This window comes from Hibiscus syriacus, unplaced genomic scaffold (genome assembly GCF_006381635.1).
Source record: "Hibiscus syriacus cultivar Baekdansim isolate YM2019G1 unplaced genomic scaffold, ASM638163v2 tig00110788_pilon, whole genome shotgun sequence".
Taxonomy (NCBI): domain Eukaryota; kingdom Viridiplantae; phylum Streptophyta; class Magnoliopsida; order Malvales; family Malvaceae; genus Hibiscus; species Hibiscus syriacus.
In genome coordinates, this window is record NW_024062863.1 from 1353660 (window position 1) to 1425748 (window position 72089).

Below are 72089 nucleotides of genomic sequence, written 5' to 3' on the forward strand. Positions count from 1 at the left end.
ACCACACTCACTATTGGGAGATGGCGTGTACCTTTTAGTACCGAATTAATGGCCTCAGCAAGGTTTGTGGTCATATGTCCGTATCTCCGACCTTCATCGTATGCTTGCGACCATTTTTCCCGCGGTATTTTTGAAGCCCACTTCCAAACAAGCTGATCATCATAAAATACCTTTAAATTCTCCAATCTCTTGTCAAAATTTGGTCGACGTAGTTCGTATCCTGTTTCACAATATATTGTGTCAAACCACAATTAAAAAAACCACGTAAAAAATACATAAATATTGAAAATAAAACTTACACATGCTGACTATCTCGCTACAAATGTGTGCGTTATGAAATTGGTCGATACTATTCTTGCCAATATGACAGATACAAAATGTCGGATATGTATACGGAGGTATCCAACGATTTCCTGGTTGTTCAATTGCCGCCAAAATACTCGTTCCTCTATCGGATATCAAGCAAACTCCATCTTCACGAACGACATATTGACGTAGATTGGTCAGAAAGAAATCCCAAACCCCTGTTATCTCTCCCTCAACAATGGCGAATGCAATTGGGAAGATATTTCGCTCACCATCTTGAGCAACTTCCATCAAAAGTACATGCATATATTGACCATACAACCACGTACCATCTACTTGGATCATACGTTTGCAAAATGGAAATCCTTCAATATATGCCTTGAATGCCCAAAATAGTCTATGAAATATTTTCTTCCCTGGCAGAAGTTGACCTTCTTCGTCATATACGGGCATGGTTTGAGACTTCACTATGGTTCCTGGGATAAATCGCTTCATTGCTTGTAGCAAATGTGGTAGTTCATTGTACGATGTATCCCAATCTCCATACGTCAGCTTCATTGCCTTCATCTTCGCATTCCACACCTTGCCATATTTCACTTGATATCCAAATTGGCTTCGAATAGATCCAGCTAACACTGAACAAGATATCCTTGGATCCTTTTCAACCATCGCCTTCACGTATTCGCATATTACATCGGAGTCCAATAGTTGCTGGTCTTGTTCGATGGAGTTTCGCAAACATGTGTTCGGACCATTGTACCTCGTGATGACCCAAACATCGCGCCTTTGATTTTCGACACTCTGATCTTCCACTTGCACTCTGGGCTATATTTTACACACTTCGCGTATTGGGTTTTCTGGTTTGACTTTGTAACATAGCATTTGATGCAGTACTCTTTAATCGACAGCGTAGCTTCATTTTTCCTCTGAATTGCACCCCAACTGAAAATTCACCAGAATTATCGATTGATTCAGTCATTTGGTACGGAGGTAAATGTGGAATGTCTGGGAATTCAAGTGCCCTCAATGCATCATAGTCTATCTCGTACATGTGAGGAGTAGTTTCATATGGTGCCGGAACTTCATCAATTACACCTCCACCGAAAATATTTTTATCGTCGCCCAAAACGGGGTCTTCAGTTTCTTCATCTTCGCTTGAATCATCATGAATTTCTCCCCATCGATTTTACGCATCAATATCAACAACCAATTCCAGTATGTTTCTCGTCTCATACTCTGCTGCTGCAGATGTCCCCCCGACTTCATTTACACTTTCCAATAGTGCCATAAAACTGTTCGGGAACCTGTATGTCGGCTCCTCAAACTGACTATATAAAGCCATTTCAGATGGATTTTGAGCCACACCTCTTGATGACCCAGGAACATCACATATGTTACGCACATCAACAAATAACTCAATAACTGCTATATTGGTTGACTCATGTAATCCAACCATGGTTCCAATATCATCATCTTCTTCAAGTGGAATTGCAGCATATCTGACTGGGTTGGGGCATATCATAAACCTATACCTCAAACCATCAATTACAGCTCAATTTTTTCTTTTTATCTTATGCTTCATTTCTATAAATGTGATGTCTTTTTTGAACATCATATTTATTGATTTTTCAGACTGAAAAACTACTCCGACCTCATTTTCCATAATTTGTCCATTATAATGAACAATCGTGAAAAAGTTGTTGCTCATTTTCTCTACAAATAAAAAAAATTAATTTAGATTAAAAATTAGATAAGATAATTTCATAAATCATTAAATAATTAAATATAATATAATATACTATTATATTAATGATCAAATAAAATTTGTTATTTAACTTGATTGATTGATTATTAATATTACTAATAATGATTTAATAATTATTATTAATCTAATGATTTGATATTTAATAATTTAATAATAATATAATTTAGTCATGATTACTAATAATTATTTATTATAAATATTTAATGATTTAGATTTGATACTAATCATTTAGTAATGATTACTAGTAATAATGATTAGATTGATAATATTTTTTATTTTTTAAAAATATTAAACAAATTTGTAAGGCAAAACTGTCGAGATAATGTTCTCGAAAGAATTATTTCGCGAGATAATACGTTGGCCGGATTATTTCATTCAATTAATTTTTACTCCTTACTAATTTACACATACAATATAAACTAAACAAAATATTTTTTAAAAACAACACTAAATATTTTTAAACACGATATTTTTTTAAAGGGAAATTATCTCGCACAAATTAGTTTATATAATATAATATAAACTTACTAACTAACTAATTTACACATACACAACAATAAAAAATGGACAACAAAAAATAATAAATTACCCACGTATTTATGACTTCTTCCTTTCCTTTCTTTTCATTTCTTGTTTCTTTCTTCGAATCAATCTGTACGTGGACAAATATTGTGGAATAATGCCATGTATGTGTAAAAAAAATATTTATTTAAACAACAATAAATTAAACAAATTAATTTTATATAATCTAATATATTATAATATAACTTAAACTAATAAACTATTTCTTTATTATAATATAACTTAGTTAAAATAACAAACTAATTCAGCACTAATTAATTTTTTTTATAATATAACTTCAACTTCAACGAACAACCTAATATACGTTTAAAGACACTAACAAATTAATTAAATATTTTTTTATTTAATAACTTAAACTAAGAAACTAATTAACTAATTTTTTATATAATATAATATATAACTTAAACTAACAAACTAATATAATATAACTTAAACTAACAAACTAATAATTTATACTAACAAACTAATTAACTAAATTTTAGTTTTACCCTAAACCCTAAACTAACAAACTAATAATTTCATATAATAAAATAAATTAAACAATAAAAAATTACCTCACGAACTATGTTTGAGCCTTTATCTTCTTTTCTTCTTCTTCCTTTTCTTTCTCTCGGCAAAGTTTATATGTGCTTATGCTTCTGCTTCTGCTTCTACCCTAAACCCCATATCCTTTATATAAAACAAATGAGCGTTGGACAACGTCATTAAATTTGATTGTTGAAGCAAATAATATTAGCATTGAATCGTGTAACTATTGAGCATTGAAAGGCTGTAATTGAAAAACAATATTTGTTGCATTTAGCAGCTAAATTAACGTTGCAATAATGCAGCTATGGATGCAGGAATCTCCCAGCTATGGATGCAACGCATGCATGAGGGAGCAGAGGGTTAAAGCTTGGTCGCGGAGCAGAATCTCCCAGGAGCTTGGTCGCCGGGACTCCATGGCGACCTACCATGTCGCCGAGACTCCATGGCGACCTACACCAATTCGACGTGCATGACCCATGCACAACTCTCACATGCACATGCATGCATCCACTCCTTGGTCGCCCGGAGTGCATGGTAACCTCCTTGGTCGCCCGTAATGCATGACGACCTCCTTGGTCACTGTAGAATTCACCCTATATCAGCAAATAATTTGTCCAAAGCATTATCTCGTGAAATAAAAAGTTCGAGAACATTATCTCGTAGATTTTGCCTTCCAAATACGATCACACTTATTTCAGAGATATAATCGTCTAAATTCAAAAAAATTAGAAAATATAATATTTTTTATTCATTATAGTCGTTTAATAAATTCTAAAATTAATAAAATAATATCTCTTAAATGAAAATATAAATTTAAATATTAAAAAATAAATAAATCAATTAATATATAGAGAGAGAAAAATAAAGAATGGCAATGGAGTATGGAATCAGAGAATAGAGGGGCCCACGGTATTGTTTTCTGTTAAGTTTACAGTAATCAGGTTATTGGGGCCCACTTTACCTCTGCACCCTGTGCTTGGCATCTTTGGACTGTCCTTAAATCTCTCGTCAGTTTTGACCCCTAACCCATAGACCAAACTCCCCCCATTCAAATCTCCTCTCTCTACCCTAATCCCTAATCTTATGACTGTAAAATATCTTGGATTGCCTTCATTATTTACCACCTCATGGAGTAGGACAAAAAACGGTGACGGACTTGAAACGGGATTACATTACGGTTTTGGATTTTCACATTTTCTTTTCAACGGTAGTTGCGGATCCTAAATGAGAATTGTATGCAGTTTAAAGTATGGAGGAAGCTGACAGTAGACCAATAGTCGTTTGCCATGTGGTGAAGGTGTCAGTATCTGGAGACACGTGGACATCACATTTAAATGCCAGAAGTGGGTTTGGACGATTCCTTAACTTGGGTAGAATTGGTTACTTCTTATCATGCAGGTTGCGTGACTTTTTTGTTAAGTGGAGGATCGGATTTATTTTTTGTTACGACCTTATGTCACTGAAGTTCTTATTCACGTGTTTGTTACTACTTCCTTTTTCACATAAACACAAATTTGATAAATTAGTTTTATTAAAATTAATTTTTTCCTAAAAATGTTTATTTAAAAATATTTAAAATAGTGGGAAAAAGGGAAAAGGAAATGAAAATTGTAATGGGAGTGGGGGGACAGAGGGACAGGCAGAAAAGGGGAGATTAATCTTTTGATTAATAGTTAATTAAAGAATTAATGATGGAATGGAGGGTGGCACATCCACATTGGGTTTAGGATAACACTTTAATTAAAGAATGAAAATTAAAGCCTTTAGGGGGGGAGTTGGGCACCCCTTATCTGATGATCACTTTAATTAAAGCATTGGAAAATTCTACACTTGGAGATGGACCCTTTAGCCAGGGAATGGGGGACGACTACTCTTTTGTCTTAAACTAAACTAAACTAAACTAAACTAAACTAAACTAAACTAAACTAAACTAAACTAAACTAAACTAAACATATTAATTACAAGTACAAACACAGATATTATAAATTTAATAATTATAATATACAAACAATTGATATATTGGGTCATAATTAGATCTAGATAAGATTTATGAATTTTAAAATTTATTAATATTAATTTTAAGAAAATCCCAATAAATCAATGCCTGCAAGGACTTGGTGTTGCTCAATATAAACATCCGTATTTTTTGCATTCCGAATTGCGAAGTCGTTTTCTAGGAGCGAGTCAAAACGACAAAGACCCGTTTGCAAGGACTTCTCAACGATGGCGTAAAACGACATGGACTTGGACTTAAGAGATGTTTGGTATATTCTGACCCGGAATTGTGATGCAGAAGAAGATGCTATTTGATCAGGATAAGTTAGGTCACTTCTGTTTTATATATTATTATTATTATTATTTCTATTTATGGAAGAAATTTTGCCAAATTTCAAACATATTTCAAAACCCAAACATTATTAATCAAAAACAGAAGATGGCAGAATAATATATTTTCACACTCATTTTTCAATTCATGTGGAACCGATGTCCACTTGATTGAAAAAAAAATATCCATCGCAAAAAAAATTCAAAGAAAGATCTTTTAATTAATATCTGGTGGGTATGGTATATAATCCGAATATAGATTTTATATAATTAAAAAAATTGAGTGTGTAATTTAATTGATAAAGAAATAAAAGAAAGGAAAAATTAAAAATTTATGATAGATATAAATTCTCCATTAAAAAAATTTATTGTACTACTAGTAATTGATACTAATGAATTTTGTTTCACTACTCGTGATTATGTTTTTCTAAATTTTTCGTCTTTTTAAACTCATAAAATGATCTCAATAATTAAAGAAAATATTATATTTTCCTCGAGATCATGAATGTAATGAGTAACGATCTACTAAGTGTAGCTTGGTCCTTGTGCTGCACCAGTAGTTGGTTATGCGGTAATTGGATTGGTTTGAATTTTTAAGGTTGTTAGATTCCTGATTAACCAATTCATAGTTGCCTCCTCTTGTATACATTCATATGGTTCTCTTCGAGAATGTTACAGGTTTCTCTAATAAAATTGATGAGAGTGCTACCTTTCTTTCTCTAATTTGAACAATGAGTTCGAGCAATTATATTTATATGGTGTAATGTTAATGATTAAAAAATTATATATATATATATATATATATATATGATCTTACTACGATCTAGACTATTAATTTTTTCCATCTATCCTTTTAGTGTGTGTTTATTTTATTATATGACCATTTATATTGTTTTTAAAATAAAAATTGATATTAGAGCATTCTGACATTGTTTTAACCTGTAATTGGTGAATGGAATTGAGCGGATGAATTTCTTTTGGTTCTAGTCAACCTTTCAAAATAAAAATAAAGGGGTTATCTCCAAGGAGACAAAATCTTTTGGAACCTTATCAATGCAACCACCCTTTGGAGATATTGTTGGCCATGTTTTGGATAAAATCGAGTTTACAATTTAGGGAGCCATTGCTTCGGATTTCAACAATAAACTTATTATTGTTGGTTAACATTTAGTTTAGAATTTAAAAATTTGTACACACTTTTTCAGATAATTGAATCGATTAAGTTTAATTATCGAGATTAAAATTTTGTTATTAATAAAAAATAAAATTTGTTACATATATAACTGATCGATTAATACAGAGCTTCATGTCTTAAATAGGGTTAAATTGTTGTTTTTTTTTTACATATAAATCTAAGATAAATACAAACTAGTATCTATTCAAAGTTTCTTTCATAACTTTTTGATAATCAAGATTTATACCTTTACATATATAATATTAGAATTAAAAACTTTAAAAATATTAATAAATTCTTTGATTATTAAAATTGTTTGATTCAGAGTGAATAGTATTGTTTATTTATTGTGTTTTATGTATAATTTGATGACTTGTTTGAAAGAAAGTTGATCCAACACGACACTAAAACCTCGTAGATAATGTGAAGCCCTATTTTCCCGATTTCTATCACGTTGAAAGACATGCGTGGTGAACCAACAGTTTCCCCCATCACAATGGCAGCGGCACAAACAAAAACACATGACCAAATCTCTCACAAACACATATATAAATATTGTTACAAGATTTGAATTAAGGACATAATATTAGATTCTACTCTGTCTATTTACGAGATTAAGGTAATCTGGGGCGAACATAATAATTAGTTAAAAAAAATCAAAAGAACATAATTTAATAAATTTGTTTGTATATTATTTTTTTATTACGTTTAATAAACCACCTAATAAATACATCAAAATTCAAAAATAAAACATTAGAAAATCTTATTAAACACCCAACTACTTACACATAACAAGCATGATCCTCTTTTAAGATGGTACATGTTAAATTTTAACCTTCTTTATTTTGTCAGAAAAATAAAAAAAAATAATTAAGTAGAATGTGAAAAATAATTGGATGACCAAAATATTAAGTATGATTTTGAAAAAATAATAATTGGATGACCAAAGCACGAATAAAATAATAGGTAAGTGAGTAAATAGATAATTTATCATTCTTTAATTATATGTGAATTTATAATTTTGGACCCTAGGCTAGAGAGGGTCTTGTGCAAATGCTCCTCTTACCATGGTTCAGTAACGAACTTCATTCTACTTAAAATATATTTTTATTTATTTTGAAGTTCATCCAATTGAATTATTCGAGTTATTCTATCTATTTGAATTAATTTAAAATTTTCATTCAGATTTTAAGTTTGATTCGAATTTAATTTTTAAATTTTGAATAATTAAAAAAGTGATAAATTAAAATGAAGTCGTCTTGACAGCTAAGTAATTTGATCCTTATTTTTGTAGTTTATTTAATTCATCATTTGTTTTAAGTTCATTTTTATCAAATTTGAAGTACATGTTCCTCAACCGCGTTTGAATATTAGTTCAATTTCTTTCTGAAAATAATTTTCTTATTTAAAAAAAATTAATCCCTCGATTTTTTCATATTATTCAATTTGATCATTGGACTAATACTCTTTGAAAAATATTTTTCCATCATTTCTTTGACTTCTTTATACTTCCATCAATATATATTCAAAATTTATTCTTTAAAAAACAACATTATAATATATATAATATAATTTTAGATGATATTTCATTTATTAAATAACATTACAAATATTGTACATATAATATATATATATATATATATATATATATGATGTATAGTTAGAGAGAATCAGTTAAATTAAACATTTTTATACCATAACATTATAAATAATTACATTTGAATTTTTAATAAAAACTATATAAAATATATTATATCATGTTAAACATTATAAATCTTATATATATAGATGAAATATGAAAACAAACATATATATATGGTGTAGACACACTGTTTTTTTATAAACATATATATATATATATATATATATATATATATATATATATATATATATATACCGTCACATATATATATAAATTATTTTCGTTTTATTAAACCAACATTTACATTTGTTTTCATGTCAGACCCAAATTACAAGTGGCCCAACAATGGCCCAACAGGCGAACCCGTCCAAGTTAGTTAGGGTTTTCCTAACCTTAAATCTCTACTGCCCAGCCGTCAGGTGTCTCGACCATTGGATCCAGATATGATCCAACGGTCAATAATATGAGCCAGATAGGGTTTCGCTTTTTTCCCTTAGAGCACCGCATATCCTGGACAAGTCATAACCTCGCGCGGCTCTCGGAGAATCCTCGTCCCGGTGGCAACGTGCTCCGGGTTTCTCGGTGTGTGGGTTTCATGGAGATAACAAACCAAAAAATAGAGTTAGAATAGGACTCTGTAACCACATCTAAAAATAGGATTTTTACTCCTATAAATATCTGTAAGCAAATCCATTTGGAACTACGAAATAAAATACGAAATAAAGGCAACAAATTTCAAGCAAACTTCAGAACAATCCAAGTTTTTTTCTTGCGGAAATTCGAAGGTAACAAAGGTGAAAAACCTTACCTTTCTTTTGTTGTTAGGCTTGCATGTTGGTGTGGCTTTTGTTTTCTCACTGTGTTGGTTCGAATATACAAAAAATTTGCGGCCGATGACCAAGGGCGTGTTCGAGGTCTACTGTTGTAGATCTAGCCCCGAGGCCGATTTGTTTTAAAAAGCCGTTTTGATATTCGGAAGGAAAGGGGGAAAGAGCGTTTTAAAAAAGCAAATTTTTTTGAATTTACCGCCAATGAACGGCGGCGGTGAGGCGGCGACGGATGATTTCTGGGTTCATCAAGAACCCAGACGGTGGCTGTTCATCAAGCCACATGAACAAAGCCAGATAGAAATGAGAGAAAGGGAGGGTTACACCCGCGTGAAGAGGAGAACAAATGAAGGTTCTCTAAAAAATTTAAGTTTTATACTCGGCCCATGGATCAAGCTGGTGACCCGCGTGTCGACCCTGACCCTCATTCATGATGGCCTTAATTTACACCTGTAATTTCAGATTCTCTTCGAAATAATTGAAATTATGTCACCCAGTTTTGTTTATTTTACAAATTGGTCCTTATTTTTAATTTTTTTAAATTTTCCGTTATTTTATATATTATATTATAATACTTATATATATATTTTGGTTATCGTTATGATTACTTTTTTTTAGTTTTTTTACATATTCGTATTTTCATTATTTCATTATTTTATTTATTTACTTATATTAAATATATATATATATATATATATATATATACATATTTTACTTTATTTCTTAATACTTTTTTTATATGTTATATTATATATATACATCATTTTCTTAATATTTTGTTTCTATTTTTTTTCCTTTTTTAAAAATCTACAAGCTAATGTATATATATATATATATATATATATATATATATTATATCTTCCCTCGTTTTTGTTCATTTTATCTTATTTTATTTCTGTTTTTTATTTATTGATTTATTTATTTTTCTCATATTATTATTTATCTTTGTTTCTTTATTAATCTTATTCTATTTTATCTTCTATTTTTTCATTTCGGTTTTACTATCTCCATATTAATTATGTTGTAATTTATCACTCTTTGTTTTTCTAACGTTTTCCTTGATTCTTTAAGGGTATGTTTTCAAAACGGTTGGAGGTAAGTAATTTGGATCTTCATTTAACCTTTTAATTTAGATTTACAACTTTCTTAATTAAAGACAATTGGAAATTACATAGTACCGAAAGGGCGGTTCAAGGGTGCTAATCCTTCCTTGACCGTAACCGACTCCCGAACCCGACACGTTTCTGGTACAACGCAGATCATGTAAGATGGTGTTCGACCCACCTAAATTCATTTTAAAGTGGTCGGTGGCGACTCCAAACTACATTTTTCAAGTAGAAGCCCAATTCCGGGGCCCAACCGAAAGACGGTTCCGACAGCTTGGCGACTCCGCTGGGGACAGGTAAGTGAGTCAGGCTAAGGTAATTTCCAGTTGTCTTTTTAATGAAAAGGGTAAGTTTAGATTTTAAGGTAAAATTTCGATCATTTTTACTTTTGATTATATTTTCGAGTAAATGGTTGGACTAATCGTTTTCACATGATTTCAGCCTTCAAAGTTTTTTCATCTAAGGCTCTATACCCGAGCTCTAAACCCTATTTTAAGTGGGGGTAAAAGCGACGCCTTCGTGTGAATTTATTCACCGTGCGGGCCTAGCAAGTAGCCTTCGGGATTCATATACCTTATGTCTTCGTGTGAATTTATTCACCGTGCGGGCATAAGGGAATGTATCCTCTCGAGTTTAACTTAGTCCACACAAGCCTGTGATGGGTTTAGGACTAAGGGTCTGGCAAGCCCAAGGGGGCACCGGCAAGGAGAACTCGAGTACCGTTTTAGAACCTAAACCGGGATACCATAAAGAATTAGAGCCTACCCCGAAACCACATTCCAAAACCTAGGATTTTATTTTTTACCCTAACCATTTTTTTTCTTTTTCATTCCGTCATTTTTTTTATTTGTATTTTTATTTTACTAACGTTTTTGCCTTTGTGTTTGTTTTCTAGCATTTGCATCATTACAAGAGGCTATTGATCCCTAAAAAGCGTTTGTTATACACAAAATAATTCGAATTAATGGACAAAAGTGTTGTAATACAAGAGATTGAAAACGCTGAGGCACGACTATGGTCCGAGAAGACTCAGAAAGAGAAGGGAGACAGTCTTCAGGGAAATTATGTGTCAGAGCTGGTTAGTCACACCGCTGTTAGCCTGAAACAGAATGATGTCCAAGAACTGCGAAACATTTGGGACAGTTGGAAGAATGACAGAAAGCAGAAGTTCAGCCAACGATATGGTGATATCGCCCTCTTGCTCCATGTCAAGACTGATGAGCCCCTACTCCGAGCATTAATTCAATTCTGGAACCCGGGGTATAATTGCTTCACCTTTAACCGGGAAGACATGGTGCCTACTATCGAAGAGTATACTACTCTACTGCACTGCGAAAGCATCAAACTAGAAAGGGAATATATCAAACATATTAAGAGTCAGCCTTTCAAAAGTGGACTGGCCAGGATTGCAGGGGTTGATGAAAAGTGGGTGACTGATCGACTCCGGCACAAAGGTAGCGGGGAAGGAATCGAGTGGATCCATATAAAGAAACTAATGAAAAACCACCCTGATGAGTGGAAGACTGTAAACCTTTTTGCACTAGGTCTGTATGGTTTGATTATCTTTCCGAAGGCTTTGGGGTGCATTGACGCTGCCGTGGTAGAACTATTTGAGCAACTCTCAAAACGAGTTAACCCAGCACCAGCCATCTTGGCTGAGACCTTTCGATCTCTCAACCATTGCCGAAGAACTGGCGGAGGAAGATTCACCGAGTGTATGCAGCTCCTTCAGGTCTGGATTCACAGCCACTTCTGGAAGACTAACGGGGTTGCCTACCACCGTTTCAGCACCACCTATTCACCTCTAGGTGAGTTCATCACCTTGAAATGACATGAAAGCGCTTCGAAAGAAAAATGGATGAAGGTCTTTACGCATCTTCAAGACTGGGATATTGTCTGGAGAGCCCCCTGGTTATTCATCAGCGACGTTCTTTTCCGATGTGGTGATTCTGACACTGTGATCTTACTTGGACTTTGGGGAGCAGTCGGGTATGCACCGTTATTAGCACTTAGACAATATGGGGCACGTCAGTTTGTCCCAGCAACATGCGGATTAGCTAGGTCAGAGTTTGAGTATCATGGTGACAGCTATAAGAAGATGATCAAAGAAGCAGCCGATTCATGGAGGAAAGTATTCCGGATGGATGTTGTAGCTGCCAGAAACATGCTTACTCCTTATTATGTGGAGTGGCGAAGGTTGAGGAAAAATGACAATATTCCGGTGCCAGACTGTGAGGACACCCGTACCATGGAAGAACATCTCAGGCATGTCCCTTCTGAGCTTGAGATAGCCAAGACCAAGTTTGAAGCTATGAATAGCGAGCTGAAGCAGAGGATAAAGGAACTTGAAGCTGAGCGCTATCAGTGGAAGCTAGAGGCCGACTCTCAGAAAGATCGAGCAGATAAACTGGAAAGAGAACATAAAAGAGTCCGTTTTGAGCTCGAAGACCTGAGAAAGGGGTATCAAGATAAAGTCAAAGATAACTCCAAGTTGAAAGTGGCTTCCGAATACTAGAAAGACGAAGCTCATAGCCTGAAAAGGAAGTTCGAGGGGCCTGATGAGAGAGCTTGGAAGGAACATATGAAAACTGCCCAAAGACGCTTGGCAGATAGTCAGTATCAGAACTAGCGCTTGAGAGTTCGGATAGCTGACTTAGAAAAACAGCATGAAAAAGATGGCAAGACAATAGCTGAGTTAGAAACTATTGTAGATGGGTTCAAGAGACAAGCAAACGAGTTGCAGATAGTGCCTTTCGACGGAGGATTACAATGGCGTTTCCGTTGGGAGCAAGCACAGCGAAGGGTGAGGGCCCGAGATGCAACCATCTGAGATTTCCTGGATCAAGTGCAAAAAGCAGCCCGTCATCTTCACGGCCTGGCAAGGGAAGCTGGAGTGGTTTGACAAGGCATTCAACCAGTGACAGATGAAGGCAGAAGACTTGTCAACCTACTGGAAGCTGTTCGGGGTCTAGAGGATTTAGTCTGAATGTACCTTTAATTTGTTTTATGTCTCTAAAAAGATAAAACATTTTTGTCTGAATAAGGATTATTTATAATAATGAACACTTTTCTGGATCAAAGCCTCCAAATTGCATACATCATACATTGTATATTTTGTATTTTTATATTTCATGTTTTTTTTATTTTCCATGTTTTTACATTCGTATTAACTAACAGAACATGTCTCAGACACCGAGCTTACCACCGCAAGCATCAGATACACATCACCCGCATAATACTCGAGCAAAAAAGAGACAAATGGAAGCCAGAATGGAGAAGATCGAAGAGAACATGGCAAGACTTCAAAAGGAACTAGAAGATAAGATGGCTCAGAACAGTGAAAGTACTCTGAAGTCCATCAAGAAAAATCAGGAGTCCTTGGTCGACCAAATCGTAGCCAAGTTGTCGGGTCTACAGCAAGCTAGTGCATCAGGGGGCATTTCTTCCGAGGGGGTGGCCATACCACCAACCCCGAAAGTGGTTATCTCACCCGGAGTATTACCCGGGGACTCATCCGCTACTAAAGGGAAAGCTGCATTACCCGAGGACTCATTCGTTACCAAAGCGAAAGTTGCACCTGCTGTGAAGGTACAAACTTCTACGATCATCCCTGATGATCATCCGGATGATTATCATGTCCCAGACTTTGATGAGAAAGATAAAGCCAAAAAGATGAAAGAAAAGATAAAAATGTTAGAAGATCAAATAAAGATGGTCCAGGGAGACCATGATTATTATGGAGTGGATGCAATAGAGCTGAGCCTAGTTCCAAACTTGGTGCTTCCACCAAAATTTAAAGTTCATGAGTTTGAGAAGTTCGACGGGAACAGCTGCCCTCAGCCCATATCACTATGTTCTGTCGAAAGATGACAGGATATGGCGGGAATGACCAACTCCTAATCCATTGCTTTCAGGAGAGTCTGTCCGGTTCAATTATTCGGTGGTACAACCAGCTTAGTCGAACTCATATCAAGACGTGGAAAGACTTAGCCAAGTCTTTCTTGGAGCAGTATAAGCATATCAACGATATGAGACCAGACCGGGTTATGTTACAAAGCCTGGGGAAGAAACACAATGAGAGTTTCCGACAGTACGCACAGAGATGGAGGGATTTATCTGTGCAAGTTCATCCACCCTTGGATGAAAAGGAAACTAGAAAGCTGTTTGTACAGACCCTGAAGGCACCTTACTTCGGGCATTTGGTAGCAATCACGTCGGGGAGTTTTTCAGATTTAGTCATGGCCGGTGAAATGATCGAGTTGGCCATTAAACAAGGAAAGATTGAGGGAGGAGACTCTAGTAAAAAGCCTCCCATGAAAAACAAAGAGCGAGAGATCAACAATGTGAACACCTACAACGTCAACAAGAGGGTTACGATCTCAAGTTCAAATTCCACAGCAGCTGTACCATCCGGTACTTCTAGATAGAACCAGAGGGACCCAAGAAGGGAAAGGGAAATGGAGCAGTTTGACCCCATTCCCTTGACGTATAAAGAATTTTACCAACAGCTCTTCGACACTCATGCAGTGTCGCCTTATCCTATGGATCCAATAAAGCCCCCTTACCTGAAATGGTATGACGAGAACGCTCAATGCGAATACCATGGCGGTGTGCAGAGGCATTCGATTGAAAGTTGTCTCGTATTCAAGAGACTTGTGCAATGAATACGTAACAAGAATTGGATCACTTTCAACTCTGGAGCACCAAACGTCGCCCAGAATCCCTTGCCCAATCATCAGGAGACAGGAATCAATGCCGTTACTACCGAATGGGGCAGGAAAATTAAATCGAGTGTTTCGGAGATCAAATCTCCTTTGGCTTGGGTATGGAGCCAAATGGTGAAGGCAGGGCTTCTTGCACCATATCCAGATACGACAGAAAATGAAGATGGTAACCATTGTTGTTACCACAACAAAGAAGGGCATAAAGTGCAATATTGCCCAGAGTTCAGATCGTTAGTCCAACTCATGATGGACCAGAAAGAGCTGGAGTTTTACGAAGAAATTCAAGATTCTTTGGAAGCAGATGTTTGTGCCACCGGAGAATCATCAGACAGAAGATTTGGTAGGGGTAGTCCTTTGATACCCCTAAGGCAGGTATAACGGTAACAACACCAGCCAAGGTGGTAATCACATCACCTCGACCTTTTCAATACAAGGACAATCGGCAAGTACCATAGAAGTACGAATGCCAGGTGAGTACTTCCAAAGGATGCGATAGCAAAGTTGGGCAAAGACCACTTGAGTCATTCAAATAAGATGTGCTAGTTGTCAATGAACCTATAAAGGAGGAAGAAGCTAAAGAGTTCCTCAAGATCTTGAAGCACATTGAGTACAACATTGTAGAACAGCTCCACAACTTACCTACACGTACTTCAATGCTAGTACTATTTTTAAACTCGGAAGCATACCGAGAAGCGTTGTTGAATGTCCTTAATCAAACGTTCGTACCACAAGACATACCAGTCAGCAAGATGGATCGACTGGTGAACAATATTCAAGCTGATAATCTCATCTCGTTTTCAGATGATGAGATTCCATCCGGAGGAAGAGGCCGAACAAAGGTGTTACACATTACTACCTACTGTAAGGGGCACGTTTTACCAAGCGTCTTAATCGATAATGGCTCGGCCCTGAACGTGATGCCTTTGGTTACATTGAAGAGGCTACCAATAGATACCTCTCATATGAGAGCTTGTCAAAATGTGGTCCGAGCATTTGATGGGACCAAAAGAGAGGTAATCGGAAAGATCGAGGTACCATTGACTATCGGACCAGCCACCTATGATGTTGAGTTCCTTGTGATGGATATCATGTCGTCCTATAGCTGTCTTTTGGGAAGGCCAAGGATTCATCAAGCAGGTGCAGTACCCTCCACGTTGCACCAAAAAGTTAAATTTGTTATTGACGGGGCCTTAGTAATTATCAACGCTGAGGAAGATATCGTGGCAAGCGTGACCACGGAGGCTCCATACATCGAAGTAGACGAGGAAGCGGTAGAATGTTCGTTCCGCTCCTTGGAGTTTGTGAATGCCACATTCGTGGCGGAAAGAAAGAAGATTCCAAGACCCCGACTCTCCAAATGCACAAAGATGGAGATCAAGTAAACCTTGGGCCGAGGCGCCAGGACTGGAAGAGGTTTTGGGAAATATTTGCAAGGAATGATTAATCATGTCCTTCCGATTTCAAAATTAGACCAGTTTGGGCTCGGTTTTCAGCCCAGTTATCATGAAAAGAGAAAGGAGATCCAAAAGAACCGGGAGAGAAGATTAGCCAGATTGACTGGAAACGGACTCCAATGGAAGCCTATGACATTCCCGCCTCTTTTCAGAATATTCAAGTCAGGTGGTTATGTGTTTGAGACCACCATATCTAAGTTAGAAGCGGCTCTGGAAGATCTGAACATCAATGCCGTGACCACAGAAGATGTTGACAACGGAGATAGATCCGGAATATGCCCTCTGCCACCTGGTTTCGTGCCTAGCAGTTGGTCGGTGGAAGAACTACCTGTGATTTACAAGAGTCTTTCAGAGTAATATTCGAACTATCCCTATTTGCCTATACCTAGGGCAATAGGTGATCTTTTGTAAGGGTGAATAAACATTTTGTTTAAGTTTAATAAAAGATGCATTTTTTCTTTTTCAATGACAAACAAACTTTTCTTTTATTTTTGAATTCATTATCTATCTCCTTCATTCCAGTACTTCATTTTCAGTTACTCTCAAAGTTAATTTTTGACTGTTCCGTGCGGGATATTATCCTCTCATGCATGCACACTTTTTCCCCCTTTCAGGTCCTCAGATAACGATAATGTAGGCACTGATGATCCTGATCCGGAGGTGGATCTTGAATCAACCATTTGTCTCGGGGAATTTGATGAATGCGATAATGAAGAGGAGTGCAACTTGCCTACTGAATTGTTGAGAATGATAGAAAGAGAAGAAAAGCAAATATTGCCACATGAGGAGGCGATCCAAATCCTAAATTTGGACACTAAGGAGGATCGAAAGGAGGTTAAAATCGGCACAACTCTTTCGATTGAAGCAAGACAAAACCTGATAGTCTTACTTCAGGAATACAAAGATGTGTTCACTTGGTCGTATCAAGACATGCCGGGACTAGACACAGATATGGTAGTTCACAAACTGCCAATCAAACCAGAATTCAAACCTGTGCAACAAAAATTGAGAAGAATGCGACCAGAAATGCTCCTTAAGATCAAGGAAGAAGTCAAGAAGCAGTGTGATGCCTGTTTTCTTCAAGTGGCCAAATATCCGGAGTGGGTGGCCAACATAGTGCATGTGCCAAAGAAGGACGGGAAAGTACGCATGTGTATTGATTACCGGGACCTTAATAAGGCAAGTCTAAGGACAACTTTCCTCTGCCACACATAGACACTCTGGTAGACAACACAGCCGGGAACACCTACTTTTCATTCATGGATGGATTTTCGGGGTACAATCAGATCAAGATGTGGGGAACTTTCTGTTACAAAGTGATGCTTTTCGGATTAAAGAATGCTGGGGCAACATATCAGAGAGCTATGGTGACCCTGTTCCACGACATGATGCACAAAGAGATCAAAGTTTATGTCGACGACATGATTGTCAAGGCACAAACTGAGAATGAACATGTCGAGAATCTGAGAAAGCTCTTCCAGAGATTGAGGAAATTCCGGTTACGGCTGAACCCTAGCAAGTGTACCTTTGGGGTGACATCCGGGAAGCTATTAGGCTTTGTAGTCAGCAGAAAAGGCATTGCGGTTGATCCTGATAAAGTTAAGGCTATCCAGAGTCTACCTCCACCACGAACACAAAAGGAGGTCTGAGGTTTTTTAGGAAGATTGAATTACATAGCTCGGTTTATATCTCAGTTGACCGACAAGCGTGATCCAATCTTTCGCCTCTTCCGAAAAAACAGCCCTGGAGCATGGGATGAAAACTGACAGATTGCATTCGAGAAGGTAAAAGAGTACTTATCTCACACTCCTATCCTGATGTCCCCTATCCCAGGAAAACCTCTGTTCTTGTATCTCTCCATATTCGAGAACTCCATGGGGTGTGTCCTGGGTCAACATGACGAGTCCGGAAAGAAGGAAAGAGTCATATATTATTTAAGCAAGAAGTTCACCGATGGCGAGGTCCGATATCATCCTATTGAGAAGGTTTGTTGTGCTCTGGTCTGGGCTACAAAAAGACTCCGGCAATACATGTTGTATCACACTACTTGGCTGATTTCCAAGTTAGATCCATTAAAATACATGATGGGTATACCCGCTCTATCCGAAAGGTTAGCCCGATGGCAAATGCTTTTGTCTGAATTCGACATCGAATATGTGAGCCAAAAAGCGGTAAAAGGCAGTGCCATATCCGATTTTTTGGAAAGCAGAACTGGTGAGAGCTATGAGCCGCTGGACTTTGATTTCCCAGATGAAGACTTGATGGCCATATCTTTAGAAGAAGTAGAAACTTCAACAGACAGCTCCTGGAGAATGCATTTCGATGGAGCATCAAATGCATTAGGACACGGCATCGGGGCAATCCTGATCTCTCCGGAAGGGAGTCATTACCCATTTACCAGCAGACTAAACTTTGATTGCACCAATAACATGGCAGAATATGAAGCATGTGTCTTGGGAATTCGGGCTGCATTGGGGCAAAATATAAAGACTTTGCGGGTGTATGGTGACTCAGCCTTAGTAATCTATCAGCTCCGAGGAGAATGGGAAACTAAGGATATAAAACTGTTAGCATACCGGAGACTAGTGCTGGATCTGCTCGAAGAGTTCGACGAAGTCACCTTCCACTACGTGCCTAGAGAAGAAAATCAGATGGCTGACACTTTAGCTACCTTGGCAGCCACATTCAAGGCTGGTGGGGAGTCTGAAATGATGCCAATTAATATGCAGTCGTATGAGTACCCCGCTCATTGTTACCAAATTGAAGAAGTGAAAGACATTAAGCCTTGGTACTACGACATTCTGCAGTATATCAAGCATCAGAGTTATCCAGAAAAAACCACTGAAACCGAGAAGAGAACCCTTAGAAGGTTGGCAGCTGGATACGTCCTTGACGGAGAGGTTTTATACAAGAAGAGCCATAATCAAGTCTTGTTGAGGTACGTCGATGCTGAAGAGGCAAAAATGATAGTGGAAGAAGTACATGAGGGAGTTTGTGGAGCACATGCAAATGGACATATGATGTCAAGACAAATAATGAGATGCGGATATTTTTGGTACACAATGGAAAGCGATTGCATCAACTATGCTAGAAGATGTCATATATGTCAGATTTATGGAGACAAGATAAATGTTCCACCCCATCCGCTTCACGTAATGACGTCACCATGGACTTTCTCTGCGTGGGGCATGGACGTTAGCGGGCAAATCCATCCGAAGGCTTCGAATGGTCACCGTTTCATTCTCGTGGCAATTGACTATTTCACGAAATGGGTAGAGGCTGTGTCATATGCCAGTGTCACTCAATCCACTATTTGCAAGTTTCTGAAGAAAGAAATTATATGTCGGTATGGTCTACCTGAAAGGATTATCACCGATAACGCAACAAACTTGAACAACAAGATGATGAATGCTGCTTGTGAACAGTTTAACATAAAACATCACAATTCCACTGCTTATAGACCAAAGATGAACGGAGCAGTAGAAGCAACAAACAAGAATATTAAGAAGATAGTGGAGAAAACGACTGAAACTTATAGAGATTGGCATGAGAAGTTACCTTTTGCTTTGTTCACTTATCGAACCTCGGTACGAACCTCGACTGGAGCAACTTCATTTTCACTAGCCTATGGAATGGAAGCAGTGCTGCCCATTGAAGTCGAGATTCCGTCTCTCCGGGTCTTGACAGAAGTCAAACTGGACAATGCAGAGTGGATACAATCCAGATATGATCAGCTTAATCTGATAGATGAAAAAAGACTGAAAGCCATCAATCATGGTCAAATCTATCAGAAACGAATGATCCGGGCATATGACAAAAAGGTGCGCCCGAGAATGTTCCGCGAAGGAGATCTAGTGCTAAAAAGGATTTGGCCAGTCCAGAAGGATTTCCGAGGAAAATGGACGCCAAATTGGGAAGGGCCTTATGTTGTGAAAAAGGCTTTCTCCGGAGGAGCCCTCGTCCTGGCTAAAATGGATGGACCTGAACTGCCACATCCCATCAACTCGGATGCAGTCAAGAAATACTTCGCTTAGGATGAAAACCCGAGTGGGCATCCTACGTTGAAAAAAAGAGAGAAAAAAATAGAAAAAAAAACGAAATGAAGGAAAATAAGGTAGGTTCAAGATGAAAACCCGCAAAGGGCATCTTGCAACCAAGGATGTGTCCAAGTTGAAAACCCGGAAAGGGCGATTTGGATATTAACAATGGAAACATCCCGTCACATGAATCTTCTACAAACTCAATAAATCAGAGAAATATTGCACTCTCCTGAACGTTGTCGCATTTTCAAAGATCCTTTGGCAAAGGCTGCATTCAAGGTCACCAAACGGCTTTTCAGCTCAGAAGTGCCTACATTATCGAGATCTGAGACATTCAGTTACACCTTACCATGTATTCATTTTCTATAATGTTCGTCATGTATTATTTGTTCTTCTTCTCCCTTATGAATAAAGGCAATCTTTCCTCAAAATCAATTCCTTCGGCGCATCTTGAATTGGATTTAAACCTAATGATTTATTTACTTTTGCAAAAGATAATCGCATATTACTGTACAAAGATTCATTGAAAAGTACAGGTACCCAAAAGCCGATCAAGGCTCATGCACGTACTTGAGATGGTTGAGGAGCACCTCCCGAATCAAGAAAAAAATAGAATGTGCACATCAGTTTTACACATTTGAAGAATTCAAGATCAGAGATCAGAACTTCAAGATTTCAGAACCAAGAGTCAATAATGACAGGCCACCGGAGATCGAGATTTCTCTCCATAGCCCAGAATAACATATGTTGCATATGCATTTTAGGCACACCTAAGAGCATGACATCCATAACATCGCATATATGCATATCTTTTCAGGTTTTACCCAGAGCCAATTTCAACTTCACAACGAAGGATATTGGACTCCAGACAACGCAAGTTCAACTTCACGACGAAGGGACCGCTGGTTGTCGATAAACAATTCCAGAGCCAATTTCAACTTCACAACGAAGGATATTGGACTCCAGACAACGCAAGTTCAACTTCACGACGAAGGGACCGCTGGTTGTCGATAAACAATTTCAGAGTCAATTTCAACTTCACAACGAAGGATATTGGACTCCAGACAATGCAAGTTCAACTTCACGACGAAGGGACCGCTGGTCGTCGATAAACAATTTCAGAACCAATTTTAACTTCACAATGAAGGATATTGGACTCCATACAATGCAAGTTCAACTTCACGACGAAGGGACCGCTGGTTGTCAATAAACAATTTCAGAGCCAATTTCAACTTCACAACGAAGGATATTGGACTCCAGACAACGCAAGTTCAACTTCACGACGAAGGGACCGCTGGTTGTCAATCAACAATTTCCCAATTTCAACTTCACAACGAAGGATATTGGACTCCAGACAACGCAAGTTCAACTTCACGACGAAGGGACCGCTGGTTGTCAATCAACAATTTCCCAATTTCAACTTCACAACGGAGGATATTGGACTCGGAACAATACAACTTAATTGGATTTCAACTTCACGACGAAGGATATCCAATTCTCAGGCTCAGCTTCACGACGGAGGGGCCATATACAATTCCAACTTCACAAACAGATGGACCCAACTTCATGACGAGGGAGTCATCTCATATTTCAGTTTGATATATTAGTCGTAACATCGAATTTCAACTCTACGATGGAGGACATTCGATATAGACGAAAAGTGTGTCTTTTAATCTTTGCCCTATCCCCGTTACACGACTATGGGCAAAGAGGGGCAGCTGTAGACACAATGTTTTTTTATAAACATATATTTATATATATATATATATATATATACACGTCACATATATATTACATATATATAAAAAATATTTTCGTTTTATTAAACCAACATTTACATTTGTTTTCATGTCAGGCCCAAATTACAAGTGGCCCAACAATGGCCCAATAGGCGAACCCGTCCAAGTTAGTTAGGGTTTTCCTAACCTTAAATCTCTACTGCCCAGCCGTCAGGTGCCTCGACCATTGGATCCAGATATGATCCAACGGTCAACAATATGAGCCATATAGGGTTCTGCTTTTTTCCCTTAGAGTGCCGCATATCCTGGACAAGTCAAAACCTCGCGCGGCTCTCGGAGAATCCTCATCCTGGTGGCAACGTGCTCCGGGTTTCTCGGCGTGTGGGTTTCATAGAGATAACAAACCAACAAATAGAGTTAGAATAGGACTCTGTAACCACATCTAAAAATAAGATTTTTACTCCTATAAATATCTGTAAGCAAATCCATTTGGAACTACGAAAAAAAATACAAAATAAAGGCAGCAAATTTCAAGCAAACTTCAGAACAATCCAAGTTTTTTTCTTGCGGAAATTCGAAGGTAACAAAGGTGAAAAAACCTTACCTTTCTTTTGCTGTTAGGCTTGCATGTTGGTGTGGCTTTTGTTTTCTCACTGTGTTGGTTCGAATATACAAAAAATTTGTGATCGATGACTAAGGGCGTGTTCGAGGTCTAATGTTGTAGATCTAGCCCCGAGGCCGTTTTGATATTCGGAAGGAAAGGGGGAAAAGGTGTTTTAAAAAAGCAAAATTTTTTGAATTTGCCGCCGATGAACGGCGGCGAGGCGGCGACGGACGATTTCTGGGTTCATCAAGAACCCAGACGGTGGCTGTTCATCAAGCCACATGAACAAGCCAGAGAGAAATGAGAGAAAGGGAGGGTTACACCCGCGTGAAGAGGAGAACAAATGAAGGTTCTCTAAAAAATTTAAGTTTTATACTCAGCCCATGGACCAAGCTGGTGACCCACGTGTCGACCCTGACCCGGGAAGGATCTGCGCGTTTCTGCGCTTTAATGGGTTAATCTCATATTTGGTCCCCCTCATTCATGATGGCCTTAATTTACCCCTGTAATTTCAGATTCTCTTCGAAATAATTGAAATTATATCACCCAGTTTTGTTTAATTTACAAATTGGTCCTTATTTTTAATTTTTTTTAATTTTCTGTTATTTTATATATTATATTATAATACTTATATATATATTTTGGTTATCGTTATGATTACTTTTATTTTAGTTTTTACATACTCGTATTTTCATTATTTTATTTATTTACTTATATATATTATATATATATATACATATTTTACTTTGTTTCTTAATACTTTTTTATATGTTATATTATATATATACACATCATTTTCTTAATATTTTGTTTCTATTTTTTTCCTTTTTTAAAAATCTACAAGCAAATGTATATATATATATTATATCTTCCCTCGTTTTTGTTCATTTTACCTTATTTTATTTTTGTTTTTTATTTATTGATTTATTTATTTTTCTCATATTATTATTTATCTTTGTTTCTTTATTCATCTTATTCTATTTTATCTTCTATTTTTTCATTTCGGTTTTACTATCTCCATATTAATTATGTTGTAATTTATCACTCTTTGTTTTTCTAACGTTTTCCTTGATTCTTTAAGGGTATGTTTTCAAAACGGTTGGAGGTAAGTAATTTGGATCGTCATTTTACCTTTTAATTTAGATTTACAACTTTCTTAATTAAAGACAATTGGAAATTACATAGTACCGAAAGGGTGGTTCAAGAGTGCTAATCCTTCCTTGACCGTAACCGACTCCCGAACTCGACACGTTTCTGATACAACGCAGATCAGGTAAGATGGTGTCCGACCCACCTAAATTCGTTTTAAAGTGATCGGTGGCGACTCCAAACTACATTTTTCAAGTCGAAGCCCAATTCCGGGGCCCAACCGAAAGACGGTTCCGACATATGGTATATAACTTGAAAATATTATTTAAATTAAAATTATTTTATACAACACTATTATAAATAATTATATTTAAAACTTAAAAAATCGATAAAATAAATTTAATTTAGTATTATAAGAAAATTATTTTGCATATTCATTATATTTGGTCATGTTGCTCGTGTTTGTTAGAAGTACGCCTAGAATTGTTTTCTTTGTTACCTGCTCCAACAGTCCAACTTTTCAAGACGCGTGGAATGTAGTCCCCCTTCTTTATTTTTTTATTAAAAATATATTAACTATTTAGTATAATATCTTATATAATTTCTACCATATCACTGTAATTCAATTCACCAATCATTATTTAAAATATATTTAATAAAAAATAATTATCTGATAATTTATTTCAATTAATTTAGTAATCATAAATTGAAAGTAAATATTTAATAATTTTTAGATTTCATCGTTTAAAAGATTTATAAATAATAATTACCAGTTTAAAAATATTCAAGGGAAAGACATTATTATTGTTTTATTTCAAAGTATTTGCTATATCATTTAAAATTATATATTAATATTAAATGCATCATAATTATAATATAACTATTAAATCATTTTATACTAAATCAAATATATTTGTTTGGTTGTTCAAGTTACTTATTTTTGTTTCTTCCTATTTTCGTAAATAACGTGTTCTAGACCTTCTAGAAACACTCCTTATCATTCTCTTATAATTTTCTTTTATCTCGCTTCTAGATAAGATTAAGGTTATATTTAGTATTTGCGGAAAAAAACCATTTTCAAATTTTATCCTCAATATAATATAATGTGAAAATATTATTACTCCGTGTATAAAACTCGGTAAACTATATCGATGATTTTTTTTTTCTGGTTTTCAATTTGTTTTATTGTGGTCATTGATTTAATGAAAAATTAATGTTTTGAATACTTACACTATCGATTAATTATATTACGGTCAGTAGTTAATTTGATGGTGTGATTCGTTAATAAAAATTATTAAATTTCAACTTGACCCCTAGATTTTAGACACAATACTAATTTGACCCTAAACTTTAAATAAAATATTAATCTAACCCTTGGATTTTGGATAGAATATCAACTTAACCTCTTAATCCAATCAAAGTCCCTATCAGTTGCCATTTATTATCGTCGTCGGTTATCATCAATCACCACCAACTGTCGTCGTTGAACTGTTAGACCTCACAATTTTTAGTTTTCTCTTTGACTTTCTGAACATAAATCTGAAGTCCGTTTTACCAAAAAAATACCATAAACTTCACAATTTAGATCTACAACCCTTCCCTTCAAGTCCCTTTAAAATCCAACATGATAATAAATTTACATAATTCATTAAATTTGTTTTGAAAAAACAAAATCTATTCTAATACATTCTTATAATAACAACACCAACAATTTAATTTATATAAACTTTTATAAAAATGAAAACAATGATGATTGAATTACATAGGAACTTTTCAATGGGCCAAAAAGAATTGGATTATTGAGTAATTTGACCCACTACCTTTATCAAACAAACCTAGACCATGGAGGACGAAAGCTTCACTCATGTTTGTTATCATTAAAAGCAAACATAATGTTTGGCGGAGAATATCGGACCCCCCTATCTTTTATTTCAAATGAAATAAAAAAGAAAAGAAATTGTCGTCATGGTATAATTGGAACCATGTGACCAAATTGGACCACACCCTCGTATCCCCATCACCCTTAAGAACCACTCTCATACATACAACTTCACTTGCTTGCTATGGCTCAATTGGTCATACTTTTCTCCCTTTAAAACTACACATTCCCAAATTATTTAGCTTAGCTTATGCCTTACACTTTTTCCCCTTTGATAAAGGAAGGAAAACGAAAAATAGTGGATTACCTTTATCATTATTTTTGGGGAAAAAGAGGGGAGATTGAGATCTTATTTTGGTGTAAATAATTGGTCGAATATTATAATTAATTGTTAAATTAAAGGGTAAAACACACAAGTAACTCTTGACTATAGGACACAAATGGTTTTTGACTATTGGACGCTGATTTGTTAAGTCTCATGGTTACTAAAAGTTATAAAATGACTATCCGACTATTCATATGTTCCAAAATCGTCATTTTCTGTTAGAAAATTAACGTCCGTTTGAACTGGACGTTAGCCTACTATGGTAAAAATTATATTATAATAATATTTATTAGTATTGATGTTACTTTCAAGCATTGGCTTAACAACATAATGTAAACGAAGATTCGATCCATAAAATACAGTTAAAATGAGTTTGGATCAGATTTTTATAAGCAAAGGGTTAATGCCCATCTAAGACGGCCGCTAATTTTTTAACGGAAAAGGACAAGATTATAACATAAGAAGAACTGATTGATCATTTTGTAGCTTTTAATAGTCGAATGACCCAACAAAGCAACACCCTATAGTTAGAGAATTATTTTGTAACTTTTAATATTCAGAGAACTCAACAAAATAATATCCTATAATTGAAAGGCTATTTGTGTAATTTACCCTAAACTAAAACATGATGCTAGTTATGAGTTTCTGGTTGAACATGGGGGAAAATCGTTCATAATGATTTGATTATATAAGATTTGAATCAAGAATTAATGATGGAGTTTAACTAGTCATTGTTATAGTAATGAATGACTTTCCTTGTTTATATTATTGTTAATTTTAAGCAGGGATAATCAAAATATTCAAATTAGATGAGTTATTCAATTTAATTTTATAAAATTATTTTTTTAATTTGGGTATGAGATAAATAGGACGAGTTTTACGAAAGATAAAGTCAAATTCAAAAATAGATTTAAGATAAAAAATCCTTGACCTAATCCAAATAATTACAATAATATATATTTAAAAATAATTACTATAAAAGTCTATATATTGATTATCTTGTTATCTTGTCAAACACAAATAAAAAATATATGTTAATATCAAATCAGGATTGGACGAAATTTTATCTTAAATTCAGAATAGAAAAAAATCAATAAATATTGAGACAAATCGGAATTAGATGAAAATCTTCAAAATTTAGTAGCAAAAAATCGGCTCACCTTATAATTATCCCTGATTTAAGTATGCATTCAAACATGGATATCCTCCTCAATATCCACCCATGACTGAAAAAAAGAATGAAAGATGAAGTGAAGTAGCATTACATGTTTGACTGGGTTAAACGGAAGAGCACAAGTGAATAGTTAGAAGCCATAAATGATGATGTGAAAACCATGTAGTGTATGCATGTACTTAACCTACTTAACTAAAAGGAAGAATTCTGGGCTTTGTGAGACCCATGTGTATTTGAATTACACTAGTAAGAAGAAAACATGGGCTTCAGTGAAACATGTTTTCCTGCGTCTTTGTTGCATTCAGTTTTATTCATAACATAACACATCGAATGATTTCAGTGATAAAAGAGAATATTAATCTTTCTAGAGATTCTAAGTTAAAATAACAGTATTTGTAAGATGTGTGCATTGTCAGTAGATTAAGAAAATTCTGAATATATATTACCATATGATCACCTCATACTATTAAAAAAAAGTTTAGAGTCATAGGAAATTTCGTAATTCATACGTCAATATTCTTAATAAAGTCTAGGATAATCTACATAGATAGTCATTTAACTTATTGTTTATTTTAAATAATGGTTTCGAGGGACGATTATCGTTTATATCATATCGTATTATTATATAAATTATATCACTGTTTACATGTTAGTTAATAAATTTTTAACGATTTTATTAACAAGAATTATGATTAGTGTATACCATAGTTTAGGATGAAATTAGAACATTAAAAAATTTAAGAACAATTTAAATTGAGGGTTAAAGTTTAAAAATAAAATCAGAATGAGATTTATAGTTTGAGAATAATATCAAAATATTTAAAATTTTATAAATTAATTTAAAATAAGAATTATAGTTAAAGACATTTAGTGCAATTAACTATATACTTCACCTAAATATCTTATCAACCGTGTCTTACCTTTTTTAAAATTATTTTATATAAAAAATATTATTTGTTTAGGTTCTTTCTTTAACAATATTGAACTTAAAATGGTAGTTTTCTTTTGAATGTTTTGACAAGAAATTCCAATCCAATTGTTTAAGAAAGGAAAATATTCCATGCTTGATAATAACATAAATTTTTGTTATCAATTGATGATAACATTTAAGCATTATTTAAAATGTTTTTTAAATTCCCCTAAGTTAATTATTAAGAATAATAAATTAAATTGTATACATTCTAGATTGTTATTGTATTAAAATCTATATAAATACATAAAGAGTAAATTATCTTATCAATCATTAAATTATATTTATTATTTTTATTTTAGTTATCGTCCTTTTTGATAAAGTCAACACCAATGTTATGTTTTTTTTGTTTTGATAATCAGTCATAAAAAATTAAATGATATCATTAAGATAAAACTATTATTAAAATTAATTATATTTTTATAAAAATAATAATATAGATTATAAAATAGTATAAAAGTTATGATATATTGATATGTGGTATTATTGTCTTGATGAGAAAAATGGCTTGAAAAATTTAAATTTGAAGAAAAAATTTCAGATCAATATAAATATTAATTTTTTTATATAAATAAATATTAATTTTTTTAATGATAGATAAAAACCGGTGACTAAATAAAACTAGTAATAGTTTAATGATATGTAATTTATCTAATTTCAAATATAAAATAATAAAATATAAAAACATAGCGTTATATATTATAAGCTATAACTAACAAAAAGAAACGCGTTTATGTTGATATAATATTTTTTTTGATTAATTTGGGAAAAAGAAAAAGGGAAGACTAACTGCCCGTTTCCTAACATTGTCTGAGAACTTGAGAGCTTACTACAAAATATTTTACTTTTTAGTTTCCATAATTTTTATTTTATTTTCCATTATTTTAGAAAAGGCAAATAGTTCATCTTGCTCTTTATAAATTCACTTTTGATTTTGGTTAATGCATTTGCATCATTTATCGGGTTGAAGAACAGAATCAGTAAAGTATAGTTTGTGATGGGAAATTGCTTCTCGGACGTCGGCGGAGGGATGATGGCTGTTGGTGGCACCGCCCCGTCCACTTCCGCTACCAATCAAAACGACGCTTCCGACTGGTACTTCAAGTCTCGTGGCATCCAAGGCCTCTTCTCTCAGATCGAGGTCTTTTCTTTTTCCACTTACTTCAGCGAATAATGAATAGAATGCCTAAAATTTGCTTAGAATGAACGATCGGATTTACTTTGTAACTGAGTGGTTGGCTAATTGTTTCATGGAGTAGGAAATTTTAGGTATTTATTATTTAAATTTGGTGTCCTTGATTTCGGTGTTGACTAGATAAACTGGTTTCTGATTCATTTTCTCTAAATTTTAAGAAATTTGTTAATTTTGTATTTTATTTACGAACTCTCTTCTGTGGCATTGACAATTCTATGCAAAATCGATGTTGTGCAGTTATCGTTTTCTGCTACAAATTTGCTAGACCGGGACGTCTTCTCCAAGGTATGTACGTTTATTAATATACTGCAAAACTGACCCAAGAGCTATTAAGAAATCCAGTGCCTTAATTCTTCTGTATTGTATTTGAGTTTGTTGTTTAAATTAAAATTACGGTGAAAAAGCTGGTAAAAATTACTGGAAGAAAGTTCTAAGCTTAAAGGGCAGCACAATGTTGTATTGGTTGATAGCTGGTATTAGAATTTGTGGAGGATCTTTTTTGCTGCATGGTGACTCAATGATACCTCTGAGTAAGTGGAATTAGGAAATGAGGTTCGAGGAGTAGGAAGTGGAGAGTTGAAGGTGAGAAGTCATATTGTACGGACCATGTAGAAAGTATTTGTTGTTAATTTGAAAGTTATATGGCATATAGATAGGTTAAAATTAAATGGCATGTTTAATGCAACCAAAGAAAAGATGCTTGCTTGGCTGTTAAGAGTAGTAGTGTGACAGAAAATTATGTACCGTGCTATTTTTCAAGGATGAAATGTGCTAGGTACTCGTCAAAATACTTAAAGAACTCCTTTGGTAATCCCATATCCAAACTGACCAAGCAAAGGCTCTTATCTTAAAATATCCTTGGAATATGAGCTTGATGAATCCAAGAATCAAGTCACTAACTCTAGGGATCCTACCACCATCTTGATTGAATCTTTAGGCATCAACTTGATACTGAAGAATAATTCAGAGATAAAGAAAGATCAGTAAATCTAACATACATGAAAAATATATCTCTGCCTAGCATTAGCTAGAATGCTTAGTTGGCCCTTTACAATATTTTCAGTTGCCATTTTTGTATCAACTAAAAATATCTATGTACTTTACTTTCATGCTTTATTCATTGGTCACTAGAACTGTATTTTTATTGCAGAAAACTTAGCCTGATATCTCATAAGTTTTATTTGCTTCAGAGTGATCCTATGGTGGTGGTTTATAATCAAGAAAGAGATGGAGCATTTACAGAAGTATTTCGTACGGAAGTAGTTCTTAATTCATTAAACCCTACATGGATCACAAAATATACAATTACTTATCAGTTTGAGATTGTCCAAATCTTGCTGTAAGATCTAGTCTTCGAATTACTGTTCTGGGTTCAGTAAAATGATGATTTTTCACTGTAATTTTACTTGTTTGATTTTCCATTATCTCAGGTTTCGTGTCTTTGATGTTGACACTCAGTTTCATAACGTTGCAGTAAAGGTATCTTTGATTAATGCCTACTTTTTCTTGTCCCTCCCCACACTTTGCTGCCCTTCTTTAAAGAGTTAAGTTTAGAAACTGATGAACTCTATGGGAATATATATTTGACTTTGTTCTAGTTGTTTAGGATTTGTTTTGTTTTTTCTGAAGTAGTTTATTACCATACTTATTTTATATTTCTGTTTTTTTTTGGAAATATGATTTGACGTTGTTAACAATTTTAACAGTTTCTCCTCATATCATCTTCATAACAGAGCATACAAGCATGAAATTTGTTGCTGATGCTTTCACTTCTTCACAGATGCTTAAGCCGGAGGAGCAGCAATATATTGGTGAGGCAAGTTGTGCATTGTCAGAGGTATACACAAACATCTTCTTAGTTGTGTTTCCTTATCTAGAGCCTCTCCCTGTTAACCTGGGTATTTGAATACAAAGATCTTATAAAATGGAATGCCTTAATTTAGTTGAAAATACTTTGATTTAAAATAAAATCTAGGGATCTTCACTTGCTGTTTCACTTGGTTAAATTAATATTCCCAATGTTGTATTCATCAAATAATCATTTCTGTCTTACAGATTGTAAGCAAACGAAACAGGTCATTAACCTTGGATCTTGTGCAAAGGGAGGAGTCTGTCCCATCAATCCATTCCCAACATCGTGGAAAGCTTACTGTGCATGCTGAGGAATGCTTTAGCTCAAAGACTACAGCAGAGATGACATTAAAATGTTTAAATTTGGAATCTAAGGATCTTTTCTCAAAAAGTGTATGCATTGCTGATTTCAATTTCTCTTACTGTCATATTTTATTAGGAATGTTAGTTATGATATGGTTCACTTCTGGACTTCTTCTGCAGGATCCCTTTTTGGTAATATCAAAAGTCGTTGAGAGTGGGATTTCTATTCCTGTATGTAAAACTGAAGTCTTAAAAAATGACCTCAACCCAACATGGAAGCCAGTGTTTTTAAATATTCAACAAATCGGAAGCAAGGTATAGCAAGTTTTATTCATACTTTTACCAAGATGTTCTATTCTTGAATTGAATTCGTTACATAGCAATGCAAGGTTGATCTTGGCCAGTCATGCCTTATCGGAAAACAATCATTTTCCTTTCCATCTTAACATGTGAAGATGTTTTCATCATTGATGTTGAGCATTTGTGTATAAATTACCCTTTACAGTTTTTGTTACTTGATTATTTTCTGAATTTTCATTTTTTAAATGAATTTGCAGGATTGTCCGTTAGCGATTGAGTGCTTTGACTTCAACAGCAATAGAAAGCACGAACTGTTAGGGTAATTGTTGATCTTACTTTCTTATGTTGCTTTTCCTTTGGATACTTGCTGATGTAGCTTTGTTTTTTGGTTTTATCAGAAAAGTGCAGAAGTCACTAGCCGATTTGGAAAAGCTCCATTCTGGAAGGGAAGGAGAAAATTTATTTTTGCCAAATCTGGTTGGGCACGATAACCAGAACAAGGTTTAATTATATGAACTGAATTTAATTGCATATTGAATTTTTTATTCAACTTTATTTTTCTAATTTGCTAATGTCATGTAGGTTCTAAAAGGCAAGCTCTTTCTTGAAAAATATTGTGAGATAACCCAATATACATTCCTGGATTACCTAGCTGGGGGTTTTGAGCTGAACTTTATGGTGGCTGTTGATTTCACTGGTACTTTCCTCTTTACTCTCACAATTGACATTAGTCCCACTAAAATTCTGCCAATTGCAACCCTTTATGTAAACTATTAGTGATGTCACTTCTTCAGTCTTTTCTTCTTAAGTTGACCACGAAACTTGCCACATCTTTAACAAAGTTAATCAAGGGAACAATATGAACATAAAAGCTGGTCTACAGTGAACTCTTGGGAGAAAGCAGTTTAGTTCGTTCAACGAACAGTTTGAGTTTGAAAGAACCAGTTCTGCTATTATGCCTCCTGATTTCTCTCTGTTTCTGTTTCCTCCCTAGTTTAACAATTTTTTTAGGATGAATCAGCTAAATCACGCCGTAAGTATATAGGTCTTTGGTTTGGATGTTGCTGCAGTTCTGCATCTTAAGACCTCAGGATTTACTTATATAAATCTGAAACTGTTGGAGTCATACGGATGAATGTGGAAAGCATCATGCTGCATTTGCAGTTCTGCAGAAGTACCATAACACATTCTGAAACTGTAGGAGTCATACGGATGAATGTGGAAAGCATCATGCTGCATTTGCAGTTCTGCAGAAGTACCATAACACATTCTTATTATCATTATTTTTTTAATGTTCTTAATTCTGGTCCATCATGCTGCATTTGCAGTTCTGCAGAAGTACCATAACACATTCTTATCATCATTATTTTTTTTAATGTTCTTAATTCTGGTCTATCAGCTTCAAATGGAAATCCCCGCCTCCCTGATTCTTTGCATTATATTGATCCATCAGGACGGCTGAATGCATACCAGAAAGTAAGAAATGGATCTCTTCAACAGTTTCTTTCTCTTTCTTTTCTTCATTTACCCAAGAAAATCTTAAGCATCTTTTAAATCAGGCAATCTACGAGGTTGGAGAGGTATTGCAATTTTATGATGCAGACAAGCGCTTTCCCGGTTGGGGTTTCGGTGCACGGCCCATTGATGGTCCAATTTCTCATTGTTTCAACTTGAATGGAAGCAGTAACAACTGCGAGGTAAGCAGTTGCAAGCAGCAATCTAATTTCTGTATCTTATATGCTTTTATCCTGCATTGTGTTCCTCGATATAACCAAATATCATTGTCTCCAGGTTGAAGGAATCCAAGGAATTATGATGGCCTATGCCAGTGCCCTTTTTAATGTCTCTCTTGCAGGACCGACACTGTTTGGGCATGTGATTAACCGAGCTGCAATGATTGCCAGCCAATCCCTGGCTAATGATGCTAAAAAATACTTTGTTTTGTTAATAATCACGGTAAGTTATACTATAAACATTTGTGCATTCGTTATGTTCTTTTTTTATTTTTTATTTTCTGGATTTATCTTTTTCACAGATACATATTGTATTAATGTAGCAGAAATTAATTTTTGTTTTCCTTTCTCGTAACAATAGGCTTCTTATTATTGAATAAAAAGGTTGTTAACTTTGTGGCTGCTTCTGGTATTTGTTAATGTTGCTCCAGGATGGGGTAGTGACTGATCTCCAAGAAACCAAAGATGCCCTCTTAAAGGCATCAGATCTCCCGTTGTCGATTCTCATCGTCGGTGTTGGAGGAGCCGACTTTAAAGAAATGGAGGTACTTATTACTTAACATCCATGTTTACACCCATTTGAGGGAAGATGATCTCTTCGTAAGTCATCCATTTGTTGACACCCACTCGAAAGTTCAATTGGTTTATTAAGTAATGGAGTCTTGTTTACAGATTCTAGATGCAGACAAAGGGGAGAGACTGGAAAGCTCAACCGGACGAGTTGCTTCCCGTGATATCGTTCAATTCGTTCCATTTAGGGATGTACAGAGTAAGTCATCCACACACTCCGATGCTTCCGAAATGTTTTCGTAGTGGGGGATATAACAATCATTTTTACTTGCAGACGAAGGGACTTCTGTTGTTCAATCACTTCTGGCAGAATTACCAACTCAATTTTTAACCTACATGCGAAGCAGAGAGATTAAACCAAACAGTTAGGTTTTTATTAAAATTGTACATATCAAAGTTACTTTATTTTTTTCGATGAACCGTACCAACAGTGGAGAATTTACACTATCACAGTCTTGCCTTGCATCATGCACTTGTCAAGGTTATCGGCCAAGGACAATGAGTAAGAGCCGATCCATATGCACTCTCACACTCCAAATCAGCTCACTAAGTGAGGCATAAATCTTGATTTTTTCTCTCTCTCACTATTTCATCATCTTCTCCATTTTTTCTTATGGTCGATACTCTGCTCATTTCTCTCTCAACTTTTCTTTTCCTCCGACTTCTATAAAATAACTCATTGATTTAAGTAATCGGAGAGTGTCCAGTATAAAATAACCCATTTTTATTTTATTTTTCATCTCATCATTTTTTATAATAACTGCAAAATTCTGAGAGTTTCATTCTCATCTCACATTGTTGTCGACACTGTTGTTCTTTGACATCTACGATCATAACATCTATAAGCTCGCTTTACTGTCCACTGTCATGATCAGTTCAGTTTTTTTTCAAAATCTTTTGAAAAATCGTAAAATTTCAATCCAAAATTTGTATTAAAATGACTGGTGACAAAAAACGAAAGAATGTCAAATTTGAGTGACTAAATGGATTTTTTTTTTAATTTTAATGATCAAATTAAGAATATGACTAAAACTGAGTGCTGTAATCTATAACTTACCCTTAATAATTAGCTTTTCCAAAGTTTTAATCGCCATATTATTTCTAGATTTGGTCCAGATTACTCTTTACGCAAGTTAATTTTTCATTTGTGCTCGGCAGTCCATTGGCCCCCTTAATTAATTGATTTAAATAAATTAATTTTCTTTTATTTATTCATAATAATTATGGGGGGGAGAGAGAGAGAGAATCTCCGAATGAGAAGAATATCAATATTACTTCATCAGTGGAACTATCACCTTTAATTTTGAAAATGAATCGATAGGTTTTTTTTTAAATGATAGTTTTATGTTCTAAATAATTTAGGGAATTATAAAATATCTTTTTATAATATTTTTTAATCATTGATGTATATACTCGTTATAGGTATAATTGTTTGAATCTAAGATCTTAAAAATGAATAATATTCTCGTTAATCACTAAAACCTTAAAATGAATTCATGATAATTTTTCTTTTATATGTATATATAAAAAAGACATCTTAATATGCAAGTTATATTAGTTTAGAAAAGAAATGTGAGTCGGAAACGTATTTGAACAATAAAGAGGAGACTTTGAGAAGGAGTGGGCCTAAGTTCTATCTTAATGTTGGGCTGAATATAGAATAATACAAATTCCACATATTGCCTCGTTATTGCAGGTCAATTCCTAGTCAACCCCTTTCGGAGAAAAGAAAATTGACCAAGTGTTTTTAATGAAGAATATAATTTTTAGAACTAATATTATTTTTTTAAATCCCGTTTTTAGTTTTTTTTAATATGAAATATATATATTTCCCATTCTAGAAATAGAAAAAAACAAATTTTAAATATTCAAAAACATTTAATCTATTATCTATAAAAAATATTTGTGTTAGTGGTATGCTTATGTACTTTGTGTTACTTCATTCGTGATACTAATTTAATTAAAAAAAATATTATAAGTATATATAATGATAGTATTCTTAAGAATTATTTTGGTAAAATATTTTTTAAAATTAATACATATTTTTATTAATATATTTTGTAATCTATTTAATAATTTCAGAAATTAAGCTATTTAGTTCAAGTGGTGTCATGCTTATAAAGTGGTGAACTATATCCAATAGGTTAGGGGTTAAAACCTAGCGTACAAATATTTACGTTTTGCATAGGTTTTCACTCGAGGCATTTCGCTTCACATCCTAAAAAATTAAAAGTTCTCTCAACACTAATATAAAATAAAAAATAAATAACATAATTTCTTATTCATACAAAGGCATTTTTATCTTTCAAGAGAAACCCAAGTACCCAACCCATCCACTTAGTAAGGAAACCTAATAGTTAAGGAAAATAAAATAATATAAAAGAAGAGAATAAAAAATAAACAAATGTTTCACGATATTTAGGGTGTTTTTGGTTGGGGGAATGTGAGATTCACATGGGAATGAAATCCACCACTACAGCAAAACAGAGTTTTAGCGGCGTTTTTTAGTCCTATAGCGACGCTTTTAAGCGACGCTAAAAGCACTTGTGGCACTTGGGAAAATGCCGCAAGAAGCGCCGGCTATTCCAGCGCCGCTAAAGTTAGCGGCGTTTGAGAACAAAAAACTCCGCAAAAGGTCGTTATCTATAGCGGCGTTAAAAACGCCGCAATAGGTCGAGATCTATAGCGGCGTTTTTGGAATAAATGCCGCAAAAGGTCAGATCTATAGCGGCGTTTCTAGAACAAACGCTGTAAAAGGTCAGATCTATAGCGGCGTTTTTTTGATACAAACGCCGTAAAAGGTCAATCTGTAGCGGCATTTTTTGATACAAACGCCGCAAAAGGTCAAATCTATAGCGGAGTTTTTTGATACAAACGCCGCAAAAGGTTAGATCTATAGCGGCGTTTTTGGATATAAACGCCGCAAAAGGTCAAATCTATAGCGACGTTTTTGGATACAAACTATGTATTTAGTGGCGTTTTTTATACAAACGCCGCGAATTAAAACTAATTTTTCAAATGTTGTTTTGTACTATTTCGTTACCCAAATTTAACCTGTAGTATTATCCAATAAACTTGACATCATAACAACAAACTTGAAATCCATAATAAGAAACTTGAAATCCATAATAATAAATCAAAGTTTACATTAACGTAAAATATAATGTAGTTAAACATTGTTAACTAGAGTAAACAACAATAAATCAAAGTCTTCACATTTTTCTTCTTCTCAACTTCCTTGGCAAAGTACTTGTCATCGAACTTCTCTACGTTAACTCTAGAGATGTCAAGCTTGGTAGAAGTTGCAATAACATAGCATTGGTTCACCCGCCTTAGAGGAACACCATTGATCTTGAATGGTCCTACAGTGAAACATTATCCAAATATAAGCAAAAGCATGAGAGATTCAAATAAAAAGAACCTCTAGTTTACTAGAAATAACAAACGTGTATCAATAAACAAGCCTCCGTATAAGCTCCACAAGAGGCACACATGGACAATATCTACAATTGGCACCCGAGTAAATCTTGATCATGATTTCATGATCGCAGGGCTTAAACACATGCATGTTGAATGGTTAAATGGATTGTATCATAACAGGATTCAACATATAAGCAGATGTGGAACAAAAGCAAGCGCACAACATTTTGCTTGAGAAAAACACAGAAATATCAGTTCAAACAGCCACAGCCCATGCTGAAATGATCAATTAATTTTCATAATTTATTACTTTAGAATGATTTACAACTGTCTTAGATCGAAGTGCTCCAATTTTCAGTTAAAATTGAACTAACCAACCAAATTTAATTCATCTAGGTTAATCAAAAATTCATTCAAGTCGACCATTAACATTTTATTTAAGTTAAATTAGCTGATCTTCAGTTTGGTTACGAAAAGATTTACCGATAGAACACTACCAGAAATTTAGAATTACAGTGGCAATTACTGGTTTCATTTCTTGAAGATAGTTTCCAAAAATGCGTTCAACTACGAAACAAAACATAGGCAAAATGCAACAATCAGAAACAGTAAACAACATATCAGAGCATATAACTCACTGTCAACCAAGCTAAATGCAACAATCAGAAACAATAAACCATCCTCATCTAGACTTGAAAGGATATTCACATTGAATCAAAGTGCATCAATCAGAAACAATAAACCATCCTCACCTAGACTTGCAAGGAACTTCACATTGAATCAAATTTTCTATCCAATAAAGTATCAAATGCAAAAACATGTCCCTTTTGCATGTCTTCATTGTGCCATAAGGATTTAAACAACTCATGCTCACATGGTACACAAACCATCTAATAAATATTTTTAACAAGGCATTCTCACCAAAGAAACCCACAAGTGAATTCTGTTGGTCAATTACCTAGCTCACTAAAGCAAATACAAAGAACCTCAAATTTCTCACATACATAATCGAAGGTAAAAGCAGCAATCCATACATATTGGGCATTAGAACTCGACCTTGGGAGTGTTCCTCTCTCAAACCACATTATTGATTTAGATTTTAGAAGCATGGGCCACCACACTGTTTTTTATCAACATTCCAGGGGAAAGCTTTCTGCTTTTAAGCAGAGCAATTAACTATAAAACTTAAGATTTTCCCTTTTGATCCAGATTAAGGAAACTTTTATTTCATCCTCATAGTACATGTTACATGATTGGCTTAGTTAATTGATATCGTGTAACAAGGACAGTCCTATGATGCACAGTGAGATGACCTGTCTTTCAAACCAGATAAATTGTTTGATTCTAGTTAACTTACAAGTTTCAACAAGATGGAATTCACACTTATCCTCAAATCTTTTTCGGCCACAAAATATTATTTTATGTTGAATTCCTTAACATGAAATTAATCATAATTTGATGACCTTGACGCTTAGTGAATTTCTTTTCTCAAACTAATCAAATTTAAATTATCTAAAAAGGGGAGGTTTTATTCAGCTGTATTGCATAAAGCATATCAAGCACCAACTATGCCAAACTTCAAATTTTTGGAGATATTATTCACTATTTGATGAACTAAAGGAATTTCACCAAAGATTGTTGGAGGAACTTTTACTTCATTAATGGAGCAAAGTAATAACATAAATGACAGGCTTAAATATAACAAATTCCACAAATTAACTCAAAGAGAAATACAGGCTTAAGTATTCTATGAAGCAAACTATCAGACTTTAATACTTTCAAGAAGGAAAATACGGTCCCAAACCTCAAACTTTGAGAAGCATCATTTTGTTAGAAAAAACAATGACAATCCAATCCGGTTGAGCAGCAGACCACTGCAATTGATTGATTTCTGAGCCAGCAGAGTACACACACAAAGGGTATTCTACTTTTCATCAATTACTTGCATCTTACCTTGTCGAAATCTCTTGCTTTTGAGAGTATTCAGCTTCTCCGGCGACTTAGGGCAAGGAATGTTTTCCTTTATAATTGATAAATTAAATAAAAAATTAAAACAATTTCAAAGCAGTAAAGAAACAGATACTCTTTGACAAATTATAAATAATACATTGTTGCAACCAAATCCGTTCATCAAGTTCTGATTATCAGGAGTGATATAATCAGGAGTGTTGCATCCATCATAAAAAAACGAATAACCTAAATAAGAAATTCAGAATAATATAGAATCCAAAGAGTAGAAGATGTACCAAAAGAAGTCCTGACTGAGAATGAAATCCTTGTCATCGGCGGTGTCGAGGTCGGGACCGGAAGTGGAAGGATCATCCTGAGATCCGAAATCTAGAAGGTTCTGGGGGAAGAGAGAGGACGAGGTGGCGAAAGATGATTGGTGACTGTGAAACTGAACCTTAAAGTGCTGCTCCAATGTCCCTTGCATCCTATTATGGCTTGGCTGATTCACTCATCTTCTCTTCATCAGCCAAATAAACCCCGATCTCTCTCTAATTTCTCTCCTCAACTCGCTCGTGCGGAATAATATATAAAAATGGGATTTCCCATTTTCCAAAGTATTTTTTTACTGTACTTTTTTGGTGGGTGGAGGGAGAAAAAAGATTTGAAATTTCGCGGGCAATTGCAGCACGAGTCTATAGCGGCTTTTGTAAACACAAACGCCACTAAAGTATGAGTCTTTAGCGGCGTTTGTATAAAAACGCCACTAAAGTACGAGTCTATAGCATCGTTTGTATAAAAATGCCACTAAATCACGATTCTTTAGCGGCGTTTGTAAAAAAAGCCACTAAATCACAGTCTTTAGCAGCGTTTGTATAAAAACGCCACTAAATCATGAGTCTATAGCAGCGTTTGTATAAAAATTCCACTAAATCACGAGTCTATAACGGCGTTTGTATAAAAACGCCACTAAATCACGAGTCTATAGCGGCGTTTTTGAAACAAACGCCGCTAAAGACTCGTACTATTGCGACGTTTGTATAGAAATGCCACTAAATTACAGTCTTTAGCGGGAATGTCATTCCCGGTAATCTTACATTACCAATAGTGGATTTTTTGGGGTATATTACCGGGAATGTCATTACATCCATTTCCTTAGATATTGTTGGATTACCGACGTTTTGAACTAAAATACCCTTAATTTTTTTCTCAAAAATATCCTTATTATATCATTGAATAATAAAAATTCTACGAATGTTAAATTACAAATTTATCCTTAAACTATTTTAGATTTACAAAAAAAATCTATAATTAAAATTTTATATAAAGTTCAGGGGTTAAAAAAAAATTTTACCCTTTCATTAAACATTTTTATATTTTTTAATTTTGCAAAAAAAAATTATATAAAATTTATGAATTTAAATTTTTTAAAGAAAATATATAAATATTTTCCAACTTAAAAAAACAAATATATAATAAGGACAATTTGGTCAAATATACATTCCAATAATATTTTATTCTTTTAACCAAACACGATAATCTTACATTCCTGCTAAACCAACCAAACACAAAATACAACATTTCCATTAATCCTATTCCCTAGTAATCTTTTATTCCCACTGGTAATCTTACATTCCGTGAACCAAACGCACCTTTATACATTTTCCAATTCAATCATTATAGCTAGTATTTTATGTTCATGCAAATCATTTACACAAAATTTAGGTTCAATCATTGTTTTTATTAGTCTGGAAAGGGTATTAGGTAATATTTGTTAAAAGACTCTAAATCATTTGATAATACACGTTTATGCACCTTTGCATGTGTGATGCTCGAACATGATACCTTAAGGGATAAGAAAAATCCTTTAACCACTGAGGTCGTATAATAAATGGTATTTATTTTTACACAATTTACATGTGTGGTGATAGAACATGATACCTTAAGGGATAACAACAATCTCTTAACCACCGAGGTCGTATAATAAATGATATTTATTTTTGCACAATTTACTTAAAAGTAAAAAGGGATAAAAACTATAAATTGTGAATCCATATTAAAAATTGCCAAAAACAAATATTAGTTGAGAAAGGGAAAAAAACTACAAAATGTGGTTTGAATTATTTTAAAGAATTTATATATAAAGACAACAACTTAAATAAAAGAGAAAGAATATTTATTTATTTAGGGTTTTCAGCATTTTCAGCTACCTTGTTCACAATTGTCTAATAAGCAGACGTGTCTCCACTCTTTGCATCTCTCTCGTGTTGGCCGTAGCAATTAATGTTTTATTTGTAACTAATTTTTTCTCCTTTTCCCTTCATTATCTTCTTCTTCATGCTGATTCCTTTGGGTTTCGCTGAGGAAAACTATATATATAATCTTTGCTTTCTTTGTTTTCGGTTTTTCATGATAGAAAATAAAAAGGGAATCGTCAAAAGATTTAAAAGGTGGATCGACGACAAGGGAAGAGGCCACTGCCGTCCGATGATGAATCGGAGGAAAAAGTGGGAGCTGCTGCTGCAGATCATCAGTTCCACACGGGTAGGTCTCAACAAGAAACTAACGCCATGGTTCAGACCCTAGCTCGAGTTATTGCAAACGATAACAATCCACTACTTGTTCAACTTCATCATCAGAATCAACACCAAGAAACTCGACCTCAAGGTATATCTATTTTTGGGTTATTTTTCTTCTTACCATTTGAATCCATCTCCTCGGATTCTTTCCTAAATTTGGTTACTATCGAATAATAGTCATAAACCCTAATTGATTGTATTTTTCTTTGACAACAAACACGACTAATGATTTCGGAAAGATGTTCATTTGATAGCGGGTTCCTAAAGCTATTTTGTTTAAGTTCCAGAATATATGTTTGGTTAAATTATAAGGTCTTTATAACAATTAATGCCTTAACCTAATCCCATAGTTTACAATGGCTTGTCATTGGCCTCTTCCTTTTTCTTCCTTTGCGGCCATGGTGGGCGGAATATGTCAGATTATCTAGTCTTTATTCATCTTACATGTAAATGAGTGAATGTGAAGTTATTCTTTGATTCCTTTTAACATTCATGGAATATTCACAAATGCATAAAAACAAATTAGTTGATTGATTTGTTAATTTAGCTTTTAAAAAAAATATTATACTATTTTGTTTTAAGGAAAGGTGAGGAGGATGCATTATAGAGGCGTTAGGCAACGGCCATGGGGCAAATGGGCGGCTGAAATAAGAGATCCGAACAAGGCTGCTCGCGTTTGGCTCGGAACCTTCGCAACAGCTGAAGCGGCCGCCTTGGCTTACGATGAGGCAGCCCTTAGGTTTAGAGGAAGCAAAGCAAAGCTTAACTTCCCTGAAAGAGTTTATCGAACATCCGAATCCGGTCGTCTCACAACTAGCCATGAAGTCGAAGCAGAGGTGGTGGCGCCGCCGCCAGCTTTACTTCCTTCTCCTTCGCCACTTTCTCAATATCCCTGTATATCCGGTCAGTACGCACGGGCACAGGCAGAGCTTCTTGGAGGTGGAAGCAATGGTTTAAACTATTGTTTACCAGGCGGTGGCTATGGTGGAGCAGTCACCACAGCTTTCACTTTACACTCCACAACCCAGTCTTCATCTTCCTCAACGTTAACTTCTTCATCTGCCTACGGTGGTTCATCTCCAACTCCGAGTTTGGATCCTCCTAAACATTCGATAGAGTATTATGATTATTACTATACTAGATAATAGAATAATTCACGAACCAAACAATCTTAATGATTAACGAACGGTTATTATTTATTGATTTTATGGATTTGAGCACAATATTTATAAGGATGATTCGGTATTCGTTATTAAATAGTTAAGAATATTTTGAATAAATATTATCTTTTAATTACCATTTAAGACAAATTTTATACTATTAATACATCATTTAAGACGAATTCAAACAGGTTTATTTAATCAAATAAATTCACGTATATACTATAGGGTATGCTAAGTCTATTAGACATGTCATTTTGAAAAAAAATAATGGAAAATTTGATTAAGCATTAACTAACATTATACCATTTTTTTAAAAATAGTTTTTGATGATTATATAATATTATTTGTTCACAATCTTTTTTTAATTATTGATAACGCATACATCCTACTGACACAACTACTCAAACCTGGGACCTCGAGGAGAACAACACACCCTCTAACCACTGAAGTTACTCACTAAATTATATGTATATATAAATGTAGAAAAGTGATAGATCTAGAATAAAAGATTAGATTTCGGCTTGTTCGAATAGAAAAAAACTCAATTACATATTACTTGGCTGAATTGCCTCACGACTCGCCTATAGGAGAGCGGTTGTTCTTTGAACCCTCAGTGGACTTGTTAAAGTTCATATCGCAGGAGGCCGCTTATACACCTTAAATTTGCTGCAAGTTTCTGTTTTACAAAAATAATAATAACTTTAATGTCATAAAGATTAAAAATATATATATTATTTTAATGGTATGTTTATTTATTTATTTATTTATTTGGGGGGGGGGATGGCATGGAGATGAGTTTTGAAGTCTAGAGCTAACAAACGGATCTTTTGAGGTAGAAAATGTTTTGAAATAATATAACCATAAAATATATTTATTAGTATTGATTATTACAATAAATATGAAGAAAAATAAAATAACGTTATAACATTACGAAGAATCGATATTTTAGAAGTGATTTCATTTTCAATTAGTGTAATTGAAAATGAAATGTTATTATTGAAGTTAACACGAAATAAAAATAAAAATTATATACTTAAATAAAAAGTATGAAACTGAACTAACATCTAAAAGAATGATATAACGAGAGAAGAGAAAAGAAAAACATTAAATAAATTTTCATGTGTAAAATTTATAGGAGAAACTAGAGGTATAAACAATAAAAAGGGTGACGACAGATTTCCAAAAATCTAATAATTTACCATATACATAAAGATTTGATACTTAATATAAAATTCTTTTAGTTTTATACAGATTTAGGACCGTCGTATAAGTAAAAATATAGATGATTTAGATTAACGGTAAAAAATGAGAAGATATTCACCGAAAAAAAGATAATGAGTCAATTTCAACCATCTATTTTCACTCATCTAATAGTTCTAAATCTATATAAAACTAAAATTTTATATTATGTAAGTGGATCCTAATTGATAAATCTGGGGGAATACAACCATTTGATTATGAACACTTATATTTCTATGTACGTAATATTTGGACCCGAGACCTTAAAAATAACAATAAATCTCTTAATTATTGAAGTCATTTAATTCGTACTTAATTGAATTTATATAGGTGAGGAATTAGGGTAATATTTTATTATTAAATAATGAACTCTAGCTTATTATTGATGGAAAGAAATAATAAATGAGAAAGAAAGGGTCAAAATATGACATAGATATTGGACGTGTCGGAGTCGGAAGGATGGCCATAGAAATCGGCGGCGCCTGAAATCAATACAGTGGGCTTTGATGTTGGGCCGACGCTCTTTCTAATGACTCCCGCCAAGAAGCTTTGACCCCCTCTTAATTATCATTTAAGCACCAGGTAAATAAAATCTATTGAGCCATTTTTGTCAAAAAAATGAATATTATTCAATAAAAGAAAATCTGATTCGAGTTTATAATGTATACATTATTAAAAAAACAAAATAATTTTAAATAAAGATTATTTTATAATTTTGAATAATATTATTTTATAATTGATTTAAGTTATTAAAAAGTCTATCATTAATTGACTTCAGCAGTAAAAAGGGGGTCTTGTTAACAACTTTGATAGATTTTAAATAATATTAATTTGTAATCAATTTAAATTATTCACTATATACATAAATCAATTAATTATAATTTCACATGAAATAAAATTTTGAAAATAACAAAATTAATACGGATGATGAGATCATATGAGATTTAGAGCATAATAAAGTAAAATATTGTAAGCTAATGATAGAATTAACATCGGAATAGAGGTAGTTATGTGATTAATTAGCGGCAGAGAAGGAGCAGAGCTCCCTCACAATCACAGACCAATCGTCCCACATAGCTGTCGTGTCCGGTAATAGAGTCAAACTTTGCGGCAACCACCACGTATTACCCCCTTTCTATTTCATTGTTACTCGTTGACTTTCAAACGCTCCGACTCCGTCGCCTTGATTTCCTTTTTTTATTAACTGATTTCCTCTTCTTTTCCGTAAAGAAAGGCGATGTTCTTTTAAGTAATTAAAGACTTATTTTAATTTATGAGTTTGGGATATGGGTGTAGTCAATACTTTCTAGAAACACTTAAAAGTCAACAAAATTATTGGGGAAACCACGTCCTAGTTAAGTGACGCCGACGCGTCTATGAAGTTCGTCTACATATTATTTTGGGCATAAATATCTACTATGAATATATCCATCTTCTTCTTCCTTATATAAACAAGATACATCTTAGTTACAATAAGCATAATTAATCAATACAAATATAAATTAAAACAATTTTAAATACAATATATAAAAAATAAGATTCGTATGTAATTTACATATAATAATTCCAACATGTGAAATCCAAAGTGACTTCATCCCCCTGTAATAGGGAAAATTGAATGGTTATTATTAGGGTTCTAAACTCCAACACAAATTGGGCCCTGTGTCCTTGAACCGATGCCTAAACTGAATGGTACAGAATACGAATAAAGTTCGGTTCATTGAATACAACAGGAAACATAGTTTGGGCCGTTGATTTAAGACACTCAATTTGGAAATGTGATTTAAGATTAAAATTAGGAAAAGCTATGGTTGGGACTGGTTTTTAACCCACCCAAATCTGATCCGAGTATATATCTTTTCCTTGATTTGAGTTTATGAAAGTTTTATCTGATTTAAAATTCGATTTGATTTCTAAGAAAAAAAATTACATTTGATCTGACTAGATCTTTTACAAAAGATTTTTATTAGATAAAATAAAGATCTAATTAAAAAACATAGATATAACATACTATAGTAATTATCTCTAAATAATTATACTATTGTTCTTCAATTAAAGTATTTCTCACCTTAAATGTGAATTCAATCTAACCTTATCCTTAAAAAACGTTATTTGACCCAAACATAACGCAAACTTAAAAAAAATACAGGAGCTTATCCTTGAATGAATTTTTGTGTCATGTTGTTGCATGGTTGTTTGATGATTTCTTTTTGCCGGATACTCTACTGTCTTTATGAGCATTCGTTCTATACAAGGCCTAGCAAGACCAACGATGAGCAGTTAAACGTTTTCCATTTCCCTCCATTGGCACCGGACGATGAATGATCGATCTCTAGTGGTTTTAGCTTTGTTAGTTGCATGTGAATTGATTCTTCTATCATTCTGGTTTTACTTTTTTTCAGTGTTTATCATGTTCATATGGATATCATACCACTCTACTAAGACATTGGATATTATACAGTGCGATTTGGAAATAAAGTTTGTGATTCAAATACGACTTTCCACGCCTAACACAAATGCCTAGCTAGTTACCCTTCTCTCTTCCTTCAGTATAAGCAAGTCGTGGAATTGTTCACGATGCCAGAAACGGAGTTCGAAGCTGTGGCATTATTCCGTTCGAGATGGCAAAGTTGTCGAAGCTTGGTCGGAACATACCAAATAGCAAGACGGGGATGCGCATTGAAAACCGCATATACGTCCCAGCCCTGGTGAGCAGCGATGGCCACGAGAGGCTTGTAGCAAGCCTGTCTCCATGCACCAACATTCTCACTTCGCTCCTTGAAAGCTCTCCTCAGCGCATTCGATGCGTCCTCGTCGAGGCAATGCAGCGCATAGCAGTGCACATAGTGTCGCATTTTGGGCTTGTTAATGTAGCTCGCCCCGGACTTCTTAGCATATCTGAAAACTTGGTTGGTCACCTGTACGAACACAACAAGGTTAGGATCCGAAAATGGTGGAGCTGTCGGATTAGGGTCACGCCACCTCAGCACGACCGGACAGGGGAAAACGAGGCTTTAAAATGAACAGTTGATTGTTTAAAGACAAAAGTAAAGTACAATCTTGGGGCGGAGGGGAACCTACTCTGCAAAAATTTAGACATACATGTCCCGAGTTTTCAGACCCCATTCCTCGCCGTCCTTGAATTGTCACATTTTCATCGGCTAGAAACCTTTAGATTTAATGGGAGGGTTAGTCCAACCATGTTTTTACGGCTAGTCACGTGTCAAATCTCCTACACCATGCAAAAGACTACACTTGTTTCATAATTTCCCATGAGAATCGGATCCTAAACGGGATATTTCTCTCTCTTTTTTTTCTTTCGTTTACAGATTTGGAATTCAAGGTTTTACTTGAGAAACATCAAATATAGATTTGTTTGTATTGTTACCTTGGTGGGGCATTTTTCGCCGCGCTCCTTGGCGATGTTTTGGACTTGAATCAAGAACTCCCGGCACTGCTCGTAAAGATGGAAGAGGTAATCTAGGCCGTTCTTTTTGCCACGTGCTACCACCCCAGGCTCCGTGACAATGAAAGGGTGTTCTCGCTGTCTCTCGTAGCAGCCTCCGCCGATATCACCGTTTTCATCATCATCTCCGCCCTCTAATTCATCTTCTTCATCGACTTCGACCACCTTCTTCTGCCCTGTCCGGCGTCGTATCTTCTTCTTTCCACCGCCTACCGCCGCATCCCACGTGCCCCCTCCACCGCTCACTGCAGCTTCCCTCTCCTGCTGAACTGCCTCCTCCGATAACCCTGTCGAACACACACTCATTTCAACCAATAACAAAAAAAAAAAGGAAGAATGAAAATACTAAGGTTATAACAAGTAATGAATGATAAACGAACCTTCGTGGGAGAGAGCATCAATGGCGATGGTGGTGTCACCTGAAATCAAGTGTCCTCGCCTTGAATACTCCTCTTCTTCGAGCCTTCTTCTTTCAGCTCTGACAGCGGCTTTAATGCCGTACCTTTCACCGACTAGCAACTCCCATCTGAATATCTGCGACACGCAATTCATCATCTCATCTAACTCCTCTTCCTTCATGCCTAAAAGGGTGTTCACTGTGAACCCTAACTCGGCTATTGTTGCTGCGGTGTAATATCTGATCCCGTACGCTTGAAACAACTCTTCCAGTCCTCCGACGTCTCTCTGCCTTCCCATGCAAGCAGCCGTGTGCGGTTGAGGCGCCGTCGCTGCAGCCATGGTAATTCGCTTTGGCGCCGGCGGCAACACTCCTCTTGGATCCCACTTGAAGTAGCTGCCGATAGCGATAGTCTCAGGGTCCATTTCTATTATCAAGCTCTCCTCTTTTCTCTCAAACTTCTACTAATGAAGTGAAAATTGATGAATTTTATTAGAGAAAATAACCTCACTAATCAAAAATGTCTTATAATATACGATTTTAATCAATTTTTTTTGAATTTATCAAAATGACCAACAAAATCGCAATGCGAAATAAAAATCGCAACGCGATCTCTAGAATCGCAAATCAGTTCCCAGAATCGCAACACGATTATGAAGAATCGCAATGCGATAGTACAAATTAGCATTGCGATTTTCCAGAATCGCAACGCGAATATGAAAATCGCAACGCGAACATATAAATCGCAACGCGATTCTGACTATCGTAACGAGTATCCGTAAAATCGCAACGCGTATTCGTAAATCGCAACGACAATACGTAAAATCGCAACGCGTATTCGTAAATCGCAATGACAATACGTAAAATCGCAACGCGTATCCGTAAATCGCAACGCGAATACGTCATTGCGATTTACGTAATCGCAATACTGAATTTCAAATTTGCAACTCGATTTCTGAATTCGCAACAGGTTTTAATTTCGCAATACAAATGTTTTGGGTATATAACTACGCAGCAGCAGCAACTCATAACCTAAATCCCTAAATCGCAACTCATTCCATCTCCATCTATCACTCTCTCCGGCGACATCCGTTCCTATATCCAACGACATCCTTCCCCATCCGGCAACAGGTTTTAGTTTCGTAGCTCGTTTGTTTAGTAAATTAATTTACAATAATGAAATCATCTAATGTTGTTCATGTTTGGATAGATTTATATTTTGGAGGGTCATGGGAGAATGTTCATGGTGTTTTACAATATATGCCTTTACCTATGAATCTTCAACTAAAACTGTCATTAAAAAAATTAACTTATGAAACTCTAATGTTACGTGTTGCAAATAAATTGAATTTAGAGTCCCTAAGTGGATTTAGGCTATCTTATGAAAGAAATGGTAAAGTTTATTTGTTAACCGACAATGAAGATGTTGAACGATTCATTGCTTACATTAGTGTTTCAAGTGATGATGTTACATTGTATATTGTTAAACCTAGAAGTAGTGAAGTTGGGTCAGTAGCGGGTAGTAATCAACTAAGTTTTTCAACCCCAGTTTATGGTGCTCAAAATTTAATGGTTCCACCACAATTTCACCACATTTCCAATACCAAACACAATCTCAAAACCCACAACCTTTCCCTAATCCAAATCCCAATCAACTTTCAGCACTAAATTCCGGTTTTCGTATTGACCAGTTAGACGATGATGAGCCAAAAGAAAAAATTGTGAGTACTAGTCAGTATTCGAAATTTGATCTTGGTCAATACCCGGACTTTGATCTTGGTCAATACTCAGATTTTGATGATTTTTCAGAAGAAGAAACAGACCCTGCGTGTAATGATTTTGATATTGGTCAATACCCGAATTTTGATGATAAAACAGCCGTTGCCGAGGAAGATGTTGTTGATGATAATGAGGAGGAAGTTACGACTGTAAATGAACATGTTGAACATCCATTTTGTAATTCATATAACACTGAAGAAGAAAAAGAAGAAGAAATCCCTAAAGAAAAGTCCCCGAAGAAAATGCCACGGGAGTATAACTGGAATATGCCAGAATTACTTCAGATACCGGAAGAAGAGTTGGTAAAGATAACAGTTGATTGTTACACAAAAATTATTCGTATCAAGAAAGATGATTGTTTTGATACAAAGGAAGACTTGAAGATAGCTTTGTATACAAAATGTGTGGAAGATGGCTATCAATTAAAAGTTAACAAATCAAGCAAAGATCGTTTCGAAACAAGGTGTATGATTGACAAAAACTGTATATGGCGTATGATTGCAAAGAGGATAAAAGATTGCGAAATGTTTCAAGTTAGGACTTTTTTTGATAAACATACATGTTCAAGAACCCAGGTTTTTCCTCACCATAGACAGGCAAACAAAAAGGTATTGGGTGGTTTTCTGGCTGAGTTAATGTTTTTGAATGGTAGGGTATATCGGGGACATGAAATTATGACTGACATGAATGCTCGGTTCAAGATTAGTATCTCATATTCTCAAGCTTGGAGAGCCAAATGTTATGCCTTGGAATTGTTGAGGGGGTCGCCAGAAGCATCGTTTGCCCAACTGCCGGCTTTTTGTCACAATTTAAAGTTGAAAAATCCTGGGTCGGTAACTCATATCAAAACAGATAGAGATGGACGCTTTGAGTTGCTGTTTATCGCCATTGGTGCTGCGGTTAGTAAATCAATATAATTTTGTTGACTCATTTTTGTTAGTTGCATGCATTTCACATTTAAATGATTATATTTCTTGTGTATATGATTTTGCAGATTCGTTCGTTTATTAATTGCATGCGCCCAGTTATTATAGTTGACGGAGCATATTTAAAAGGTCGATACCTTGGAGTAAACTTATTAGCAGTAGCCATGGATGCTAATAATGAGATACTGCCAATAGCTTACGGGGTTGGCAAATCTGAAACCTCTGATTCATGGATATGGTTTATGGGGCATCTTAGGGATTGCATAGGTCCTATTAGCCATCTGAAAATCATATCCGATAGGGCAAACTCAATTGACAACGCTGTTAGAAGGTGTTTCCCAGATGCTTTTCATGGACTTTGTGGTGTTCATTTGTATAGAAATCTAAAATCAAGGTCTGCTGGTATAAAAAATCACAAATGGACATACTGGAAGGCTGTAAAAGCTTATCGGGAAGTGGATTTTAATAAGCATATAAACTGTTTAAGACGTGTTTTGCCTCAGTGTGCTCAAACACTAGAAGATGTCGGGTTTGAAAGATGGTCAACAGTACATCAACTTGGAGCAAGATATGGTTTCATGACGTCTAATAGTGCAGAATCAATCAACGCTCTAAGTCGTCATTCCCGGAAATTACCCATTACTATGTTAATGGAGTTTTTTCGAGCCTCTATTCAACAGTGGTACTACAAGAAAAGAAACCATGCAGGTATTATTTCTTTAAATTCGTAACTTATCATATATTTTACTAAGTATTATTTATTTAAATTTACAGGAACATTGGAACATCGTGTTACACCATGGACAGAAAAAAAGATAATGAAACGTGTTGTGAAGTCAACGCATGGAGAGTTGAACCATGTTCAAACACTTTGTTTGAAGTACTGGATAATAACTTAAATGGGCTTGTCGATCTAAATGCAAAGACGTGTAGTTGTATGAAATGGCAAACATCTGGTTATCCGTGTGGCCATATTATAAAAGTTTCTCTTCATCTAAACCAAGATGATTCAAGCGTATACGCTATGGATTGCTACACTACAGAAGTATATCGACAGACTTATGGCGAGATTGTCTACCCTATTCCACATCCTTCTGAGTGGGACATACCAGATGACTTACAAACAGTTTTGACACCAGTCATGGACAGAAGGCTACCTGGCCGACCAAAAAGTCACGATCGTATACCGTCTAAGGGTGAAGAGAAGAAGAGATCGACATGTAGTCGGTGCAAGGAAAGTGGTCATACAAGGTTGACATGTGGATCACTAGTGTCATCTCAATCATCTTTAAAATCCCAATCACAACCGGCTTCACCTTTTGGGACTATTAACTTAGGTGATTTTTAAATGCAAACGTTGTATTATGTGGATTTTATGTGTGAACTTTTAACATTTTCAGTTAGGCATGTATTAGTAACTTGAGTTTGAAAATTGCTATGATTTGTTCAGTTGTTATCACTTATTAGGCATTCATTTGACTATTGCAACACGGAAATGACGTCAGCAATCATCTTAATGTCTATCGCAATGCGAAATAAAAATCGCAACGAGAGAATCGCAATGCGAAATGAAAATCGCAACGTGAAAATCGCAATGCAAATATGAATATCGCAACGCGGAAATGACTATCACAATGCGAAATGAAAATCGCAACGAGAGAATCACAAAGCGAAATGAAAATCGTAACGCGAATTTAGTTTCGCGTTGCGATTTTCATTTCTCATTGCGATTCTCTCGTTGCGATTTTCATTTCGCATTGCGATAGTCATTTTTGCCTTCAACATAATGCAGATTGAAATCAACAAAATCAACCATTACATTTCAATCAATTAAACAAGCACAAATAAGAATTATGTTCACATCAATTAAACAAATCAACTTTTACAAATCATCTTTTACAAATCAATTAAACAATAAAAAATAAGCAATAATTCTTATTTCCTCATCTACTATTGAATCAAATTTTGCAGCCATACATCATTTTCACGCAGCTCACTTCTGAGATTAACCTGCAGAAACCAAACATTTGCTCAAACAACACTTTCTACACATCTAAAACCTACAAACAACAAATTATTGAAGTCTAGGTACTTAACCAAACATTTTCAAACCAAAAGCCTATAAACTTACCAATTGTTTATGGACATTTTTATAACGCGGATGCTGGTAGGCAGCATCTCGTATATATCGATCTAGCCATATAATGCCGAAACCACAAGCTTACTGCAACTCTATCTCTATTGGTGGGAGGTAGATACTTTATACTTCCTGTGATCAAACGCTCCAACGCCAAGCATATGAGAGGACCACAATCCCCTTTGGCTTCTTCCGTTTGTTGTGGTGCGGTCTTGTCTCTGCTAACTGTAATATTGAGCTTCTTTGGCTTCTTGTTTCCAGAACGAGTCCAATAATTTATCGCATCCAAGAATTTAGCCAAATGAGAGCTCCATCCCTTAATAATATCTCTTAAATCAGCTAATGATATGTAATTTATCATGCTGTCATATACTATTGCCTTAAGGGATGGGAGCTGAAGCTCGACGAGAAGCCAATGTTTACGTTCCAAAACAGGGATAAACACCTGCAATCATAAGTAATAATTCATTCATTTGCGCACTTATTTATGAATACCTTTAAACTCAATCTAAAATAAATACTAACCTTATCGACCTCCCACTATGCAAGATAAAGTTTAGCTTGTCCATTGCCCAACGCAAATGATTCATCTCATTGATTCTTCAAGTGAACGGCGTTAAAAGACGTCGACATAATTCATAATCGTGAATTTCTTTTATTTTTCTTAAGTTTCCTAATTATTAGAAGACGTGACACCCACGTATCGATATGATGTTTTACAAAAAAAGACTTATATTAGTGACTTACATAAATTTAAAAAAAAATAATCAAATTGAAATATAAGAAAAATATAAGACTTACCCCTCCATCGAAATAGCCATTGTCTTCGACCCCTAATAATACGCCCCACCAAGACCGATCAAGCAACAAATAGATATCATCGTTGAGCTTGCATATGTCAGTGAAACACCCCTGGCTCCGCTCATGTAGATACAAATCAACTGCGGTCTTAGCCCAAAGGGTGTTATCCAGAATAGTGTCCGGTAGTTGTCTCCTCTCCACTTCAGATACCGGAATTGTACTGACCGGTAACTCATACGAGAGCCAACTCTCATCCATCATGTCCGGCACGTCAGAGGGTTTCTCAAGAATCTTACATATGACGCCATGTGAATTGGGCTCTTGAATGGTGGGAGGGACCTCTTCAACGATGACAGTGGCCTCTTGAACGGTAGGAGGGGACTCTCGAGGAATGATAAGGGCCTCTTCAACGATAGGAGTGGACTCTTGAGGGATGACAGGCGAGTCGGGCTTCTTCTTACGGTGTCTTTGCACTATTGGGGTGTACGGAGACTTAATAGCACGTGCACGCCGTCTGATGCGTGAACTCTGTCGTGCAAGAAAAACCCGACGTAAAGCATCCACCTTATCGGGTCGCTAAATAATTAAATACAAAAATCAGTAAATAAACAGACATGATATTTAAACAGTGAAAACAAAGACAAATATGTTTCAAACTTGCATTGTATTCACCCAAGTCATTATTCTATCATAGTTCACAAAATGCATCAGATAACAAAGACAAATATGTTTCAAACTTGTAACACTGTCAAGTTAGTATTTGTTTTTGTCAATTGGTTGAAGTAATGCAATTCATTCAAGTTTCAATTTGCAGAAGAAGAATAGTTTCTGGAACTTAAAATTGCAACGTGAAAAATGACTATCGCAACGAGAGATTTTGGTTTCGCGTTGCGATTTTCATTTCGCGTTGCGATTCTCTCGTTGCGATTTTCATTTCGCGTTGCGATAGTCATTTTTCACGTTGCGATTTTATGTTTCGTGTTGCGAAAGTAAACTATTTCTTCTTCTGCAAATTGAAACTTGAATGGATTGCATTACTTCAACCAAAAGACAAAACAAATACAAATACTAACTTTAGAGTATTAAAGAATACACAGTTTAGCAGAATTGGCAGCAACCGAACAAATTTACTTTCAACCAAAAGATAAAACAAAGACAAATACTAACTTCACAGTGTTAAAGAATACACAGTTTAGCAGAATTAGCAGCAACCGAACAAATTTACTTTCAACCAAAAGATAAAACAAAGACAAATACTAACTTCACAGTGTTAAAGAATACACAGTTTAGCAGAATTGGCAGCAACCGAATAAATTTACTTCAACCAAAAGACAAAACAAAAGACAAATACTAACTTCACAGTGTTAAAGAATAAACAGTTTAGCAGTATTGGCAGCAACCGAATAAATTTACTAAGCAATCTAAGTGAAATGGTTAATCTAAGTGAAATTGCGAGTAAATTTATCATCAAGTTAAATATGGAAAATCTTAAACTTACCTCGTTGCGTATAGTATGAACCTCATTCTGCAACGATACTACCATCTCACGTAGAGAGGCAACCTCACCACGTAAAGTAGACACCTCCACACGCCATGCACCATCGTTATCACGTAGAGTACCGATCTCCTCACGCAAGGCATTGATCTCATCACGTAACTCCCTTGACTCATCCCGTGGAGGTGGAGAACAGGGAGATAGAAGTCGTGGCATCTTTGCCGGTCGCCTATCATGAGGTGATGGTGGAGAAGAGGCTTGATGATGTGACAGGATAGGTGATGGCTCTCATTGTAGAGGTGTATAGTCGAGTCGATCAGGTGATGGCTCTGGGTGAGGTGATGGCTCTCGAAGTGGAGGAAGTGGAGGCTGCTCATCATTTGTGCCATCAAAAAAATGCTGACTAGCTTGCCACCAATCAGTGGCAAGCTCAGCCTCCGTGGGTGTCAGTCTCTGTAATGGAGTGTTGGCCTCCTAAAAATATAAAAACTCAAACAAAGTTAAACGTCTACTATTAATAACTTGTTTATATATGATAGTATTTGTGTTAACTTACATTATTTATTGTTGCATATGGTATTAAGTCTTCCCAATCCAACAGACGTTTCCTCTTCTAGTAAATAGCCCTAGGAATATCATTTGAAGTTTTTAATGCATATGTCCGCATGCTGGGGAAAGCCTCGAATATCCAAATCTACAAACAATATAATAACAAACATTAGTAATTGTTAAATAATTAATTATAATTTTGAAAACATTATATAGAAATTCTTACCTTAAAGGCCCAAACAAAGCCTGACAAAGCGTATTTCGACCCATCGTCACGCAAACTTTTGCGGTCATCAAAGGCAGACGACAACTTAGTCCAGGTAGCTTTCCATATATACGAACCCCACGGAAACAGATTTCATGCATTTAGGTCCTCTACCAATAATATTAGCTCATGAGGAATAGGTTGTCTGCCTCTCTGCCTAAAAAGTCGGCATACAAAAGTACTAGAAGGCATACTCGGACAACATCGACGTCATTCATCCGAGTAAAACCATCTTTCTTATTAAACAATTTCTTCAGGTCGTCGACATGTAAGTTCGGCTTCTCTATTGACTCATTAGGAAAAACCCGGGATAACCATGATGGGCGGGTGATCTGATGAGTGTACCGGCCTACATCATCGTGTCCGAATCGTAGACCAGTGATTAAGCAGAACTCCTTCCGCCCAAAACAAGTATACGCCGGTGGAAAATGAAACCATATCTCTTCCTCACCACGTTGTATACTGTCGGGTAGATCGCTAGTCATGGTCTGAAGCCACAAATGGGTCAAATCAGCATCTCCACCCAGATGCTGTACTCTCAGCCATGGCCCGAAGCAGGTTTCCTCAAACAATTTTCTTTGTGCATGTGAAAGCTTCGAAGCAATTGTAGTGGCTAGGCTAACTTTATTCTTTAATATCAATGAAACCGAAAAAAATTTCCTACAAAAACAATAAACATTCAAAGTTGGATATATCAAAACTACACTGTGAAGATATACCAAAAACAATAAACATAAAGAGTAGTGGTTTATTCTTGAAACTAAAATTTGCAACACTGTTTTGTCTTTTGGTTGAAATGAAAATCGCAACGAGAGAATGACTATCGCAACGCGGAAATGACTATCGCAACGAGAGAATCGCAACGCGAAATGAAAATCGCAACGCGAAATGAAAATCGCAACGCGAAATGAAAATCGCAATGCGATTTTGGTTTCGCGTTGCGATTATTTCATTGCGATTTTCATTTCGCGTTGCGATTCTCTCGTTGCAATTTTCATTTATCTCGTTGCGATAGTCATTTTCGTATTGCAATTTTCATTTTCATGTTGCGATTTTAAGTTTAGAAACTATTCTTCTTCTGCAAATTGAAACTTTAATGGATTGCATTACTTCAACCAAAAGACAAAACAAAGACAAATACTAACTTCGCATGGTTAAAGACTAAACAGTTTAGCAGTATTGGCAGCAATCGAATGAATTTAATAAGAAATCTAAGTGAAATGGTTAATCTATTATTGAAATTACCAGTAAACTTATCATCAATTTCAATATGAAAAACCTAAAGTAATGCAAAAATTTCAAAATAAAAATAATTAAAAAAAACTAACACTCGGAGGTTGATTTTCCATTTCTGAATGATTGTGAGAGATTTCTGACCGTGAATGGTTGTGAGGGATTTCGTCGGAGATGGGGATGGAAATCTTCGGAGATGGAGACGGATTTCGCCGTAGAGAGTGAGAGATGGAGATGAGACTGAGTTGTGATTTTAGGTTTTAGGTTATGAGTTGTGATTACGGGATATACTGTGGACGGTTTAGTGTTCCAATAATTAATATTCATGTTTGGAATTTGAAAATAAAATACGCTTAGCGATTCTAATGGCGCTTTAAAAATCACGTTGCGATTTTACGTATTGTCGTTGCGATTTACGAATACGCATTGCGATTTACGTATTCTCGTTGCGATTTACAGATACGCGTTGCGATTTACGTATTCTCGTTGCGATTTACGGATACTCGTTGCGATTTACAGATACGCGTTGCGATTTTACGGATACTCGTTGCGATTGTCAGAATCGCGTTACGATTTATATGTTCGCGTTGCGATTTTCATATTCGCGTTGCGATTCTAGAAAATCGCAATGCTAATTTGTACTATCGTATTGCGATTCTTCATAATCGCGTTGCAATTCTGGGGAACCTTTTGAGAAAAAAGCGCCTCCAATTAAAACCAGAGTCTTCACTGTCAAACCTCGAGCTCGACTCCATCCACCAGCCTTCTTCTCACCTAAACACCCACCATCTTGTTATTGTTATTGCCTTTTTCCAGAAATACAAATTTTGTTGGAACGGAGGGTGAAGGATTCGAAGTTTTTTTCCCCTTGAAATGAAACGATATCGATTCGGGTGTCGGATATTATTGGTGTTCTCAGCGTTTGCCACGTATACCCATCTATTTTTCCAATTTTGATTTAAGCCTTCGAATTCAAGTTTTGTTTCGAAATCAAAATGAAATGTCAAATAGTTCAGATTTAAATGATCCATTATTGTTATTATTTTTAATCTCATTCTTCTCATATTCAGTTTCAAAAACTTCGAAATATATATTTTTAAGGGTAAAGTATAGTAATGGTCACTGAACATTTCTAAAGTTTGCATTTAGGTCCCTCAACTTTTAAAACTTGCAATACAGTCTCCCAACATTTATTTTGTTTGCAATATGGTCCCCCAACTTAAATCACTGTTAGAAAATTAGGGTAAATTATATAAACGGTCATTAAACTTTTTAGGCACTTGAATTTAGGTCCCCAACTTTTAAAACTTGCAAAACAGTCCCCCAATAATTTTATTTTCTTATTAAATATAGATGTATAGAAAATATAAATGATTCAATTTATATTTAAATGTATGAATCATTTATACTTTTGATATATTTTATTTTTCTTGTATAAACTAGTATTTAAAATATGTTTATATTTTAATCAAAATATTTCAATATACGAATAAAAATATATTTATATAAATGTATATTTATATTTAGATGTATAAATAAAAAAATATATTCATATATTAATGTATGAATCATTTATATTTTTTGAATATTTTATTTTTAATAAGAAATTAAAATTATTAATTATATTAGAAATACTCAACTTAAGATTATATATATAATCATGAATTATAAATATGAAAAATATAATTATTAAATTTAGTTTAAAAATATATAAATCTTAAATTTATTCTTTTAAAATATTGTATCAACTAATATTTAAAAAATATATTAAATCTATCAAACAATTTATCAAATATAATATTTTTTATTGTAAAAAAATATAATATTTTTCCATCATTTATTGCTTTCAAATTTTTTGCCGAAGTTCAAATCTCATTATTTCCATTTTCCATTATATTTTTTTTCTGGCATTGGTCATACTATTAGTATATGTATTATTGTATATCTCTTAACACAAACGATGGTGTTAGCTTATTGGCTCCACCCTGTATCTTTCATTTGCGTGACTCAGGTTTGAGTTTGCCCAAGACCCAAATTTTACTTCTTTGTAACTTAATTTTCTTCTAATTAGGTGGTGACATGTGTCACCAATAACATATATCATGATCATGTGTTAACATATGTCAGATCCTGGTTAAATGATTAATTTATTAAATTTTATTTAATTTAGGACCAAATTGATAGCATATATAAATAATTAGGTGGTGACATGTGTCACCAATGACACGTGTCATGATCATGTGCTAACACGTGTCAGATCCTAATTAAATGATTAATTTATTAAATTCTATTTAATTTAGGACCAAATTGATTATATAAATAATAAAGACTGAATGTATAATAATGTCAATTCCTTTTAACTGCCACTTCATCATTTGTATCAATTGGTAACGACTAGTGGCTTAGTTGAAACAATTAAATAATTATGTTGTATGATTGATAAATTTAAAAGATCGATGAAAAAAGTAAAAAGGGCTAGATAGTTAAGTTGTCAACCTAGTAGTTTACACTTTTATTTATACGTCAAAATAACATTTTATAAATTTAAAATTCGAATTATTTTCAACCTCTTCTATATCCTAACTACTTTTTTTAATTAAAAAATTTCTTCAACAGATAAGAATTATACTATTATATTTATATAAAAAATACGTATCACATGAAATAAGATGAAATTAAATAATAATAAATCTGACATAATTGAATTTAATTGAATTATTTTGGAATTTAGGGTTTAGAATGAAATTGAATTACTTTGGAAATTGGGGTTTAGAATGAAATTGAAGACTGTTTTGTAAGTTTTAAAAGTTGGGGGACCTAAATTCAAGTGTCTGAAAAGTTCAATAACATTTTATATAATTTACCCTAATTTCTAACGGTGGTTTAAGTTGGAGGACCATATTGCAAACGGAATAAATGTTGGGGGACTGTATTGCAAGTTTTAAAAGTTGAGAGACCTAAATGCAAGCTTCAGAAATGTTCAGTGACCATTACTATACTTTACCCTAATAATAAATCTGACATAATTGAATTTAATTGAATTATTTTGAAATTTAGGGTTTAGAATGAAATTGAATTACTTTGGAAATTAAGATTTAGAATGAAATTGAGGACTGTTTTGCAAGTTTTAAAAGTTGGGGGACCTAAATTCAAGTGTCTGAAAAGTTCAATAACATTTTATATAATTTACCCTAATTTCTAACGGTGGTTTAAGTTGGGGGACCATATTGCAAACGGAATAAATGTTGGGGGACTGTATTGCAAGTTTTAAAAGTTGGGGGACCTAAATACAAGCTTCAGAAATGTTCAGTGACCATTACTATACTTTACCCTATTTTTAAAACGGATCAATCATGATATTGAATACATCCATAAAATTCGAATTAAATACTCCAAGAATAATTACGAGTCTAAAGTGGATATCCATAGCTTTTAAGGTTAAGCAGAACGCAGCATTTATTCATATGGTGCTAGTTATGGGCCAAATAGCTTCTAAAACAAGTTACTTTCAGCTACTTTAAGATTGAGATCTTCACGAATAAACAAATCTCTAAACTCTACGATACTAAACTAGATTGACTCAAAAGTTGATTTCTCGTCTCTCTGCAAAAAACTTTCCTGTTATAGCTGGGTCCAAAAGCAGGGCAAGCCAGACTCCGGTGTCAGCCGCGAAATATTTCCTTGCCAACCTGTCATTGCAGTCTTAACCCATCCTGGACAATAACAGTTGACATATATCTTTTCACCTTGTGATTGATCATAGAGTTCTTTGGCAAGCAGTCTAGTGTAAGCATTGACAGCAAGTTTAGATACCGAATGTTTGAGGCCATCTGCCCGATTGCCATGTTTCATCTTCAACTTCTTGTAAGAACTAGACACTGTTCTATCAATCAATTCCTCTGAGAGAGTTTCCAAATTGGTTAGTTTTTCTCTCAAATTTGCATCTTGAATTCTCTGCCAAAAAAATTCTAAATTTAGTTCAAAGTACAGGGGAAAAAAATTACTTCGATCTATGCTTAATTCGAATTAGGTGCAAGTGCCAAATACAAATATGTATGTAAGAGCGACGTGGGTACAATTTCGTTCAAGATTCTCATGTATTTAGAGGGTCATTGGAGGGTTATAACCTTATAAACATATTCGAATATGCATCAGACACGGGTGTCATAAATGGATACTTTAAGAAAAAATGAAGAGTTAAGAGCAACATGGACTTCAATCAACTTCCAAACAACAATTCAATTCATTGAAGAGATTACTTAGGATAAAGTACGAGAATCATTTACTCACATTACGCCGGCCGTTTAGCCTGCCTAGCCTTGAGCTCACATTAACAATACGAGCACCAACAGCAGAAGGTCTCATTACTGGTATCATTGCTTTAATCATATTTTTGGTTCCATAATAATTGGTCTCAATGACCTGCCGCGCAAATTCCACGGAATTATCGTACCCAAGGTTATAGTTAACACCTGCATTATTCACCTGCAAAATATAAATTCACCTGAAAAAAAATCAAAAGTAAATACAAAAGGTTGGCCAAAGCAGTAGGCTAAGAAAGATCAACGAAATTTCATCTTACCAGGATATCAACACCACCGTATTTTTGTTTTATCCAATCGATAAACGCCGAAATCGATTCACTATCCAAGATATCAAGCTGATGAACATCAACATTGAAACCCAAATCTTGTATAACCTTGGCTGCTTCAATGCCAACACTACTGTCCCTTGATGTTAGTGTCACTGTCAATCGATGACCAGCAAGTTGTCTTGCAATCTCATATCCGATTCCTCTATTAGCACCGGTTACAACAGCAACAGTTTCTTGTGACCACCACCTGGAAAAAAATGAACTATTGTATGACTAGAATGTGAAATAAATTCAAGTAATTCTGAAATTTCAGTCCCAAAATACAAAAATATTTCCTTGTTTTAGCCTAATATGTTGAAATACCGATCTGGGTAATTATCAAAATCAAAGAAAAAATACCTTTGGTGATCAGAATAAGGAATTGTTCTGAGAAGTGAAATCTCCTGGAGTCTCTTTTCCCTTCTATCCTTGTTTCTTTCATTTTTCCCGGTCAAACGCAGCTCAAGGGTGAAACCTGGCTGTGACGGCTGCCTCTCTGTACTTTCGAGATGGACCTTATTTTTAGGTCAAATTTTCGAGTAGGGCACGGCGAGGTTTTGATGTTTTCGTGCAAAAAAGAAAATAAACAATTTTTTTATTAATATAGGTAAATATAATGTAATATATGTTTAAATATAAGTCTTAATCTTTCGACATTGAACGCTCACACCTTTATATCTATGGTGCTCGAATCCAGATCTTCAAGAAATGATAACAATTTTTTTATCACGGAGGTAACTTAATTCGTGCAAAAGAAACAAATTTAACTCTTAAATAATTTGTATATTTTTTAATTTAAACATAAATTATTTAAATTAATCTTACATTTTATTTAAAGTTAAAATATACTTTAATTTTTTTTGTATATTTAGAATATATATTCTTATTTTTAAAAAATTAATCTATATAAAATTTTAAATTAAAAAAATTGTTGAGTTAATCGATCGACGGAATCGGCCAAGAGGGTGTGAATTGGCAATTCAAATTTTGGTGGAAGTTTTTGTAGAAAATTGAAAGTAATTGCACAACGATTTAGAGTGGTTCGACTTTCTCAATTAAAGTCTACGTCCACTACCTTAGCTATCCACACTAAGGATTTTCTAATAAATTCACTAATTTGTTCTTTCTTTTGAGACCAAAGAGATAACCTTACAACTCCCTCAAGAATATACCCCAATTCTTGAGAACACTTTCTCAAAAAGAAGTTTACAAATTTGTAAACTTACAAGAAAATCCTCACAAGGTAGATTGTTTGCACAATTCTAGAACAAAGAAAAAACACTAAAAATGAATACAATTGAGTACAAGTAGTGTTTTTGAAAGCAAAATGAATATTGAATGAAAAATAGGCTTGAAATGCTCAAACTTGAGGTTTAATGCTTTCTCTTTGATTCTCTCTTGATTCTTGTTGATTGTTGTTCTTGTTTTTTATCAATGGCTTCTAAGCTTGTTTAAATACACCTTCAAATGATTCTGAATGTTGGGGATGCTTAGTGGAGTTAATAGAGCCGTTTAAGTGTGAAAACAATTAATTAAAGCAGTTGGGAGCGTCAGTGCATCGATGCATACCCATGGTGCATCGGTGCATCAGTGTAAAATTTAAATATTTTGACCGTTGGACCCATAGTGCATCGGTGCACTAAGAGTGCATCGGTGCATCAAGTGCATTCGATGTTTCAAAATAGCCAGAGTGCATCGATCCATGGCTGGTGCATCGATGCATCAAATGCATTCGATGTTTTCATAAAAATCCTCAGTGCATCGATGCATGAAATGCATTCGATGTTCAATTTAATTAATGGTGCATTGATGCATGGATTGGTGCATCGGTGCATCACTTTGATAAATTGATTTTAGGCTTGATTTTGGTTCAAAATACTTTGTGAAAATTGTTTCAAAAATATATTAAGTATAAAACACATTTTTACACTTTTAGTAAGGTTTGAAATTGATCTTGAAAGACTTGGAGTAATAATTTGATATTCGATTAATTAAATCAAATACACTTAGAAAATCATTTGTAAAATCTTAAAATTCATTTAAACTTAATTTGTTATATCGAAACATCAAAATGTTTTCAACAATCTCCCCTTTTTTTATATAACAAAACATTTGTGTTATTTTAAGATTTTCTAAAAATTTGAAATCAATTTTGAAAAATTACTCCCCCTTACTATAACACTTCTCCCTTTTAACACTTAATATTTCTCCCCCTTTTTGTTAAATCAAAAAGATTTTAAAATGTTTTAAACAAGGTTTTGAAAAGCATAGCCAATTGCTTTTAAATATGTATATAACTTAAGTTGCTAAGATCACAATCAAAAGAGAGATTAGCCATTAGTTCCATAATCAATATTCATAAACAAATGTGAAATGACATAATTGGTCATATATATCTAATGATGCAAAAATAAGAAAATTCAACCAAACCAAATATATATATATATTAAGTTCAAAATCCAATCATCCAAACCATAACAAATTCAAGCATTTAACAATCTAAAACAAACAATCCAGAAACATCAAAATCAATCCAAGTTTGAAAATCCAAGAAAACATAACAAGGAAACAAATTCACTCCATAGGAGGATCGGGAGGAGGAGGATAATGAGCTCGAACTTCAAGAGTGAGAGCGTTCATACGTTCACGTATCTCCCGCTGAAACTCAGTAATCTGAGACTCCATGGAGGCAAACCTCAGATCAAACGACTCTAAGAAGGATCGAAAATATGGTGGCATTTGATCTTCTTGCCGTGTCGGTTCCGGTACAGGCTCATTGTCTGGAACGTGATCGTCGATATCTTGCATAAGTTGTTGAAACTCATGATCATCGTCAGCAGCCGGTGCCGAAGGAGGAGGAGGAGCACGAGAAGAGCTAGGAGCAGCTCGTGAAGAACTAGCTCCCAGAGTTTGCTTACCGGGTCGAAATAACAAAGATCGGTTTCCTCGTCTTGTTTACAATCCGCTTTCTTCAAGGAAGTAAGATTGATTTGATTTTGGAGTGTGATAGGATTGTCGAGAGAGATGTTTAGACCGAGTTTGATAAAGAGGTTACTCATAAGATATCCATAAATCAATGTTTCAACATGTTTTGAAGGAACAATGTTTATGATATCCACTAGTTGACTAAAAATAATGTGGGGAAGATTTATTTTGATCTTATTTTTAATACAGTGCATCCACCATAAATCCCTAGCACGAAGAGTGGAGTACCTACCTCTGGATGTTCTAAACCACCAAGAGATCATCAAATGAAGAAAAAGATCGTGATGAGATCGTAGAGTACTAACACTAGAATTTGGAACATAGGGATATTTCACATTTTCATTCTCATTATATAACCCATCATCATCTAACCCAAAACGAAAAGCTATAGTCTCGGGGTCAATATTAAAATATTGGCCTAAAAGATAGGATCTAATGGCTATAGTCCCACATTGAGTTTCGTTTTGAATATATACCGCAATGGAATAGAAAATGCGGACTAACTGTTGATAAACGATAGGTTTGAGCTGAAATATTTTATCAAACTTCCAAGCTTTAAGAATCAGAAGGTATTAAAAGTCAATATCTATCATAACTTGAAGAGAAGGAATACGCTCTTCCCGGATTCTATAAGATTGAAAAGAATTTATGTACCTAGAGTACAATTCGTCTCTACGACGCTCAGGCATGTTACAACAAGATCCTAATAGAGATTTAGGTGGAGGAGGAACGAGATTAGGAGGTTGGTTTGAACGAGAACGACTTGATGAAGTTCTAGGGCGTTTGGGATTAGACATGGTTTAAGAGTCAGAAAAAGGAATATAACCTGTAAATTGAAACACATGTATGCAATTTAATCAATCCCAAAACTTAATTGAGTCAGTAATAATTCAAGGTTCTCTAAATTGAATCCTAATGACATAGTTTTGAAAACTATTTGAAAACAATTTTTGTAAAATCATAATATGTATAGTTTTTATGAAAACAACATAATTAAATCAAAAACATCAAATTTAAAAATTAAATTCAAATTTTCGTTTTTTTTATTTCAAAAATTCAAAAATTTCTTTGAAAATTTGTGAGTTTTTGATGAAATTGGTTGTAAAATCTAGTTTGTAATCATCAAACAATCAATGCCCGATAAAATGTTCATCCTAGAACTAATTAAAACTAATCCTAAGATTAAAATATGATAAAATAGAGGTTTTTGAAATATTACCTTGAAAATTTTGGATTTGAGAGGAATGTGATGTTATTTTGCATGATTTGATGATAAAAGCAGGATTAAGAGTTAAAGTATGAAAGATTTCTGAAAAACCGAAAGATTTGGAGCAAATTTGAGAGTAGAAGAGGGAGAGGAGGCGTACGACTGAAGAGTATAGTTTTTAGGGTTTAAAACAAATGAGGAAATAAGTCTTATAAACCCCAAAACCCAACTGATGCATCGATGCATGGCCTTGTGCATCGATGCACATTCAAGGCGTGCATCAGTACACCTTCATGGTGTATCGATGCACATTCAAGGATGCATCGATGCACTGTTAGGTGTATCGATGCATGAAGCAAAAAAATGACAAAAATTTTTTTTAAACACTCAAAATGCTAAACTAATTGGCTCTAGTGGTATTGTCAACTCATATATTGAAAATTAATCATGTTCAATCAATCAAATTAATCCTTAAACTACTTTTGAACATAAAATTAATTTTCATCAAGCAACATAAACTCCCCCTAACTAATAGCAAAGAATGCAATAAAAAATTATTATTATAAGCATTTTTCATTTATACTTAAAAGTGATAAAATTATTTTAAACACTAAGTGAAGATAGGTCAGTTAAACCTAATTTTCTCCTAAGTGTCCAAAATCTTTCTTTGTCTAAAGGTTTTGTAAAGATATCCGCTAATTGGTGCAAAGTATCAACAAATTCTAGAACTACATCTTCCTTAGCGACATGGTCTCTAATAAAGTGATGTCTAATTTCAATATGCTTAGTTCTAGAGTGTTGGATGGGATTTTTAGTGAGACAAATAGCACTAATATTGTCACACTTGATAGGAATGCAACACAATTTTGTTTCTTTGAAAACAAAGAAATCAACACATTTCCAAGGAATTGACAAGTACCGGAGGTGCTTTTCCTATCTAATTTGCATCATCCATAATCCGTATCAGAGAAGGCATGCAAGCTAAAACTAGAGTCTCTAGGATACCAAAGTCCTAAACTATGAGTGTCCTTAAGGTATCTAAAGATCCTCTTAACAGCTAGTAAATGTGATTCCTTAGGGCATGATTGAAATCTAGCACATAAGCAAACACTAAACATAATGTTCGGTCTACTTGCAGTTAGATAAAGCAAAGAACCAATCATTGACCTATATAATTTAACATCCACACATTTACCTCCTTCATCTATGTCAAGCTTTGTCGATGAGCTCATTGGAGTGTTATGTGGCTTCCCATTTTCCAGTCCAAACTTCTTGAGCATATCTTTGATGTACATAGATTGATTGATGAAGATGCCATCTTTTCTTTGCTTGATTTGGAGTCCCAAGAAAAATGAGAGCTCCCCCATCATGCTCATCTCGAATTCACTTTGCATTAGCTTAGAAAATTCTTGGCAAAGAACATCATTAGTAGAACCAAATATTATATCATCAACATAAATTTAAACTACTAATAAATCTTTACCTTTATTCTTTAAAAACAATGTAGTGTCAACATTCCCTCTGGAAAAACCTTTCTCAATTAAAAAGTTTGACAATCTTTCATACCAAGCTCTAGGAGCTTTTTTTAAACCATAAAGTGATTTTGTCAACTTAAGAACATGATTTGGAAATTTTAAATCTTCAAAACCAGGATATTGTTCCACATACACTTCTTCTTTTATAAAACCACTTAAAAATGCACTTTTAATATCCGTTTGATATAATTTAAATTCATGAAAACATGTAAATGCTAATAACATTCTAATTACTTCCATCCTAGCTACGGGAATGTATGTTTAATCATAGTCTATGCCTTCTTCTAAAGTATAGCCTTGAGCAACAAGTCTAGCCTTGTTTCTCACTATATTACCACTCTCATCAAGTTTATTCCTAAATACCCATCTAGTACCTATAGTAGATTTATTACTAGGCCTTTCAACTAATGTCTATATTTTACTTCTCTCAAATTGATTTAACTCTTCTTGCATAGCCATAATCCAATGTTCATCTTTTAATGCTTCTTTAATATTCTTAGGCTCTATGCATGAGATAAATACAACATAATTATAAATATTTCTAAGAGAAGATCGAGTTGTTACCCCTTTGGATGGATCACCTATAATCTCACCATCCTTGACATAGTTGTACTCTCTTGGGTAAGATACTTCCTGTTGAGTTAATCGATCGACGGAATCAGCCAAGAGGGGGGTGAATTGGCAATTAAAAATTTCGTGGAAGCTTTTGCAGAAAAATTGAAAGTAATTGCACAGCGATTTACAGTGGTTTGACTTTCTCAAACAAAGTCTACGTCCACTACCTTAGCTATCCACACTAAGGATTTTCCAACAAATTCACTAATTTGTTCTTTCTTTTGAGGCCAAAGAGATAACCTTACAAAATCCCTCAATAGTATACCCCAACTCTTTAGAACACTCTTTTTCCCAAAGAGAAGATTACAAATTTGCAAACTTACAAGAAAACCTCACAAGGTAAGATGTTTGCACAATTCTAGAACAAGAAAAGAACACTCAAAGATAATTACAAATGAGCACAAATGGTGTTCTTGAAAGCAAAATGAATATTGAAAGGAAAATTGGCTTGATTTGCATAAACTTGGTGTTTGATGCTTTCTCTCTTGTTTCTCTATGATTTCTTGTTGATCAAGGGCTTTAGAACTTGTTTAAATACACCTTGAATCACTTCTGAACGTTGGTGATAATTAGTGGAGTCAATAGAGCCGTTTAAGTGTGAAAACAATTAATTTTTCTAGGTGGAGCGTCTCATGCATCGATGCATGATCAAGGATGCATCGGTGCATTCGTGTAAAATTCAAATATTTTGACCGTTGGAACACTTGATGCATCGGTGCACCAAGTGTGCATCGATGCATGAAATGCATTCGATGTTTGAAAAATAGCTTGGTGCATCGATGCATGGCTTGTGCATCGATGCATCAAATGCATTCGATGTTTTGAAAATATTCAGAGTGCATCGATGCATGGAGAGTGCATCGGTGCATGGAATGCATTCGATGTTCAATTAATTCATCGATGCATCGATGCATGGACTGATGCATCGGTGCATGCCTTTGAATAATTGATTTAAGGCTTGTTTTTTGTTCAAAATACTTTGTGAAAATTGTTTCAAAAATAGTTTAAGTACAAATCACAATTTTACACATTTAGTAAGGTTTAAAATTGATCTTGAAAAACTTGGAGTAATAATTTGATATTCGGTTAATTGAATCGAATATAAAATTGTAAAATCATTTGTAAAATCTTAAAATTCATTTAACTTAATTTGTTATATCGAAATATCAAAAATGTTTTCAACAATCTCCCCCTTTTTGATATAACAAAACATTTGAGTAATTTTAATATTTGTTTAAGAAATTATTTTTGAAATCGATTTTGAAAAACTTACTTCCCCTTACTATACCCCTTACTATAGCACATCTTAAATTTTCTCCCCCTTTTTGTTAAATCAAAAAGACTCTATAAAAACGTTTTAAACAAGAATTTGAAAAACATTAGCCAATTGATTTATTAATAATAGGCTGCTAAGATCACAATCAAAAGAGAGATTAGCCATTAGTTTTCATAAACAATATTCATAATAAAATGTGAAATGGCATAATTTGGTCATAAATTTCTAATGATGCAAAATTAATAAACAGAAAGCGTTAAAATGTCAAACCAAATATATATAATAAGTTCAAGCATCCTCAAACAAACATCCAACAACTAATCAAGTTCAAAGTACCAAACAAAGCACAAAAAATCAAAATCAATCCAAGTTTCAAAAACAAGAAAACATGACAAGCAAGTCTACTCCATCGGAGGATCGGGAGGAGGAGGATAATGAGCTCGAACTTCAAGAGTTAGAGCATCCATACGATCACGCATCTCCCTCTGAAACTCAGAAATCGTAGACTCAATGGAGGCAAAACGTAGATCAAACGACTCTAGAAAAGATCGGAAATAAGGTGGCGTTTGATCATCTTGCCGAGCTGGTACTTCCTCGTCAATATCTCTCATAAGCCTTTGAAGCTCTGGATCATCATCAGCGTCAGGAGCTGAAGGAGGAGGAGGAGCACGAGAAGAACTAGGAGCAGCTCGAGAAGAACTAGCTCCCGGAGTTGGCTTTTTGGGTCGAAAGACCCAAAGACCGGTTCGCTCATCCTGAATCCAATCTGCTTTCTTCAAAGATGTGAGGTTGATTTGATTTTGGAGATGGATAGGAGTGTCGAGAGAAACGTTTAAACCAAGTTTGATAAACAGGTTACTAAGTAGACAACCGTAGGCTAAGGTTTCAACATGATTAGAAGGGACAATATTAACGATGTCTACTAATTGGCTGAATATAATTTGTGGAAGATTTATTTTGATTTTATTTTTAATGCAGTACATCCACCACAAATCCCTATTACGAAGAGTGGAGTAACGACCAGCCGATGGTCTAAACCACCAAGAAATAATGAAGTGAAGAAAACGGTCGTGATGAGTTCGAAGAGAACTGACACTCGCATGAGGGATATATGGATAATTCACATTCTCTTTTTCATCAAAAGCACCATTATCATCTAATCCGAAATGAGTAGCAATGGTTGCGGAATCAACCATAATGTATTGTCCTAAAAGGTATGATCTAATACCGATGGTTCCACATTGGGTTTCATTTTGAATGCATACCGCATTTGAATAAAAAATACGGACAAGTTGATGAAAAATGATGGGTTGAAGAGAAAAGAGTTTATCAAACTTCCACCTTCTAAGAGTCGGGAGGTATTCAAATTTAATTTTGTTCATGGCTTGAAGCGAGGGAATACGTTCTTCCCGAATTCGATAGGATTGGAAAGACTCAATGTATCTATTATAAAGTTCGTTTCTACGATGCTCTGGCATATTGAAACAAACACTCAATAAGCCATTAGGAGCTTGAGGATCAGGATTAGGTTGAGGAGGAACGGGATTAGGATGTTGAGCAACGGGAGGACGGTTTTGGTGAGACCGACTAGAGGATGACCTAGGGCGTTTAGGATTTGACATGGTAAGGGAAATTTGAAAAGGAATATCACCTGCAATTTTAAAACACATGTATGCACAACAATTAATCCCAAAACTCAAATGAGTCCTCAATAATTCAAGGTTCTTTAACAAAGTCCTAATGGGCAAAGTTTTGAAAAACTATTTAAAATTAATATCATAATACGCATAGTTTTCATGAAACTAACATAATTGAATCAAAAGTATCATTAACTTTCGAAATAATAATAATAATTTTTTTTAATTCGAAATTTCCAAATAATTTTGAAAATTTATGCGTTTTTGATGAAATTTGTTGTAGAAACTAGTTTAGAATCATCATATACCCAATGCCCGATAATTATTTTAAACTATAACTAATCTAAACTAGTCCTAAGTTCAAAAATTAATAAAATAGAGTTTTTATAAAAAAAAATACCTTGAAAAATTCAGATTGAGGGGAATGTGGAGATGTTTTGTGCGATTTAATGATTGTAGTAGGTTTGTAGGATGAAAGACTTGAAGAATCCGATGTTTTCCCGAAGATTTTGAGCAAAAATAGAGATTTGAGGGAGAGGGGGACGAACGGCCGTGTGTTTAGTGTTTTAGGTTTTGAGAAAAATGAAGAAGATGAAGATT

The 72089-nt window shown here is 34.6% G+C and overlaps 3 protein-coding genes and 1 pseudogene across 4 annotated transcripts; 2 read left to right on the plus strand and 2 right to left on the minus strand.

Moving 5' to 3' along the window:
• The first annotated feature begins 29022 nt into the window (after positions 1–29022).
• Positions 29023–34638, plus strand: LOC120140645 (protein BONZAI 2-like). Its single transcript, XM_039155612.1, has 17 exons — positions 29023–29095; positions 29213–29394; positions 29686–29733; positions 30639–30787; positions 30879–30927; positions 31229–31285; positions 31504–31692; positions 31783–31917; positions 32160–32221; positions 32301–32403; positions 32485–32599; positions 33302–33378; positions 33462–33599; positions 33694–33858; positions 34067–34180; positions 34308–34404; positions 34480–34638. Exons 2-17 carry the CDS (start codon positions 29251–29253, stop codon positions 34572–34574), a joined length of 1737 nt encoding a protein of 578 aa, XP_039011543.1. The 5' UTR covers positions 29023–29095; positions 29213–29250; the 3' UTR covers positions 34575–34638.
• A 7331-nt stretch (positions 34639–41969) lies between these two features.
• Positions 41970–43299, plus strand: LOC120140586 (ethylene-responsive transcription factor ERF115-like). Of its 2 annotated transcripts, none has more exons than XM_039155553.1 (2): positions 41970–42239; positions 42739–43299. In XM_039155553.1, the coding sequence occupies exon 2, from the start codon at positions 42748–42750 to the stop codon at positions 43294–43296; it is 549 nt and encodes a 182-aa protein (XP_039011484.1). In that variant the 5' UTR covers positions 41970–42239; positions 42739–42747; the 3' UTR covers positions 43297–43299. The 2 variants fall into 2 exon arrangements, with proteins under 2 accessions (XP_039011484.1, XP_039011483.1); XM_039155552.1 differs by having other exon boundaries at positions 41971–42239; positions 42734–43299.
• A 3738-nt stretch (positions 43300–47037) lies between these two features.
• On the minus strand, positions 47038–48841 carry LOC120140651 (floricaula/leafy homolog). Its single transcript, XM_039155617.1, has 3 exons — positions 48400–48841; positions 47942–48306; positions 47038–47471 (listed from the first exon to the last, which is right to left on the minus strand). The coding sequence occupies exons 1-3, from the start codon at positions 48839–48841 to the stop codon at positions 47100–47102; spliced, it is 1179 nt and encodes a 392-aa protein (XP_039011548.1). The 3' UTR covers positions 47038–47099.
• A 12231-nt stretch (positions 48842–61072) lies between these two features.
• LOC120140932 lies at positions 61073–71048 on the minus strand (annotated as a pseudogene).
• Between the last annotated feature and the right edge of the window lie 1041 nt (positions 71049–72089).

Coding starts and splice junctions, on each gene's coding strand:
- LOC120140645 (XM_039155612.1), top strand. CDS start 29,251: ATGGGAAATTGCTTCTCGGACGTCGGCGGAGGGATGATGGCTGTTGGT. Junction 32,404..32,484: donor GGCACGATAACCAGAACAAG/GTTTAATTATAT, acceptor AATGTCATGTAG/GTTCTAAAAGGCAAGCTCTT. Junction 34,405..34,479: donor TCCATTTAGGGATGTACAGA/GTAAGTCATCCA, acceptor TTTTACTTGCAG/ACGAAGGGACTTCTGTTGTT.
- LOC120140586 (XM_039155552.1), top strand. CDS start 42,143: ATGGTTCAGACCCTAGCTCGAGTTATTGCAAACGATAACAATCCACTA. Junction 42,240..42,733: donor CCAAGAAACTCGACCTCAAG/GTATATCTATTT, acceptor TTTTGTTTTAAG/GAAAGGTGAGGAGGATGCAT.
- LOC120140651 (XM_039155617.1), bottom strand. CDS start 48,841: ATGGACCCTGAGACTATCGCTATCGGCAGCTACTTCAAGTGGGATCCA. Junction 48,307..48,399: donor TGATGCTCTCTCCCACGAAG/GTTCGTTTATCA, acceptor TGTGTTCGACAG/GGTTATCGGAGGAGGCAGTT. Junction 47,472..47,941: donor GCGAAAAATGCCCCACCAAG/GTAACAATACAA, acceptor GTGTTCGTACAG/GTGACCAACCAAGTTTTCAG.